At 26.2% G+C, this 72089-nt stretch overlaps 1 protein-coding gene and 1 long non-coding RNA gene across 2 annotated transcripts; one reads left to right on the forward strand and one right to left on the reverse strand.

Moving 5' to 3' along the window:
• The first annotated feature begins 9570 nt into the window (after positions 1 to 9570).
• Positions 9571 to 57690, forward strand: LOC126305053 (NADH-ubiquinone oxidoreductase chain 5-like). Its single transcript, XM_049992008.1, has 2 exons — positions 9571 to 10144; positions 56910 to 57690. Exons 1-2 carry the CDS (start codon positions 9973 to 9975, stop codon positions 57086 to 57088), a joined length of 351 nt encoding a protein of 116 aa, XP_049847965.1. The 5' UTR covers positions 9571 to 9972; the 3' UTR covers positions 57089 to 57690.
• On the reverse strand, positions 19179 to 33696 carry LOC126305068 (uncharacterized). The gene is made up of 2 exons (XR_007553308.1): positions 33609 to 33696; positions 19179 to 19892 (listed from the first exon to the last, which is right to left on the reverse strand). It is a non-coding gene; the product is annotated as an uncharacterized LOC126305068 (long non-coding RNA).
• Positions 57691 to 72089: the final 14399 nt, after the last annotated feature.

Below are 72089 nucleotides of genomic sequence, written 5' to 3' on the forward strand. Positions count from 1 at the left end.
CAATTACCAAATCCACCAATTATAATAGGTATTACTAAAAAGAAAATTATTACGAATGCGTGAGCTGTAATAATAACATTATAAATCTGGTCATCCCCAATTAGAGATCCGGGTTGGCCAAGTTCAGCACGAATAAGTATTCTTATTGATGTTCCTACTATTCCTGCTCATGCTCCAAATATGAAGTATAAAGTACCAATGTCCTTATGGTTTGTTGAGAATAATCATTTTTGCGGTAAGATGGCTGAATTTTAGGTGGTACACTGTAAATCTACTTATGAGATGTTTTCTCTCTTATCATATTTAGGTCTTATATTCAATTATGATTCTAGACTGCAATTCTAGAGGTGTAAAATTTTACTAAGGCCTAAAAGATTATTCTTTTAATTATAACTTTGAAGGTTATTAGTTTGATTAACTTAAGTCCTTAGTATAATGAAATTAAGGTTGATGTTGAAATCAATCCTATTGTTGAAATTATTACTGGTATAGGAAGAATGATTCTTGATTTTTGGGACTTTATCTTTATAGATCACGAATTTTCTGTGTATGATATAATTAGAGCTGAGAATCTAATACGTATATAGTAGTAGAGTGTAATTGTAGTTAATACAACTATAATAGTTATAATAGTTGTTATATTGTTTTCTATTAATGATTGTATTACAATTCATTTTGGTAAGAATCCAAGGAATGGTGGTAGTCCACCTAAAGATAATAAAGATAAGAATATTATGAATTTAATTTCGGTTTTTATATTTTAGGCTGAATAAATTTGATTTATGAAAAATAAATTTATTTGCTTAAATAATAAAACTATAATTAATCTTAATAGTGAGTAAATAATGAAGTATAGTTCTCAGATGTTTTCTCTGACTGTTAATGAACTAATTATTCAACCTAGATGTCTGATTGATGAATATGCTAAAAGTTGTCGTAAGGATGTTTGATTTAAACCTCCTATTGCCCCAATAATAATTCTTAAGATAATAATTGTTCAAATAAAAGTTCTTAATTGAATACAATAAGATAAAACCATTATTGGGGCGATTTTTTGTCATGTTATTAATGTTAAACAATTATTTCATCTTGATGCTCCTATAACTTCTGGAAATCAGAAATGGAAAGGTGCAGCTCCAATCTTTAATAATAGTCTAGATCTAATTATTATTGATGGGATAAATTCTGTTTCCCATCCCATGGGATATTTTATTTGAATCAGCAAAATTGAAAATAATAATATTGTCGATGCTATTGCTTGGACAATAAAATATTTAATTGATGATTCATTTATTATTATATTTTTATTTCTTGTTAGGAGCGGAATAAATGAAAGTAAGTTGATCTCAAGTCCTATTCAAACCCCAAATCAGGAATTTGATGAAATGGACAGGATCGTTCCTATCATTAATGTTGATAGGAAGAGAAGTTTTGTAGAGTTGTTGGTCATTAAAAAGGAGAGGATTGATACCTCTATAAATGGGGTATGAAACCATTAGCTTGTTTAGCTTACCTTTTTACATTAAGGTGTATGATGCACGTTAGTTTTTGATACTAAAGGAGGTAGTTTAATTCTATCTTATGTAATTTTAATGAAGGTAATTTTATTTACTTTATTTACCCTATCAAGGTAACCCTTTAATCAGGCACTTCATTTATTTAATATATAAATCGAAAGTTTTTTTTTGAAATTCTTTTATGTATTATTTTGTTTAATTAGGATTAATTTATCCTGCTCATTTTATTTTTATATATATATATATATATATAATAAATAATTTATATTAATATATTACATTTAATTGAAATTAAGTATTATAAGTTCATCTTACCATTATCAATTGATTATTTTAATGCAATTATTTACCTAGGATTATAGCTACTTATGTTTTTAGCTTAAAATAGGTTATTATAATATAATATATATAATAATATGTAATTTAATATTTAATATTATTATAATTGGATATAATAAATAAAATTATTAATTTAAATATATAATATTATAATTAATATAAATAATTATATTAATTATAATAATATAATTATGTAAATTATCTATATTTAGATTATTTAACCAATATATATGAAAGTTAACTTAATATAAAAAAAGAATTCATATTAATAACATATTATATTAAATTACATAATTGTATAAAATATATTTATTATATTATTTAATCTTTCTTTATTTATTAGTGAAAAGAAAGATTAAATAAGAAAGAATATAATACATTTATTGCTATACATGTTCCATATTAATCTTTAATTATATATAATAGAGAAGTTGTTGTGGTCATACATAGGGGCGTTTCTTTTTTTTTGTTAATGTTTGTGGTTTTTTTTTCTTTAAATATTTGAATCTTTTATTTTTTCCTGAATTAATAGATTTAAAATTTTCTTATTTTTTATTTTTAAAAGTTTTATTCTTGCTTGTTTATTCACTTTTTCTTTGTATTATATGTAAGTTTTGTTAGACTAAATGTTCTTTTTGCAGTAATTTGATTTAATTTTCAAGTGATTTTGGATTTAGCAATTGATTTAGTATCGGCATAATTCGTGCCAGCAGCCGCGGTTATACGATTGATACAAGTGAATATTATTGGTTAAAACAGTTGTTTATATTATTAGGGTTGAAATATAAATTTGTAAGGTGAAATGTTAAAATTTATTTGTGGCCCTTTTTATGAATCTGTGAAATTTAAATAATAAACTAGGATTAGATACCCTATTATTTTAAATGTTAATTATATTTACCAGGGTACTATTAGTTAAGGTCTTTAAACCCAAAGAATTTGGCGGTATCTCATTCCATTCAGAGGAACCTACCCCATGATTGATAATACACGATTTACTCTACTTAATTGATTTGTTTGTATATCTCCGTTATCAGAGAATCTTTTTAGAGTTATAATTCTCAAGATTTATAATTATAAAATATTTCAGGTCAAGGTGCAGCTTATAGCTAAGAGGAGGTGGGTTACAATTGATTTTTGTTTATAACGGATTTGATAGTGAAATACTGTTAATGAAGGTGGATTTGATAGTAATTTAATTTATTTAATTTAACTGATATTGGCTCTGAGATGTGTACACATCGCCCGTTGCTCTCATTATTGATTATTCTATTTTATTTTAAAGTAGCTTCAATTTAGATGAGATAAGTCGTAACATAGTAGATGTACTGGAAAGTGTATCTAGGAAGAGTTTCAAGATATAACTTATTAGTAAAGTGTTTCATTTACACTGAAAATATTTCTGTGCAAATCAGGATATCTTGATTATTTATTTTATTATATTTATTTTTTGTTTATTTAATTATTTAATATAAATAATTTTATTGTATTTTTGTCTTAGTATATTTTATAGAATTGATTTTTTAAATTATAGTTTATTGGTAATGTAAGTGTTTTATGAAATATTATTTTAAATTTTTTTAAGTAGATTTTATTTATTGTACCTTTTGTGCCAGGGTTTATCAAAATTTTAGTATTTATTTTACTTGTCTCGATTTGGGTTGATTTATAAATAATTTATAGTTAATGTATCATAATTATTATTAAATTATTTATAGAAATGAGATGTTAATCGTTTCCCAAGATATCTAGTTTCTTAAGAAAAAATTTAATTTTTTAAAGTTATTTGTTTTTATTTAATTTTTTAAGTAAAAATATTAACTTATTTATTCTTTAAGGGATAAGCTTTGAAGTTAATAACCTATAATTTATTTTATAGAAATATAATAGTAAGCTTTAAACCAGCTATCTTTAAGATTACGTTTTAGTTCATTATTTTTTATTTTGATTTTATAAATATTTTAGGTTTTTTATTAAGATTATTAATTTAATTTTAAAATTTTTCTAATAATGATAGAATTAGTATATTTATTTGTATGAAATTTTTACCTTGTGAACTTATTATAAGGAACTAGGCAAAATTGATTTCCGCCTGTTTATCAAAAACATGTCCTCTTGTTTATATTTTGAGGTCTGGCCTGCTCACTGAGCGTATTTTTAAAGAGCCGCGGTATTTTGACCGTGCAAAGGTAGCATAATCATTAGTCTCTTAATTAGTGGCTGGAATGAATGGCTTGACGAGAAATCAACTGTCTCTTAATAAATTTTTGAATTTAACTTTTGAGTCAAAAGGCTTAAATTCTTCTTTAGGACGAGAAGACCCTATAGAGCTTGACATTTTACTTTTATATAGTTTTTTGTTTGTCTTTCTATATTTAATGATGATGTTTTGTTGGGGTGACATGAAGAATAGATAAACTCTTCATTATTATATCATTTATTTATGTTTGTTATTTTGATCCATAATTTATGATCATAAGATTAAGTTACCTTAGGGATAACAGCGTAATTGTTTTTGAGAGCTCATATCGACATAGCAGATTGCCACCTCGATGTTGGATTAAGAAAAATTTTGGGTGCAGGAGCCCAATGATTAGGTCTGTTCGACCTTTAAATTCTTACATGATCTGAGTTCAGACCGGCGTGAGCCAGGTCGGTTTCTATCCTAAGATTGTTAATCCATATTAGTACGAAAGGACCATATGGTTAAAATATTTTTTGTTATATTGATTAATATTAATTTATTTACTATTTTGACAGATTAATGTGTTGAATTTAGAATTCATTTATGTAGATTTTTTCTACAAATAGTATTGATACTTTATGATTTATTTATATTTATTTTGAATTTTCTTTTATTGGTTATTTGTGTTTTAATTAGTGTTGCCTTTTTAACTTTATTAGAGCGTAAGGTTTTAGGTTATATTCAGATTCGAAAGGGTCCAAATAAGGTAGGTTTTGTTGGAATTCCTCAGCCATTTAGAGATGCTATTAAGTTAATTTGTAAGGAGCAGCCAATTCCTATTATATCTAATTACCTACTTTATTATTTTTCCCCTGTTTTTAATTTAATGATTTCTTTAGCCATTTGAGTAATTTTTCCTTATTTAACTTATATGTGTTCTTTTTCTTATGGATTTTTATTTTTTTTATGTTGTACTAGATTAGGTGTTTATACTGTTATAATTGCTGGTTGATCTTCTAATTCAAATTATTCATTATTAGGTTCTCTTCGTTCTGTTGCTCAAACAATTTCTTATGAAGTTAGTTTAGCTTTAATTTTATTGTCTTTAATTATTTTAATTGGTAGTTTTAATATGTTTGATTTTATAAACTATCAGCTTTATTGTTGATTTATTATTATTTCTTTTCCTTTAGCTTTAGCTTGTTTTGCTTCTTGCTTAGCTGAAACTAATCGTACTCCTTTTGATTTTGCTGAAGGGGAATCTGAGTTAGTTTCAGGATTTAATATTGAGTATGGTGCGGGTGGTTTTACTTTAATTTTTTTAGCTGAATATACTAGAATTGTCTTCATAAGAATGTTATTGGCTTTAATTTTTTGGGCGGTGATTTTTATTCTTTTATATTTTTTATTAAGCTTGCTATTATATCTTTTGGTTTTATTTGGGTTCGTGGAACATTACCACGGTTCCGTTATGATAAATTAATGTACTTAGCTTGAAAAAGTTTTTTACCTTTATCTTTGAATTTTTTTATTTTCTTTGTTGGTTTAAAGATTTTATTTATCTCATTTGTTTAGTGAAATTTTTTGAGAAAAGTTAATAGAAGAGTTAAACTTCTAATTTTATGTTTTCAAAACATATGCTTTTCCTAAGCTAATTAACTTTATTCCTTAATTAATTTATCTCATGCGTTTGCGACATGGACATTAATTAAGAAATATGTGAAGTAAATAATTGTTAAGATTTGACCTGTTATAATATAAGGTTCTTCAACAGGTCGTTTACCAATTCACGTTAGTAAGCATACAACAACTACTATAATTCAGAATAAAATTTGATTAATAGGGTAAAATTGAATGCCTCGGAATGGTGTTTTATTATAAAATGGTAAAATTATTAAGATTCTAATTGTTAAAAATAATGCAATAACACCTCCTAACTTATTAGGGATAGATCGTAGAATTGCATATGCAAATAGGAAATATCATTCTGGTTGAATGTGAACTGGTGTTACTAATGGGTTGGCAGGTACAAAGTTATCTGGATCTCCTAATAGGTAAGGATTAATTAAACATAGTATAATTAATAATGATGTTATTATTACAAATGTAATAGAATCCTTAAAGGTAAAGTATGGATGGAATGGAATTTTTTCAATATCTCCATTTAGTCCAAGAGGATTATTAGATCCTGTTTGGTGAAGAAAAAATAAATGAATTGCTGCTATAGCAGCAATAATAAATGGTAATACAAAATGGAATGTGAAGAATCGATTTAATGTTGCATTATCAACAGCGAATCCTCCTCATACACATTGGACTAAATCTGTTCCTAAGTATGGGATTGCTGATAATAAATTAGTAATTACTGTTGTACCTCAAAAAGATATTTGGCCTCAGGGTAAGACATATCCTATAAATGCAGTTGCTATAACTAAAAATAAAATCACTGTACCAATTATTCAGGTATGTATATATATATAAGATCCATAGTAAATTCCCCGTCCTACATGTAAGTAAATACAAATAAAAAATATGGATGCTCCATTTGCGTGTAAGGTTCGGATAATTCAACCATTATTTACGTCTCGGCAGATGTGTACTACACTACTGAATGCTATTTCAATATTTGATGTATAATGTATAGCTAAAAATAGTCCAGTTACGATTTGAATTACCAAACATAACCCTAATAGGGATCCAAAATTTCATCAAAATGAAATATTTGTTGGGGCAGGTAAGTCAATTAAAGAGTTATTAATAATTTTAATTAAAGGATGTCTTAATCGTAAGGGTTTATTCATTAGTAATTATCTTATTTTACGAATAGGTCCCTGATTAATATTGGTGATTTTAACAACTGCTAGTAGTGCTAAAAATAAATAAATTATTATTATTATTGTAATAATGAATGTTGGTCTATTATATAATTTTTCTAAAGATATTGTTATTTCTTGATAATTGATTGAATTATCAATATTTATAGTTTCGGTGTTTTTGAAAAAGTCTATAAATATAGATATATCTAGAATAATTAATATTAATATGATAAATACTCACATTATTAATGTAATAATTATAGTGATTGATTTAGGCTGAAATATTTCGTTTGATGCAATTCTTGTAATGTAAATAAATAATACTAGTATACCACCAAGAAATGTTAAAAATAAAATATATGATAATCAATATCTTTCTATTATTGTTCCTGTTATTAATCCAACTAGGAAGGTTTGAAGGATAATAAAAAGCATTATTGATATTGGGTGTCTTAATTTAATAAAATTAATATTTATTACATTTGATAATGATATAATTATTATTTTGATCATTTCAGGGGTTAGTTTATTTAAAATACCGGTTTTGGGGACCGATGATGGAAGCTTTTCCACCTCTGAAGTTTTAAAAGTGGGGGCTGGACTTATGTCCGGTTTACAAGACCGGCGTTTTTTTTAAACTATTAAAACTAATGTTTATATTCTCTATTTTTACTTCTTTATTGATTTATTTTGCTGGTGTTTATGTTTTTACTTCTAAACGTAAACATTTATTAATGGTTCTTTTGAGATTAGAATATATTGTTCTTTCTTTATTTATGTTAGTTATTGTTTTTCTTATTGAGTTTGATTATGATTATTTTTTTCCTGTTATTTTTTTAGTTTTTTCTGTTTGTGAGGGTGCTTTAGGTCTTTCTATTTTAGTTTCAATAATTCGTTCTCATGGTAATGATTTTTTTAATTCTTTTGGTTTATCTTTATGTTAAAGTATTTATTTATAACTATTTTTTTGATCCCTTTTTGTTTATTAAATAATTGTTGATGGTTGGTTCATTCTTTAATGTTTCTGTCGGGTTTTGTTTTTATAATTTGTGTTTATTCATATGCTGATTTGAATATAATTAGATATTATTTTGGTATTGATTCTTTTTCTTTTAGTTTAATTTTACTTAGTTTTTGGATTTGTTCTTTAATAATCACTGCTAGAGGTTCAGTTTATTTAAGTTCATATCATTCTAATTTTTTTGTTTTTATGGTTTTGATTTTAATAATTATGCTTTATTGTTCATTTGCTAGATTAAGTCTTCTTTCTTTTTATATTTTTTTTGAGGCTAGATTAGTTCCTACTTTACTTTTAATTTTGGGTTGGGGTTATCAACCTGAGCGTTTGCAGGCTGGTGTTTATTTAATTTTTTATACTTTGGTTGCTAGATTACCTTTATTATTAGTTTTATTTAAGGTTTATGATTTTTCTAATACTTTATATTTTCCTTTATTGGTTGATTTTGGTTCTTATTATTTTATGTTTTATGTATTTATAATTTTGGCTTTTTTAGTTAAGATACCTATGTTTTTGGTTCATTTATGACTTCCTAAGGCTCATGTAGAGGCCCCTATTTCAGGTAGAATAATTCTTGCTGGTGTTTTATTAAAGTTAGGTGGTTATGGTATTTTTCGTGTTATAAAGGTTATTTCTTATTTGGGTTTAAAGTTTAATTATTTTTGATTGTCTTTAGGTTTATCTGGGGGTGTTATTGTAAGATTTATTTGTTTTCGTCAGGTTGATTTAAAGTCTTTAATTGCATATTCTTCTGTTGCTCATATAAGAATGGTTATTGGTGGATTGATGACTATGAATTGATGAGGTTGTGTAGGTTCTCTTTCTCTAATGGTTGGTCATGGTTTATGTTCTTCTGGTTTATTTTGTTTATCTAATATTATTTATGAACGTTTAGGTAGACGAAGATTATTAATTAACAAGGGTATAATTAATTTGATTCCAAGAATGGCTTTATGATGATTTCTTTTAAGATCATCAAATATGGCTGCTCCTCCTTCTTTAAATTTGGTAGGTGAAATTAGATTATTAAATAGAATTATATCTTGATCTTCTTTTAGATTCTTTGCTTTGATTTTTTTATCTTTTTTAGAGCTGTTTATACTTTGTATATATATTCTTATTCTCAGCATGGGAATTATTATTCTGGTGTTTATACTTGTTCTCTTGGTTATTTTCGCGAATATCATCTTTTACTTTTACATTGATTGCCTTTAAATATTCTCTGTTTAAAGGGTGAATATTTCTTTGTTTAGTTTGCTTAAGTATTTTAATTAAAAATATTGTTTTGTGGAATCAATGATATGAAGTTTTTCGTCTTAGGCCGTGAATTTATTTTCTATTTGTTCTTTGAGTTTTTTTTCTTTGTTTATTTCGAGAACTATAATTTTTATTTTAGGTATTTATTATTTAATAATTGATTATAGAGTTTTTGTTGAGTGAGAGCTTTTCAATTTAAATGGTTCTATAGTTGTTATAACTATAATTTTGGATTGAATATCTCTTATTTTTATATCTTTTGTTATATATATTTCTTCTTTGGTTATTTATTATAGAGAGGATTATATATCTGGTGAAAAGAATATAAATCGTTTTATTATTATTGTTTTAATATTTATTCTTTCTATAGGTTTTTTAATTATTAGTCCTAATTTAATTAGAATTTTATTAGGTTGAGATGGTTTAGGTTTAGTTTCTTATTGTTTAGTTATTTATTATCAAAATGTAAAATCTTATAGTGCTGGTATATTAACTGCACTTTCTAATCGTATTGGTGATGTTGCTATTTTAATTTCTATTGCATGAATGTTAAATTTTGGTGGTTGAAATTATATTTATTATTATGATTTTATTTCTAATTCTTTTGAAATAAAGCTCATTACTATATTAATTGTTTTAGCAGCTATAACTAAGAGAGCTCAGATTCCTTTCTCTTCATGACTTCCTGCTGCTATAGCAGCTCCTACTCCTGTTTCTGCTTTAGTTCATTCTTCTACTCTTGTTACTGCTGTTGTTTATTTATTAATTCGTTTTAGACCAATATTGGATACTTATAATTGTGGTTGATTTTTACTTTTAATTGGTTGTATAACTATATTTATGGCTGGATTGGGCGCTAATTTTGAGTTTGATTTAAAGAAGATTATTGCTCTTTCTACTTTAAGACAACTTGGTTTAATAATAAGAATTTTGGCTATAGGTTATCCAAAGCTTGCATTTTTTCATTTATTGGCTCATGCTTTATTTAAGGCATTATTATTTATATGTGCAGGTTCAATAATTCATGATTTGAAGGATTCTCAGGATATTCGTTTTATAGGATCAATTGTTAATTTCATACCTTTAACTTCAGTTTGTTTTAATGTTTCTAGTTTATCTTTGTGTGGAATACCTTTTTTAGCGGGATTTTATTCAAAGGATTTAATTCTTGAGATGGTTTGTTTAAGATGAATTAATTGTTTAATTTTTTTCTTTATTTTTTTTCTACTGGTTTAACTGCTTCTTATTCTTTTCGTTTGTTTTATTATTCAATATCTGGTGATAATAATTTTTATTCTAGATTTTCTTTTGATGATAAGGGTTATTATATTTCATTTGGAATAATTGGTCTATTGTTTGTTGCTGTTTTTGGTGGTAGTCTTTTATCTTGATTAATTTTTCCTATTCCTCATGTGATTGCTTTACCTAATTATTTAAAGTTTTTAGCTATTACAGTTGTTATTTTAGGTGCTTATTTAGGTTATCTTATTTCTAATTTTGATTTTTCTCATAATTTATTTTCTTTAAGAATACTTTCTTTTGTTAGATTTGCTGGTTCTATATGATTTATACCTTTTCTTTCAACTAAGTTTATTAGATATATTCCTTTAAAAATAGGTTATTATTCATCTAAGTCATTTGATTATGGTTGAGGTGAATTACTTGGTGGTCAAGGTTTATATAGATTATTTATTTATTTAATTGGTTATATTCAAGGTTGATATGATTCTAATTTCAAGATTTATCTTTTAACTTTTATTTTTTGAATATTTATTTTGGTAATATTGTTTTTCGTTTACTTAAATAGCTTATAATTAGAGCGTGACACTGAAGATGTTAAGGAAGTATTTTTACTTTTAAGTATTTATAAATATAGATATATTATTTTTACAGTGAAAATGTAATGTTTTATTTAAACTATATAAATTTTAGAAATGTTAACGGAGTTTAACCGCTAATATAAAAAGTTAGCAGCTTTCATATTGGCTTTACATTTCCTTAATTGGAACTATTATAGTTCAATTATATTATTAACAGTAATACGCCTCTTTTTGGCTTCAATTAATAAGAATAAGGGTAGTACATACCAATCTTCCAGGTCGAAACTGACTGCAATATTTCGCTTCTTATTCTATTTAAGGTTGATTGATAATATCAATACTTTTTGAATGCAACCCAAATGTTATATTTAACTACAACCCTTTATTCTGCTCATTGTAATGCTCCTTGGTTTCATTCATGGTATAGTCCTCCTAATAGAACTAGAATAAAAAATATTGTTGATACTGTTCAGATTATAATGTCTGAAGTTTTAAAAATAATTACAATTGGTAGAATTAGTGCAATTTCTACATCAAAAATTAAAAAGATTACTGCGATTAGGAAGAATCGTATTGAGAATGGTATTCGTGCTGATCTTTTTGGATCAAACCCACATTCAAATGGTGATCTTTTTTCTCGATCATTAATTAATTTTTTTGATAGTGTTGTTGCCAGGATTATAACAATTATTGGAATAATAAATCTAATGAAAACTCTTGTTGATAGAATTAGAATTGTTTTTCTTGATTTATATCAAGCTTTCTGATTGGAAGTCAAATGTACTATTTATACTAGAAAAACAATTATCTACCTCATCAATAAATAGAGATATATAAGAATAATCATACTACATCTACGAAGTGTCAGTATCATGCTGCTGCTTCAAATCCAAAGTGATGTCTTGGTGAAAATTGATTTATTGAGTGTCGAAGTAGACATGTTGATAAAAAGATTGTTCCAATAATTACGTGTAAACCATGGAATCCTGTTGCAACAAAGAATGTTGATCCATAAACTGCATCTGCAATGGTAAAAGGTGCTTCTCAATATTCATATGCTTGAAGTATTGTAAAGTATAGTCCTAATAACACTGTGAAGAATAATCCTTGTAGTGCTTGAGTATGATTAGATTCCATTAAACTATGATGTGCTCATGTTACTGTTACTCCTGATGCTAAAAGAATAGCTGTATTAAGTAATGGAATTTGTATAGGGTTAAAGGGTTGAATTCCTATTGGAGGTCATAGTATTCCTAGTTCAATTGTTGGTGCTAATCTTCTTCTAAAGAATGCTCAAAAAAAAGAAACGAAAAATAATACCTCTGATGCAATAAATAAAATTATTCCTCATCGTAATCCAATTGATACAAATCCTGTATGTAATCCTTGATATGTTCCTTCTCGTACTACATCTCGTCATCATTGAATTATAGTTAGTAGGGTAATTCCAAATCCAATTATGAATAAGTTAATATTAAATAGGTGGAATCATTTTGCTAGTCCTGATACTAGGACTATTGCTCCAATTGCTCCTGTTAATGGTCAAGGTCTATAGTCTACTAAGTGGAATGGGTGGTTTGAGTGAGTTGTTAACATAGGTTTAATATACTTCTCTAGAATATAGAGTTCTTAGAATTGAGAAAACATAGGCTTGAATTATTGCTACTGCTGATTCTAGAATTAATAGAAGTATTTGTCCAATAATTAGTAATGAGATTAAGTTTATTGCTATAGATGGTCCTGTGTTTCCTAATAAGGTTAATAATAAGTGTCCTGCAATTATATTTGCTGCCAACCGTACTGCTAATGTACCTGGTCGAATAACATTACTAATTGTTTCAATTAGTACTATAAATGATATTAATGCAGGCGGTGTACCTTGTGGTACAAGGTGTGTAAATATATGATTAGTATGGTTAATTCATCCAAATAATATAAATCTTAGCCATATAGGTAGGGCAATTGCAAATGTTAATGCTAAATGTCTTGTTCTAGTAAAAATATAAGGGAATAATCCTATGAAATTGTTAAATAATATTATAATAAAAATTGAGATGAAAATGAATGTTGTTCCATTAAATGATTTTGGTCCAAGAAGTGTTTTAAATTCATTATGTAAGGTTAAATTTAGTTTATTTCAGATAATGTTAATTCGTGATGGTGTAAGTCAAAATAGTGATGGGATTAATAATAGTCCTAGAAATGTTCTAGTTCAATTTAATGATAAATTAAAGATGTTAGTTGATGGGTCAAATGTTGAGAATAGATTTGTTATCATTTTCAATTTAAGTTTTTTATTTCAATTGTTCCTTCTTCTGCTCTTTTAATAAGGTTAGGTTTAAATGAGAAGAAGTTTATTTGATTAAACAAGATTAATGTTGCTGAAAATATAATGAATAGTGAGAATCATATAAGAGGGGATATTTGAGGGATTTGGATATAATTTTCCCATCAGAAGTAGTCGTTAATTTACTATTATTTGGTTTAAGAGACCATTACTTACTTTCAGTCATCTGATGAATTTCAAGGTGTACTAATTTTTTTTAGTTACTTTAGATTGACACTCTAATGTTATTTATTTTAACTAACTCCTTAAATTATCTTAGATAATCACTTAATAAATAAATTTACTGAAGTTCTTTCAATTACAATTGGTATAAATCTGTGGTTTGCTCCACAGATTTCTGAGCATTGTCCAAAGAATAATCCAGGTCGATTTATTGTGAATGTTCCTTGATTTAACCGACCTGGCGTTGCATCAATTTTAACCCCTAATGCAGGAACTGCTCATGAGTGTAGAACATCTGATGCTCTTGTTAATACTCGTACTTCTGTATTTATTGGTAGGATTGTTCGGTTATCTACATCTAGTAGTCGGAATCCATCATTTTCTAGGTCTTGTTCTGGTGTTATATAAGTGTCAAATTCTACGTCTAAAATCCTTAGTATAATGAAATTAAGGTTGATGTTGAAATCAATCCTATTGTTGAAATTATTACTGTTATAGGAAGAATGATTCTTGATTTTTGGGACTTTATCTTTATAGATCACGAATTTTCTGTGTATGATATAATTAGAGCTGAGAATCTAATACGTATATAGTAGTAGAGTGTAATTGTAGTTAATACAACTATAATAGTTATAATAGTTGTTATATTGTTTTCTATTAATGATTGTATTACAATTCATTTTGGTAAGAATCCAAGGAATGGTGGTAGTCCACCTAAAGATAATAGAGATAAGAATATTATGAATTTAATTTCGGTTTTTATATTTCTGGCTGAATAAATTTGATTTATGAAAAATAAATTTATTTGCTTAAATAATAAAACTATAATTAATCTTAATAGTGAGTAAATAATGAAGTATAGTTCTCAGATGTTTTCTCTGACTGTTAATGATCTAATTATTCAACCTAGATGTCTGATTGATGAATATGCTAAAAGTTGTCGTAAGGATGTTTGATTTAAACCACCTATTGCCCCAAAAATAATTCTTAAGATAATAATTGTTCAAATAAAAGTTCTTAATTGAATACAATAAGATAAGACCATTATTGGGGCGATTTTTTGGCATGTTATTAATGTTAAACAATTATTTCATCTTGATGCTCCTATAACTTCTGGAAATCAGAAATGGAAAGGTGCAGCTCCAATCTTTAATAATAGTCTAGATCTAATTATTATTGATGGGATAAATTCTGTTTCCCATCCCATGGGATATTTTATTTGAATCAGCAAAATTGAAAATAATAATATTGTCGATGCTATTGCTTGGACAATAAAATATTTAATTGATGATTCATTTATTATTCTATTTTTATTTCTTGTTAGGAGCGGAATAAATGAAAGTAAGTTGATCTCAAGTCCTATTCAAACCCCAAATCAGGAATTTGATGAAATGGACAGGATCGTTCCTATCATTAATGTTGATAGGAAGAGAAGTTTTGTAGAGTTGTTGGTCATTAAAAAGGAGAGGATTGATACCTCTATAAATGGGGTATGAACCCATTAGCTTGTTTAGCTTACCTTTTTACATTAAGGTGTATGATGCACGTTAGTTTTTGATACTAAAGGAGGTAGTTTAATTCTATCTTATGTAATTTTAATGAAGGTAATTTTATTTACTTTATTTACCCTATCAAGGTAACCCTTTAATCAGGCACTTCATTTATTTAATATATAAATCGAAAGTTTTTTTTTTGAAATTCTTTTATGTATTATTTTGTTTAATTAGGATTAATTTATCCTGCTCATTTTATTTTTTTATATATATATATATAATAAATAATTTATATTAATATATTACATTTAATTGAAATTAAAGTATTATAAGTTCATCTTACCATTATCAATTGATTATTTTAATGCAATTATTTACCTAGGATTATAGCTACTTATGTTTTTAGCTTAAAATAGGTTATTATAATATAATATATATAATAATATGTAATTTAAAATTTAATATTACTATAATTGCATATAATAAATAAAATTAATAATTTAAATATAAAATATTATAATTAATATAAATAATTATATTAATTATAATAATATAATTATGTAAAATATCTATAATTAGATTATTTAACTAATATATATGAAAGTCAACTTAATATAAAAAAAAGAATTCATATTAATAACATATTATATTAAATTACATAATTGTATAAAATATATTTATTATATTATTTAATCTTTCTTTATTTACTAGTGAGAAGAAAGATTAAATAAGAAAGAATATAATACATTTATTGCTATAGATGTTCCATATTAATCTTTAATTATATATAATAGAGAAGTTGTTGTGGTCATACATAGGGGCGTTTCTTTTTTTTTTTGTTAATGTTTGTGGTTCTTTTCTTTTTTTTTCTTTAAATATTTGAATCTTTTATTTTTTCCTGAATTAATAGATTTAAAATTTTCTTATTTTTTATTTTTAAAAGTTTTATTCTTGCTTGTTTATTCACTTTTTCTTTGTATTATATGTAAGTTTTGTTAGACTAAATGTTCTTTTTGCAGTAATTTGATTTAATTATCAAGTGATTTTGGATTTAGCAATTGATTTAGTATCGGCATAATTCGTGCCAGCAGCCGCGGTTATACGATTGATACAAGTGAATATTATTGGTTAAAACAGTTGTTTATATTATTAGGGTTGAAATATAAATTTGTAAGGTGAAATGTTAAAATTTATTTGTGGCCCTTTTTATGAATCTGTGAAATTTAAATAATAAACTAGGATTAGATACCCTATTATTTTAAATGTTAATTATATTTACCAGGGTACTATTAGTTAAGGTCTTTAAACCCAAAGAATTTGGCGGTATCTCATTCCATTCAGAGGAACCTACCCCATGATTGATAATACACGAGTTACTCTACTTAATTTATTTGTTTGTATATCTCCGTTATCAGAGAATCTTTTTAGAGTTATAATTCTCAAGATTTATAATTATAAAATATTTCAGGTCAAGGTGCAGCTTATAGTTAAGAGGAGGTGGGTTACAATAGATTTTTGTTTATAACGGATTTGATAGTGAAATACTGTTAATGAAGGTGGATTTGATAGTAATTTAATTTATTTAATTTAACTGATATTGGCTCTGAGATGTGTACACATCGCCCGTCGCTCTCATGATTGATTATTCTATTTTATTTTAAAGTAGCTTCAATTTAGATGAGATAAGTCGTAACATAGTAGATGTACTGGAAAGTGTATCTAGGAAGAGTTTCAAGATATAACTTATTAGTAAAGTGTTTCATTTACACTGAAAATTTTTCTGTGCAAATCAGGATATCTTGATTATTTATTTTATTATATTTATTTTTTGTTTATTTAATTATTTAATATAAATAATTTTATTGTATTTTTGTCTTAGTATATTTTATAGAATTAATTTTTTAAATTATAGTTTATTGGTAATGTAAGTGTTTTATGAAATATTATTTTAAATTTTTTTAAGTAGATTTTATTTATTGTACCTTTTGTATCAGGGTTTATCAAAATTTTAGTATTTATTTTACTTGTCTCGATTTGGGTTGATTTATAAATAATTTATAGTTAATGTATCATAATTATTATTAAATTATTTATAGAAATGAGATGTTAATCGTTTCCCAAGATATCTAGTTTCTTAAGAAAAAATTTAATTTTTTAAAGTTATTTGTTTTTATTTAATTTTTTAAGTAAAAATATTAACTTATTTATTCTTTAAGGGATAAGCTTTGAAGTTAATAACCTATTATTTATTTTATAGAAATATAATAGTTAGCTTTAAACCAGCTATCTTTAAGATTACAATTTAGTTCATTATTTTTTATTTTGATTTTATAAATATTTTAGGTTTTTTATTAAGATTATTAATTTAATTTTAAAATTTTTGTAATAATGATAGAATTAGTATATTTATTTGTATGAAATTTTTACCTTGTGAACTTATTATAAGGAACTAGGCAAAATTGATTTCCGCCTGTTTATCAAAAACATGTCCTCTTGTTTATATTTTGAGGTCTGGCCTGCTCACTGAGCGTATTTTTAAAGAGCCGCGGTATTTTGACCGTGCAAAGGTAGCATAATCATTAGTCTCTTAATTAGTGGCTGGAATGAATGGCTTGACGAGAAATCAACTGTCTCTTAATAAATTTTTGAATTTAACTTTTGAGTCAAAAGGCTTAAATTCTTCTTTAGGACGAGAAGACCCTATAGAGCTTGACATTTTACTTTTATATAGTTTTTTGTTTGTCTTTCTATATTTAATGATGATGTTTTGTTGGGGTGACATGAAAAATAGATAAACTCTTCATTATTATATCATTTATTTATGTTTGTTATTTTGATCCATAATTTATGATCATAAGATTAAGTTACCTTAGGGATAACAGCGTAATTGTTTTTGAGAGCTCATATCGACAAAGCAGATTGCGACCTCGATGTTGGATTAAGAAAAATTTTGGGTGCAGGAGCCCAATGATTAGGTCTGTTCGACCTTTAAATTCTTACATGATCTGAGTTCAGACCGGCGTGAGCCAGGTCGGTTTCTATCCTAAGATTGTTAATCCATATTAGTACGAAAGGACCATATGGTTAAAATATTTTTTGTTATATTGATTAATATTAATTTATTTACTATTTTGACAGATTAATGTGTTGAATTTAGAATTCATTTATGTAGATTTTTTCTACAAATAGTATTGATACTTTATGATTTATTTATATTTATTTTGAATTTTCTTTTATTGGTTATTTGTGTTTTAATTAGCGTTGCCTTTTTAACTTTATTAGAGCGTAAGGTTTTAGGTTATATTCAGATTCGAAAGGGTCCAAATAAGGTAGGTTTTGTTGGAATTCCTCAGCCATTTAGAGATGCTATTAAGTTAATTTGTAAGGAGCAGCCAATTCCTATTATATCTAATTACCTACTTTATTATTTTTCCCCTGTTTTTAATTTAATGATTTCTTTAGCCGTTTGAGTAATTTTTCCTTATTTAACTTATATGTGTTCTTTTTCTTATGGATTTTAATTTTTTTTATGTTGTACTAGATTAGGTGTTTATACTGTTATAATTGCTGGTTGATCTTCTAATTCAAATTATTCATTATTAGGTTCTCTTCGTTCTGTTGCTCAAACAATTTCTTATGAAGTTAGTTTAGCTTTAATTTTATTGTCTTTAATTATTTTAATTGGTAGTTTTAATATGTTTGATTTTATAAACTATCAGCTTTATTGTTGATTTATTATTATTTCTTTTCCTTTAGCTTTAGCTTGTTTTGCTTCTTGCTTAGCTGAAACTAATCGTACTCCTTTTGATTTTGCTGAAGGGGAATCTGAGTTAGTTTCAGGATTTAATATTGAGTATGGTGCGGGTGGTTTTAGTTTAATTTTTTTAGCTGAATATACTAGAATTGTCTTCATAAGAATGTTATTGGCTTTAATTTTTTTGGGCGGTGATTTTTATTCTTTTATATCTTTTATTAAGCTTGCTATTATATCTTTTGGTTTTATTTGGGTTCGTGGAACATTACCACGGTTCTGTTATGATAAATTAATGTACTTAGCTTGAAAAAGTTTTTTACCTTTATCTTTGAATTTTTTTATTTTCTTTGTTGGTTTAAAGATTTTATTTATCTCATTTGTTTAGTGAAATTTTTTGAGAAAAGTTAATAGAAGAGTTAAACTTCTAATTTTATGTTTTCAAAACATATGCTTTTCCTAAGCTAATTAACTTTATTCCTTAATTAATTTATCTCATGCGTTTGCGACATGGACATTAATTAAGAAATATGTGAAGTAAATAATTGTTAAGATTTGACCTGTTATAATATAAGGTTCTTCAACAGGTCGTTTACCAATTCACGTTAGTAAGCATACAACAACTACTATAATTCAGAATAAACTTTGATTAATAGGGTAAAATTGAATGCCTCGGAATGGTGTTTTATTATAAAATGGTAAAATTATTAAGATTCTAATTGATAAAAATAATGCAATAACACCTCCTAACTTATTAGGGATAGATCGTAGAATTGCATATGCAAATAGGAAATATCATTCTGGTTGAATGTGAACTGGTGTTACTAATGGGTTGGCAGGTACAAAGTTATCTGGATCTCCTAATAGGTAAGGATTAATTAAACATAGTATAATTAATAATGATGTTATTATTACAAATGTAATAGAATCCTTAAAGGTAAAGTATGGATGGAATGGAATTTTTTCAATATCTCCATTTAGTCCAAGAGGATTATTAGATCCTGTTTGGTGAAGAAAAAATAAATGAATTGCTGCTATAGCAGCAATAATAAATGGTAATACAAAATGGAATGTGAAGAATCGATTTAATGTTGCATTATCAACAGCGAATCCTCCTCATACTCATTGGACTAAATCTGTTCCTAAGTATGGGATTGCTGATAATAAATTAGTAATTACTGTTGCACCTCAAAAAGATATTTGGCCTCAGGGTAAGACACATCCTATAAATGCAGTTGCTATAACTAAAAATAAAATCACTGTACCAATTATTCAGGTATGTATATATATATAAGATCCATAGTAAATTCCGCGTCCTACATGTAAGTAAATACAAATAAAAAATATAGATGCTCCATTTGCGTGTAAGGTTCGGATAATTCAACCATTATTTACGTCTCGGCAGATGTGTACTACACTACTGAATGCTATTTCAATATTTGATGTATAATGTATAGCTAAAAATAGTCCAGTTACGATTTGAATCACCAAACATAACCCTAATAGGGATCCAAAATTTCATCAAAATGAAATATTTGTTGGGGCAGGTAAGTCAATTAAAGAGTTATTAATAATTTTAATTAAAGGATGTCTTAATCGTAAGGGTTTATTCATTAGTAATTATCTTATTTTACGAATAGGTCCCTGATTAATATTGGTGATTTTAACAACTGCTAGTAGTGCTAAAAATAAATAAATTATTATTATTATTGTAATAATGAATGTTGGTGTATTATATAATTTTTCTAAAGATATTGTTATTTCTTGATAATTGATTGAATTATCAATATTTATAGTTTCGGTGTTTTTGAAAAAGTCTATAAATATAGATATATCTAGAATAATTAATATTAATATGATAAATACTCACATTATTAATGTAATAATTATAGTGATTGATTTAGGCTGAAATATTTCGTTTGATGCAATTCTTGTAATGTAAATAAATAATACTAGTATACCACCAAGAAATGTTAAAAATAAAATATATGATAATCAATATCTTTCTATTATTGTTCCTGTTATTAATCCAACTAGGAAGGTTTGAAGGATAATAAAAAGCATTATTGATATTGGGTGTCTTAATTTAATAAAATTAATATTTATTACATTTGATAATGATATAATTATTATTTTGATCATTTCAGGGGTTAGTTTATTTAAAATACCGGTTTTGGGGACCGATGATGGAAGCTTTTCCACCTCTGAAGTTTTAAAAGTGGGGGCTGGACTTATTTCCGGTTTACAAGACCGGCGTTTTTTTTAAACTATTAAAACTAATGTTTATATTCTCTATTTTTATTTCTTTATTGATTTATTTTGCTGGTGTTTATGTTTTTACTTCTAAACGTAAACATTTATTAATGGTTCTTTTGAGATTAGAATATATTGTTCTTTCTTTATTTATGTTAGTTATTGTTTTTCTTATTGAGTTTGATTATGATTATTTTTTTCCTGTTATTTTTTTAGTTTTTTCTGTTTGTGAGGGTGCTTTAGGTCTTTCTATTTTAGTTTCAATAATTCGTTCTCATGGTAATGATTTTTTTAATTCTTTTGGTTTATCTTTATGTTAAAGTATTTATTTATAACTATTTTTTTGATCCCTCTTTGTTTATTAAATAATTGTTGATGGTTGGTTCATTCTTTAATGTTTCTGTCGGGTTTTGTTTTTATAATTTGTGTTTATTCATATGCTGATTTGAATATAATTAGATATTATTTTGGTATTGATTATTTTTCTTTTAGTTTAATTTTACTTAGTTTTTGGATTTGTTCTTTAATAATCACTGCTAGAGGTTCAGTTTATTTAAGTTCATATCATTCTAATTTTTTTGTTTTTATGGTTTTGATTTTAATAATTATGCTTTATTGTTCATTTGCTACATTAAGTCTTCTTTCTTTTTATATTTTTTTTTGAGGCTAGATTAGTTCCTACTTTACTTTTAATTTTGGGTTGGGGTTATCAACCTGAGCGTTTGCAGGCTGGTGTTTATTTAATTTTTTATACTTTGGTTGCTAGATTACCTTTATTATTAGTTTTATTTAAGGTTTATGATTTTTCTAATACTTTATATTTTCCTTTATTGGTTGATTTTGGTTCTTATTATTTTATGTTTTATGTATTTATAATTTTGGCTTTTTTAGTTAAGATACCTATGTTTTTGGTTCATTTATGACTTCCTAAGGCTCATGTAGAGGCCCCTATTTCAGGTAGAATAATTCTTGCTGGTGTTTTATTAAAGTTAGGTGGTTATGGTATTTTTCGTGTTATAAAGGTTATTTCTTATTTGGGTTTAAAGTTTAATTATTTTTGATTGTCTTTAGGTTTATCTGGGGGTGTTATTGTAAGATTTATTTGTTTTCGTCAGGTTGATTTAAAGTCTTTAATTGCATATACTTCTGTTGCTCATATAAGAATGGTTATTGGTGGATTGATGACTATGAATTGATGAGGTTGTGTAGGTTCTCTTTCTCTAATGGTTGGTCATGGTTTATGTTCTTCTGGTTTATTTTGTTTATCTAATATTATTTATGAACGTTTAGGTAGACGAAGATTATTAATTAACAAGGGTATAATTAATTTGATGCCAAGAATGGCTTTATGATGATTTCTTTTAAGATCATCAAATATGGCTGCTCCTCCTTCTTTAAATTTGGTAGGTGAAATTAGATTATTAAATAGAATTATATCTTGATCTTCTTTTAGATTCTTTGCTTTAATTTTTTTATCTTTTTTTAGAGCTATTTATACTTTGTATATATATTCTTATTCTCAGCATGGGAATTATTATTCTGGTGTTTATACTTGTTCTCTTGGTTATTTTCGTGAATATCATCTTTTACTTTTACATTGATTGCCTTTAAATATTCTCTGTTTAAAGGGTGAATATTTCTTTGTTTAGTTTGCTTAAGTATTTTAATTAAAAATATTGATTTGTGGAATCAATGACATGAAGTTTTTCATCTTAGGCCGTGAATTTATTTTCTATTTGTTCTTTGAATTTTTTTTTCTTTGTTTATTTCGAGAACTATAATTTTTATTTTAGGTATTTATTATTTAATAATTGATTATAGAGTTTTTGTTGAGTGAGAGCTTTTCAATTTAAATGGTTCTATAGTTGTTATAACTTTAATTTTGGATTGAATATCTCTTAATTTTATATCTTTTGTTATATATATTTCTTCTTTGGTTATTTATTATAGAGAGGATTATATATCTGGTGAAAAGAATATAAATCGTTTTATTATTATTGTTTTAATATTTATTCTTTCTATAGGTTTTTTAATTATTAGTCCTAATTTAATTAGAATTTTATTAGGTTGAGATGGTTTAGGTTTAGTTTCTTATTGTTTAGTTATTTATTATCAAAATGTAAAATCTTATAGTGCTGGTATATTAACTGCACTTTCTAATCGTATTGGTGATGTTGCTATTTTAATTTCTATTGCATGAATGTTAAATTTTGGTGGTTGAAATTATATTTATTATTATGATTTTATTTCTAATTCTTTTGAAATAAAGCTCATTACTATATTAATTGTTTTAGCAGCTATAACTAAGAGAGCTCAGATTCCTTTCTCTTCATGACTTCCTGCTGCTATAGCAGCTCCTACTCCTGTTTCTGCTTTAGTTCATTCTTCTACTCTTGTTACTGCTGGTGTTTATTTATTAATTCGTTTTAGACCAATATTGGATACTTATAATTGTGGTTGATTTTTACTTTTAATTGGTTGTATAACTATATTTATGGCTGGATTGGGCGCTAATTTTGAGTTTGATTTAAAGAAGATTATTGCTCTTTCTACTTTAAGACAACTTGGTTTAATAATAAGAATTTTGGCTATAGGTTATCCAAAGCTTGCATTTTTTCATTTATTGGCTCATGCTTTATTTAAGGCATTATTATTTATATGTGCAGGTTCAATAATTCATAATTTGAAGGATTCTCAGGATATTCGTTTTATAGGATCAATTGTTAATTTCATACCTTTAACTTCAGTTTGTTTTAATGTTTCTAGTTTATCTTTGTGTGGAATACCTTTTTTAGCGGGATTTTATTCAAAGGATTTAATTCTTGAGATGGTTTGTTTAAGATGAATTAATTGTTTAATTTTTTTTCTTTATTTTTTTTCTACTGGTTTAACTGCTTCTTATTCTTTTCGTTTGTTTTATTATTCAATATCTGGTGATAATAATTTTTATTCTAGATTTTCTTTTGATGATAAGGGTTATTATATTTCATTTGGAATAATTGGTCTATTGTTTGTTGCTGTTTTTGGTGGTAGTCTTTTATCTTGATTAATTTTTCCTATTCCTCATGTGATTGCTTTACCTTATTATTTAAAGCTTTTAACTATTACAGTTGTTATTTTAGGTGCTTACTTAGGTTATCTTATTTCTAATTTTGATTTTTCTCATAATTTATTTTCTTTAAGTATACTTTCTTTTGTTAGATTTGCTGGTTCTATATGATTTATACCTTTTCTTTCAACTAAGTTTATTAGATATATTCCTTTAAAAATAGGTTATTATTCATCTAAGTCATTTGATTATGGTTGAGGTGAATTACTTGGTGGTCAAGGTTTATATAGATTATTTATTTATTTAATTGGTTATATTCAAGGTTGATATGATTCTAATTTCAAGATTTATCTTTTTTAACTTTTATTTTTTGAATATTTATTTTGGTAATATTGTTTTTCGTTTACTTAAATAGCTTATAATTAGAGCGTGACACTGAAGATGTTAAGGAAGTATTTTTACTTTTAAGTATTTATAAATATAGATATATTATTTTTACAGTGAAAATGTAATGTTTTATTTAAACTATATAAATTTTAGAAATGTTAACGGAGTTTAACCGCTAATATAAAAAGTTAGCAGCTTTCATATTGGCTTTACATTTCCTTAATTGGAACTATTATAGTTCAATTATATTATTAACAGTAATACGCCTCTTTTTGGCTTCAATTAATAAGAATAAGGGTAGTACATACCAATCTTCCAGGTCGAAACTGACTGCAATATTTCGCTTCTTATTCTATTTAAGGTTGATTGATAATATCAATACTTTTTGAATGCAACCCAAATGTTATATTTAACTACAACCCTTTATTCTGCTCATTGTAATGCTCCTTGGTTTCATTCATGGTATAGTCCTCCTAATAGAACTAGAATAAAAAATATTGTTGATACTGTTCAGATTATAATGTCTGAAGTTTTAAAAATAATTACAATTGGTAGAATTAGTGCAATTTCTACATCAAAAATTAAAAAGATTACTGCGATTAGGAAGAATCGTATTGAGAATGGTATTCGTGCTGATCTTTTTGGATCAAACCCACATTCAAATGGTGATCTTTTTTCTCGATCATTAATTAATTATTTTGATAGTGTTGTTGCCAGGATTATAACAATTATTGGAATAATAAATCTAATGAAAACTCTTGTTGATAGAATTAGAACTGTTTTTCTTGATTTATATCAAGCTTTCTGATTGGAAGTCAAATGTACTATTTATACTAGAAAAACAATTATCTACCTCATCAATAAATAGAGATATATAAGAATAATCATACTACGTCTACGAAGTGTCAGTATCATGCTGCTGCTTCAAATCCAAAGTGATGTCTTGGTGAAAATTGATTTATTGAGTGTCGAAGTAGACATGTTGATAAAAAGATTGTTCCAATAATTACGTGTAAACCATGGAGTCCTGTTGCAACAAAGAATGTTGATCCATAAACTGCATCTGCCATGGTAAAAGGTGCTTCTCAATATTCATATGCTTGAAGTATTGTAAAGTATAGTCCTCATAACACTGTGAAGATTAATCCTTGTAGTGCTTGAGTATGATTAGATTCCATTAAACTATGATGTGCTCATGTTACTGTTACTCCTGATGCTAAAAGAATAGCTGTATTAAGTAATGGAATTTGTATAGGGTTAAAGGGTTGAATTCCTATTGGAGGTCATAGTATTCCTAGTTCAATTGTTGGTGCTAATCTTCTTCTAAAGAATGCTCAAAAAAAAGAAACGAAAAATAATACCTCTGATGCCATAAATAAAATTATTCCTCATCGTAATCCAATTGATACAAATCCTGTATGTAATCCTTGATATGTTCCTTCTCGTACTACATCTTGTCATCATTGAATTATAGTTAGTAGGGTAATTCCAAATCCAATTATGAATAACTTAATATTAAATAGGTGGAATCAATTTGCTAGTCCTGATACTAGGACTATTGCTCCAATTGCTCCTGTTAATGGTCAAGGTCTATAGTCTACTAAGTGGAATGGGTGGTTTGAGTGAGTTGTTAACATAGGTTTAATATACTTCTCTAGAATATAGAGTTCTTAGAATTGAGAAAACATAGGCTTGAATTATTGCTACTGCTGATTCTAGAATTAATAGAAGTATTTGTCCAATAATTAGTAATGAGATTAAGTTTATTGCTATAGATGGTCCTGCGTTTCCTAATAAGGTTAATAATAAGTGTCCTGCAATTATATTTGCTGCCAACCGTACTGCTAATGTACCTGGTCGAATAACATTACTAATTGTTTCAATTAGTACTATAAATGATATTAATGCAGGCGGTGTACCTTGTGGTACAAGGTGTGTAAATATATGATTAGTATGGTTAATTCATCCAAATAATATAAATCTTAGCCATATGGGTAGGGCAATTGCAAATGTTAATGCTAAATGTCTTGTTCTAGTAAAAATATAAGGGAATAATCCTATGAAATTGTTAAATAATATTATAATAAAAATTGAGATGAAAATGAATGTTGTTCCATTAAATGATTTTGGTCCAAGAAGTGTTTTAAATTCATTATGTAAGGTTAAATTTAGTTTATTTCAGATAATGTTAATTCGTGATGGTGTAAGTCAAAATAGTGATGGGATTAATAATAGTCCTAGAAATGTTCTAGTTCAATTTAATGATAAATTAAAGATGTTAGTTGATGGGTCAAATGTTGAGAATAGATTTGTTATCATTTTCAATTTAAGTTTTTTATTTCAATTGTTCCTTTTTCTGCTCTTTTAATAAGGTTAGGTTTAAATGAGAAGAAGTTTATTTGATTAAACAAGATTAATGTAGCTGAAAATATAATGAATAGTGAGAATCATATAAGAGGGGATATTTGAGGGATTTGGATATAATTTCCCCATCAGAAGTAGTCGCTAATTTACTATTATTTGGTTTCAGAGACCATTACTTACTTTCAGTCATCTGATGAATTTCAAGGTGTACTAATTTTTTTTAGTTACTTTAGATTGACACTCTAATGTTATTTATTTTAACTAACTCCTTAAATTATCTTAGATAATCACTTAATAAAGAAATTTACTGAAGTTCTTTCAATTACAATTGGTATAAATCTGTGGTTTGCTCCACAGATTTCTGAGCATTGTCCAAAGAATAATCCAGGTCGATTTATTGTGAATGTTCCTTGATTTAACCGACCTGGCGTTGCATCAGTTTTAACCCCTAATGCAGGAACTGCTCATGAGTGTAGAACATCTGATGCTCTTGTTAATACTCGTACTTCTGTATTTATTGGTAGGATTGTTCGGTTATCTACATCTAGTAGTCGGAATCCATCATTTTCTAGGTCTTGTTCTGGTGTTATATAAGTGTCAAATTCTACGTCTATGAAGTCTGAATATTCATATCTTCAATATCATTGTCGTCCAATGGTTTTAATTGTAATTATTGCATCTACTGAATCATCAAGTAAATATAATAGTCGTAGTGATGGAAGGGCAATAAAAATTAATGTAATTGCTGGTAAAGCTGTTCAGATTGTTTCAATTAAATGTCCATGAAGTATATTACGGTTAGTATAGGCAATAAATAATATATAACTTAGGGCATAACCTACAATTACTGTAATTAATAATAATACGACCATAGTATGATCATGAAAGAATGATAATTGCTCCATTAATGGTGAAGCTCCATCTTGAAGAGATAAATTTGATCATGTTGCCATTAATAAATATTTTCTAATAAAAGGTCAAACCTTTATTTGTAGAGCTTAAATCTACCGCACTAGTCTGCCATATTAGAATCTAGAGATTAATGGTAATTCTGAGTAACTATGTTCTGCAGGAGGGTTATTTTGTAGTCATTCTGTTGATCTTCTTATGTTAGCTCTAAATATAATTGCTCGGTTTGTAATCATTCTTTCTCATATAATTACAATGAATATAATGATTCCTACAATAGAAATTGTAGACCCAATTCTTGATACTACGTTTCATGATGTATATGCGTGTGGGTAGTCAGAGTATCGTCGAGGTCAAAGAATGATGTATTTAAATTTCGATCTGTTAATAATATAGTAATAGCTCCTGCTAAAACTGGAAGTGAAAGAAGGAGAAGTAATGCTGTAATAGCTACAGATCATACAAATAAAGGTGTTTGATCTAAAGTTATATTTTCTGATCGTATATTAATTGCTGTTGTAATGAAATTCACTGCACCAAGAATAGATGATACACCTGCTAAGTGCAGTGAAAAAATAGCTAGATCTACAGATGCACCCCCGTGTGCAATAGCTCCTGCTAGAGGAGGGTAAACTGTTCATCCTGTACCAGCACCATTATCTACTATAGAAGATGTAAGAAGAAGGGTTAGTGAAGGTGGTAGTAATCAAAAACTTATATTATTTATTCGTGGAAATGCTATATCTGGTGCACCAATTATTAGTGGAACAAGTCAATTACCAAATCCACCAATTATAATAGGTATTACTATAAAGAAAATTATTACAAATGCGTGAGCTGTAATAATAACATTATAAATCTGGTCATCCCCAATTAGAGATCCGGGTTGGCCAAGTTCAGCACGAATAAGTATTCTTATTGATGTTCCTACTATTCCTGCTCATGCTCCAAATATGAAGTATAAAGTACCAATGTCCTTATGGTTTGTTGAGAATAATCATTTTTGCGGTAAGATGGCTGAATTTTAGGTGGTAGACTGTAAATCTACTTATGAGATGTTTTCTCTCTTATCATATTTAGGTCTTATACTCAATTATGATTCTAGACTGCAATTCTAGAGGTGTAAAATTTTACTAAGGCCTAAAAGATTATTCTTTTAATTATAACTTTGAAGGTTATTAGTTTGATTAACTTAAGTCCTTAGTATAATGAAATTAAGGTTGATGTTGAAATCAATCCTATTGTTGAAATTATTATTGTTATAGGAAGAATGATTCTTGATTTTTGGGACTTTATCTTTATAGATCACGAATTTTCTGTGTATGATATAATTAGAGCTGAGAATCTAATACGTATATAGTAGTAGAGTGTAATTGTAGTTAATACAACTATAATAGTTATAATAGTTGTTATATTGTTTTCTATTAATGATTGTATTACAATTCATTTTGGTAAGAATCCAAGGAATGGTGGTAGTCCACCTAAAGATAATAAAGATAAGAATATTATGAATTTAATTTCAGTTTTTATATTTCTGGCTGAATAAATTTGATTTATGAAAAATAAATTTATTTGCTTAAATAATAAAACTATAATTAATCTTAATAGTGAGTAAATAATGAAGTATAGTTCTCAGATGTTTTCTCTGACTGTTAATGATCTAATTATTCAACCTAGATGTCTGATTGATGAATATGCTAAAAGTTGTCGTAAGGATGTTTGATTTAAACCTCCTATTGCCCCAATAATAATTCTTAAGATAATAATTGTTCAAATAAAAGTTCTTAATTGAATACAATAAGATAAGACCATTATTGGGGCGATTTTTTGTCATGTTATTAATGTTAAACAATTATTTCATCTTGATGCTCCTATAACTTCTGGAAATCAGAAATGGAAAGGTGCAGCTCCAATCTTTAATAATAGTCTAGATCTAATTATTATTGATGGGATAAATTCTGTTTCCCATCCCATGGGATATTTTATTTGAATCAGCAAAATTGAAAATAATATTATTGTCGATGCTATTGCTTGGACAATAAAATATTTAATTGATGATTCATTTATTATTATATTTTTATTTCTTGTTAGGAGCAGAATAAATGAAAGTAAGTTGATCTCAAGTCCTATTCAAACCCCAAATCAGGAATTTGATGAAATGGACAGGATCGTTCCTATCATTAATGTTGATAGGAACAGAAGTTTTGTAGAGTTGTTGGTCATTAAAAAGGAGAGGATTGATACCTCTATAAATGGGGTATGAACCCATTAGCTTGTTTAGCTTACCTTTTTACATTAAGGTGTATGATGCACGTTAGTTTTTGATACTAAAGGAGGTAGTTTAATTCTATCTTATGTAATTTTAATGAAGGTAATTTTATTTACTTTATTTACCCTATCAAGGTAACCCATCAATCAGGCACTCCATTTAATTAATATATAAATCGAAAATTTTTTTTTGAAATTCTTTTATGTATTATTTTGTTTAATTAGGTTTAATTTATCCTGCTCATTTTATTTTTTTATATATATATATATAATAAATAATTTATATTAATATATTACATTTAATTGAAATTAAAGAATTATAAGTTCATCTTACCATTATCAATTGATTATTTTAATGCAATTATTTACCTAGGATTATAGCTACTTATGTTTTTAGCTTAAAATAGGTTATTATAATATAATATATATAATAATATGAAATTTAATATTTAATATTATTATAATTGGATATAATAAATAAATTAGTAAAGTGTTTCATTTACACTGAAAATTTTTCTGTGCAAATCAGGATATCTTGATTATTTATTTTATTATATTTATTTTTGTTTATTTAATTATTTAATATAAATAATTTTATTGTATTTTTGTCTTAGTATATTTTATAGAATTGATTTTTTAAATTATAGTTTATTGGTAATGTAAGTGTTTTATGAAATATTATTTTAAATTTTTTTAAGTAGATTTTATTTATTGTACCTTTTGTATCAGGGATTATCAAAATTTTAGTATTTATTTTACTTGTCTCGATTTGGGTTGATTTATAAATAATTTATAGTTAATGTATCATAATTATTATTAAATTATTTATAGAAATGAGAAGTTAATCGTTTCCCAAGATAAATAGTTTCTTAAGAAAAAATTTAATTTTTTAAAGTTATTTGTTTTTATTTAATTTTTTAAGTAAAAATATTAACTTATTTATTCTTTAAGGGATAAGCTTTGAAGTTAATAACCTATAATTTATTTTATAGAAATATAATAGTAAGCTTTAAACCAGCTATCTTTAAGATTACGTTTTAGTTCATTATTTTTTATTTTGATTTTATAAATATTTTAGGTTTTTTATTAAGATTATTAATTTAATTTTAAAATTTTTGTAATAATGATAGAATTAGTATATTTATTTGTATGAAATTTTTACCTTGTGAACTTATTATAAGGAACTAGGCAAAATTGATTTCCGCCTGTTTATCAAAAACATGTCCTCTTGTTTATATTTTGAGGTCTGGCCTGCTCACTGAGCGTATTTTTAAAGAGCCGCGGTATTTTGACCGTGCAAAGGTAGCATAATCATTAGTCTCTTAATTAGTGGCTGGAATGAATGGCTTGACGAGAAATCAACTGTCTCTTAATAAATTTTTGAATTTAACTTTTGAGTCAAAAGGCTTAAATTCTTCTTTAGGACGAGAAGACCCTATAGAGCTTGACATTTTACTTTTATATAGTTTTTTGTTTGTCTTTCTATATTTAATGATGATGTTTTGTTGGGGTGACATGAAGGATAGATAAACTCTTCATTATTATATCATTTATTTATGTTTGTTATTTTGATCCATAATTTATGATCATAAGATTAAGTTACCTTAGGGATAACAGCGTAATTGTTTTTGAGAGCTCATATCGACAAAGCAGATTGCGACCTCGATGTTGGATTAAGAAAAATTTTGGGTGCAGGAGCCCAATGATTAGGTCTGTTCGACCTTTAAATTCTTACATGATCTGAGTTCCGACCGGCGTGAGCCAGGTCGGTTTCTATCCTAAGATTGTTAATCCATATTAGTACGAAAGGACCATATGGTTAAAATATTTTTTGTTATATTGATTAATATTAATTTATTTACTATTTTGACAGATTAATGTGTTGAATTTAGAATTCATTTATGTAGATTTTTTCTACAAATAGTATTGATACTTTATGATTTATTTATATTTATTTTGAATTTTCTTTTATTGGTTATTTGTGTGTTAATTAGTGTTGCCTTTTTAACTTTATTAGAGCGTAAGGTTTTATGTTATATTCAGATTCGAAAGGGTCCAAATAAGGTAGGTTTTGTTGGAATTCCTCAGCCATTTAGAGATGCTATTAAGTTAATTTGTAAGGAGCAGCCAATTCCTATTATATCTCATTACCTACTTTATTATTTTTCCCCTGTTTTTAATTTAATGATTTCTTTAGCCGTTTGAGTAATTTTTCCTTATTTAACTTATATGTGTTCTTTTTCTTATGGATTTTTATTTTTTTTATGTTGTACTAGATTAGGTGTTTATACTGTTATAATTGCTGGTTGATCTTCTAATTCAAATTATTCATTATTAGGTTCTCTTCGTTCTGTTGCTCAAACAATTTCTTATGAAGTTAGTTTAGCTTTAATTTTATTGTCTTTAATTATTTTAATTGGTAGTTTTAATATGTTTGATTTTATAAACTATCAGCTTTATTGTTGATTTATTATTATTTCTTTTCCTTTAGCTTTAGCTTGTTTTGCTTCTTGCTTAGCTGAAACTAATCGTACTCCTTTTGATTTTGCTGAAGGGGAATCTGAGTTAGTTTCAGGATTTAATATTGAGTATGGTGCGGGTGGTTTTAGTTTAATTTTTTTAGCTGAATATACTAGAATTGTCTTCATAAGAATGTTATTGGCTTTAATTTTTTTGGGCGGTGATTTTTATTCTTTTATATTTTTTATTAAGCTTGCTATTATATCTTTTGGTTTTATTTGGGTTCGTGGAACATTACCACGGTTCCGTTATGATAAATTAATGTACTTAGCTTGAAAAAGTTTTTTACCTTTATCTTTGAATTTTTTTATTTTCTTTGTTGGTTTAAAGATTTTATTTATCTCATTTGTTTAGTGAAATTTTTTGAGAAAAGTTAATAGAAGAGTTAAACTTCTAATTTTATGTTTTCAAAACATATGCTTTTCCTAAGCTAATTAACTTTATTCCTTAATTAATTTATCTCATGCGTTTGCGACATGGACATTAATTAAGAAATATGTGAAGCAAATAATTGTTAAGATTTGACCTGTTATAATATAAGGTTCTTCAACAGGTCGTTTACCAATTCACGTTAGTAAGCATACAACAACAACTATAATTCAGAATAAAATTTGATTAATAGGGTAAAATTGAATGCCTCGGAATGGTGTTTTATTATAAAATGGTAAAATTATTAAGATTCTAATTGATAAAAATAATGCAATAACACCTCCTAACTTATTAGGGATAGATCGTAGAATTGCATATGCAAATAGGAAATATCATTCTGGTTGAATGTGAACTGGTGTTACTAATGGGTTGGCAGGTACAAAGTTATCTGGATCTCCTAATAGGTAAGGATTAATTAAACATAGTATAATTAATAATGATGTTATTATTACAAATGTAATAGAATCCTTAAAGGTAAAGTATGGATGGAATGGAATTTTTTCAATATCTCCATTTAGTCCAAGAGGATTATTAGATCCTGTTTGGTGAAGAAAAAATAAATGAATTGCTGCTATAGCAGCAATAATAAATGGTAATACAAAATGGAATGTGAAGAATCGATTTAATGTTGCATTATCAACAGCGAATCCTCCTCATACTCATTGGACTAAATCTGTTCCTAAGTATGGGATTGCTGATAATAAATTAGTAATTACTGTTGTACCTCAAAAAGATATTTGGCCTCAGGGTAAGACATATCCTATAAATGCAGTTGCTATAACTAAAAATAAAATCACTGTACCAATTATTCAGGTATGTATATATATATATATAAGATCCATAGTAAATTCCCCGTCCTACATGTAAGTAAATACAAATAAAAAATATGGATGCTCCATTTGCGTGTAAGGTTCGGATAATTCAACCATTATTTACGTCTCGGCAGATGTGTACTACACTACTGAATGCTATTTCAATATTTGATGTATAATGTATAGCTAAAAATAGTCCAGTTACGATTTGAATTACCAAACATAACCCTAATAGGGATCCAAAATTTCATCAAAAAAGAAATATTTGTTGGGGCAGGTAAGTCAATTAAAGAGTTATTAATAATTTTAATTAAAGGATGTCTTAATCGTAAGGGTTTATTCATTAGTAATTATCTTATTTTACGAATAGGTCCCTGATTAATATTGGTGATTTTTACAACTGCTAGTAGTGCTAAAAATAAATAAATTATTATTATTATTGTAATAATGAATGTTGGTCTATTATATAATTTTTCTAAAGATATTGTTATTTCTTGATAATTGATTGAATTATCAATATTTATAGTTTCGGTGTTTTTGAAAAAGTCTATAAATATAGATATATCTAGAATAATTAATATTAATATGATAAATACTCACATTATTAATGTAATAATTATAGTGATTGATTTAGGGTGAAATATTTCGTTTGATGCAATTCTTGTAATGTAAATAAATAATACTAGTATACCACCAAGAAATGTTAAAAATAAAATATATGATAATCAATATCTTTCTATTATTGTTCCTGTTATTAATCCAACTAGGAAGGTTTGAAGGATAATAAAAAGCATTATTGATATTGGGTGTCTTAATTTAATAAAATTAACATTTATTACACTTGATAATGATATAATTATTATTTTGATCATTTCAGGGGTTAGTTTATTTAAAATACCGATTTTGGGGACAGATGATGGAAGCTTTTCCACCTCTGAAGTTTTAAAAGTGGGGGCTGGACTTATTTCCGGTTTACAAGACCGGCGTTTTTTTTAAACTATTAAAACTAATGTTTATATTCTCTATTTTTACTTCTTTATTGATTTATTTTGCTGGTGTTTATGTTTTTTCTTCTAAACGTAAACATTTATTAATGGTTCTTTTGAGATTAGAATATATTGTTCTTTCTTTATTTATGTTAGTTATTGTTTTTCTTATTGAGTTTGATTATGATTATTTTTTTCCTGTTATTTTTTTAGTTTTTTCTGTTTGTGAGGGTGCTTTAGGTCTTTCTATTTTAGTTTCAATAATTCGTTCTCATGGTAATGATTTTTTTAATTCTTTTGGTTTATCTTTATGTTAAAGTATTTATTTATAACTATTTTTTTGATCCCTCTTTGTTTATTAAATAATTAATGATGGTTGGTTCATTCTTTAATGTTTCTGTCGGGTTTTGTTTTTATAATTTGTGTTTATTCATATGCTGATTTGAATATAATTAGATATTATTTTGGTATTGATTATTTTTCTTTTAGTTTAATTTTACTTAGTTTTTGGATTTGTTCTTTAATAATCACTGCTAGAGGTTCAGTTTATTTAAGTTCATATCATTCTAATTTTTTTGTTTTTATGGTTTTTATTTTAATAATTATGCTTTATTGTTCATTTGCTACATTAAGTCTTCTTTCTTTTTATATTTTTTTTGAGGCTAGATTAGTTCCTACTTTACTTTTAATTTTGGGTTGGGGTTATCAACCTGAGCGTTTGCAGGCTGGTGTTTATTTAATTTTTTATACTTTGGTTGTTAGATTACCTTTATTATTAGTTTTATTTAAGGTTTATGATTTTTCTAATACTTTATATTTTCCTTTATTGGTTGATTTTGGTTCTTATTATTTTATGTTTTATGTATTTATAATTTTGGCTTTTTTAGTTAAGATACCTATGTTTTTGGTTCATTTATGACTTCCTAAGGCTCATGTAGAGGCCCCTATTTCAGGTAGAATAATTCTTGCTGGTGTTTTATAAAAGTTAGGTGGTTATGGTATTTTTCGTGTTATAAAGGTTATTTCTTATTTGGGTTTAAAGTTTAATTATTTTTGATTGTCTTTAGGTTTATCTGGGGGTGTTATTGTAAGATTTATTTGTTTTCGTCAGGTTGATTTAAAGTCTTTAATTGCATATTCTTCTGTTGCTCATATAAGAATGGTTATTGGTGGATTGATGACTATGAATTGATGAGGTTGTGTAGGTTCTCTTTCTCTAATGGTTGGTCATGGTTTATGTTCTTCTGGTTTATTTTGTTTATCTAATATTATGTATTATCTATAGGAGCAGTATTTGCAATTATAGGAGCTGTCATTCAATGATATCCACTATTTACAGGATTAACTATAAATAATACATGATTAAAAATCCAATTTACAATTATATTCATTGGAGTAAATTTAACATTCTTTCCTCAACACTTCCTAGGATTAGCAGGAATACCTCGACGATACTCTGACTACCCAGACGCATATACATCATGAAACGTAGTATCAAGAATTGGGTCTACAATTTCTATTGTAGGAATCATTATATTCATTGTAATTATATGAGAAAGAATGATTACAAACCGAGCAATTATATTTAGAGCTAACATAAGAAGATCAACAGAATGACTACAAAATAACCCTCCTGCAGAACATAGTTAATCAGAATTACCATTAATCTCTAGATTCTAATATGGCAGATTAGTGCAGTAGATTTAAGCTCTACAAATAAAGGTTTGACCTTTTATTAGAAAATATTTATTAATGGCAACATGATCAAATTTATCTCTTCAAGATGGAGCTTCACCATTAATGGAGCAATTATCATTCTTTCATGATCATACTATGGTCATATTATTATTAATTACAGTAATTGTAGGTTATGCCCTAAGTTATATATTATTTATTGCCTATACTAACCGTAATATACTTCATGGACATTTAATTGAAACAATCTGAACAGCTTTACCAGCAATTACATTAATTTTTATTGCCCTTCCATCATTACGACTATTATATTTACTTGATGATTCAGTAGATGCAATAATTACAATTAAAACCATTGGACGACAATGATATTGAAGATATGAATATTCAGACTTCATAGACGTAGAATTTGACACTTATATAACACCAGAACAAGACCTAGAAAATGATGGATTCCGACTACTAGATGTAGATAACCGAACAATCCTACCAATAAATACAGAAGTACGAGTATTAACAAGAGCATCAGATGTTCTACACTCATGAGCAGTTCCTGCATTAGGGGTTAAAATTGATGCAACGCCAGGTCGGTTAAATCAAGGAACATTCACAATAAATCGACCTGGATTATTCTTTGGACAATGCTCAGAAATCTGTGGAGCAAACCACAGATTTATACCAATTGTAATTGAAAGAACTTCAGTAAATTTATTTATTAAGTGATTATCTAAGATAATTTAAGGAGTTAGTTAAAATAAATAACATTAGAGTGTCAATCTAAAGTAACTAAAAAAAATTAGTACACCTTGAAATTCATCAGATGACTGAAAGTAAGTAATGGTCTCTGAAACCAAATAATAGTAAATTAGCGACTACTTCTGATGGGGAAATTATATCCAAATCCCTCAAATATCCCCTCTTATATGATTCTCACTATTCATTATATTTTCAGCTACATTAATCTTGTTTAATCAAATAAACTTCTTCTCATTTAAACCTAACCTTATTAAAAGAGCAGAAAAAGGAACAATTGAAATAAAAAACTTAAATTGAAAATGATAACAAATCTATTCTCAACATTTGACCCATCAACTAACATCTTTAATTTATCATTAAATTGAACTAGAACATTTCTAGGACTATTATTAATCCCATCACTATTTTGACTTACACCATCACGAATTAACATTATCTGAAATAAACTAAATTTAACCTTACATAATGAATTTAAAACACTTCTTGGACCAAAATCATTTAATGGAACAACATTCATTTTCATCTCAATTTTTATTATAATATTATTTAACAATTTCATAGGATTATTCCCTTATATTTTTACTAGAACAAGACATTTAGCATTAACATTTGCAATTGCCCTACCTATATGGCTAAGATTTATATTACTTGGATGAATTAACCATACTAATCATATATTTACACACCTTGTACCACAAGGTACACCGCCTGCATTAATATCATTTATAGTACTAATTGAAACAATTAGTAATGTTATTCGACCAGGTACATTAGCAGTACGGTTGGCAGCAAATATAATTGCAGGACACTTATTATTAACCTTATTAGGAAACACAGGACCATCTATAGCAATAAACTTAATCTCATTACTAATTATTGTACAAATACTTCTATTAATTCTAGAATCAGCAGTAGCAATAATTCAAGCCTATGTTTTCTCAATTCTAAGAACTCTATATTCTAGAGAAGTATATTAAACCTATGTTAACAACTCACTCAAACCACCCATTCCACTTAGTAGACTATAGGCCTTGACCATTAACAGGAGCAATTGGAGCAATAGTCCTAGTATCAGGACTAGCAAAATGATTCCACCTATTTAATATTAACTTATTCATAATTGGATTTGGAATTACCCTACTAACTATAATTCAATGATGACGAGATGTAGTACGAGAAGGAACATATCAAGGATTACATACAGGATTTGTATCAATTGGATTACGATGAGGAATAATTTTATTTATTGCATCAGAGGTATTATTTTTCGTTTCTTTTTTTGAGCATTCTTTAGAAGAAGATTAGCACCAACAATTGAACTAGGAATACTATGACCTCCAATAGGAATTCAACCCTTTAACCCTATACAAATTCCATTACTTAATACAGCTATTCTTTTAGCATCAGGAGTAACAGTAACATGAGCACATCATAGTTTAATGGAATCTAATCATACTCAAGCACTACAAGGATTATTCTTCACAGTGTTATTAGGACTATACTTTACAATACTTCAAGCATATGAATATTGAGAAGCACCTTTTACCATTGCAGATGCAGTTTATGGATCAACATTCTTTGTTGCAACAGGATTCCATGGTTTACACGTAATTATTGGAACAATCTTTTTATCAACATGTCTACTTCGACACTCAATAAATCAATTTTCACCAAGACATCACTTTGGATTTGAAGCAGCAGCATGATACTGACACTTCGTAGACGTAGTATGATTATTCTTATATATCTCTATTTATTGATGAGGTAGATAATTGTTTTTCTAGTATAAATAGTACATTTGACTTCCAATCAGAAAGCTTGATATAAATCAAGAAAAACAATTCTAATTCTATCAACAAGAGTTTTCATTAGATTTATTATTCCAATAATTGTTATAATCCTGGCAACAACACTATCAAAAAAATTAATTAATGATCGAGAAAAAAGATCACCATTTGAATGTGGGTTTGATCCAAAAAGATCAGCACGAATACCATTCTCAATACGATTCTTCCTAATCGCATTAATCTTTTTAATTTTTGATGTAGAAATTGCACTAATTCTACCAATTGTAATTATTTTTAAAACTTCAGACATTATAATCTGAACAGTATCAACAATATTTTTTATTCTAGTTCTATTAGGAGGACTATACCATGAATGAAACCAAGGAGCATTACAATGAGCAGAATAAAGGGTTGTAGTTAAATATAACATTTGGGTTGCATTCAAAAAGTATTGATATTATCAATCAACCTTAAATAGAATAAGAAGCGAAATATTGCAGTCAGTTTCGACCTGGAAGATTGGTATGAACTACCCTTATTCTTATTAATTGAAGCCAAAAAGAGACGTATTACTGTTAATAATATAATTGAACTATAATAGTTCCAATTAAGGAAATGTAAAGCCAATATGAAAGCTGCTAACTTTTTATATTAGCGGTTAAACTCCGTTAACATTTCTAAAATTTATATAGTTTAAATAAAACATTACATTTTCACTGTAAAAATAATATATCTATATTTATAAATACTTAAAAGTAAAAATACTTCCTTAACATCTTCAGTGTCACGCTCTAATTATAAGCTATTTAAGTAAACGAAAAACAATATTACCAAAATAAATATTCAAAAAATAAAAGTTAAAAGATAAATCTTGAAATTAGAATCATATCAACCTTGAATATAACCAATTAAATAAATAAATAATCTATATAAACCTTGACCACCAAGTAATTCACCTCAACCATAATCAAATGACTTAGATGAATAATAACCTATTTTTAAAGGAATATATCTAATAAACTTAGTTGAAAGAAAAGGTATAAATCATATAGAACCAGCAAATCTAACAAATGAAAGTATACTTAAAGAAAATAAATTATGAGAAAAATCAAAATTAGAAATAAGATAACCTAAATAAGCACCTAAAATAACAACTGTAATAGTTAAAAACTTTAAATAATAAGGTAAAGCAATCACATGAGGAATAGGAAAAATTAATCAAGATAAAAGACTACCACCAAAAACAGCAACAAACAATAGACCAATTATTCAAAATGAAATATAATAACCCTTATCATCAAAAGAAAATCTAGAATAAAAATTATTATCACCAGATATTGAATAATAAAACAAATGAAAAGAATAAGAAGCAGTTAAACCAGTAGAAAAAAAATAAAGAAAAAAATTAAACAATTAATTCATCTTAAACAAACCATCTCAAGAATTAAATCCTTTGAATAAAATCCCGCTAAAAAAGGTATTCCACACAAAGATAAAATAGAAACATTAAAACAAACTGAAGTTAAAGGTATGAAATTAACAATTGATCCTATAAAACGAATATCCTGAGAATCCTTCAAATTATGAATTATTGAACCTGCACATATAAATAATAATGCCTTAAATAAAGCATGAGCCAATAAATGAAAAAATGCAAGCTTTGGATAACCTATAGCCAAAATTCTTATTATTAAACCAAGTTGTCTTAAAGTAGAAAGAGCAATAATCTTCTTTAAATCAAACTCAAAATTAGCGCCCAATCCAGCCATAAATATAGTTATACAACCAATTAAAAGTAAAAATCAACCACAATTATAAGTATCCAATATTGGTCTAAAACGAATTAATAAATAAACACCAGCAGTAACAAGAGTAGAAGAATGAACTAAAGCAGAAACAGGAGTAGGAGCTGCTATAGCAGCAGGAAGTCATGAAGAGAAAGGAATCTGAGCTCTCTTAGTTGTAGCTGCTAAAACAATTAATATAGTAATGAGCTTTATTTCAAAAGAATTAGAAATAAAATCATAATAATAAATATAATTTCAACCACCAAAATTTAACATTCATGCAATAGAAATTAAAATAGCAACATCACCAATACGATTAGAAAGTGCAGTTAATATACCAGCACTATAAGATTTTACATTTTGATAATAAATAACTAAACAATAAGAAACTAAACCTAAACTATCTCAACCTAATAAAATTCTAATTAAATTAGGACTAATAATTAAAAAACCTATAGAAAGAATAAATATTAAAACAATAATAATAAAACGATTTATATTCTTGTCACCAGATATATAATCCTCTCTATAATAAATAACCAAAGAAGAAATATATATAACAAAAGATATAAAAATAAGAGATATTCAATCCAAAATTAAAGTTATAACAACTATAGAACCATTTAAATTGAAAAGCTCTCACTCAACAAAAACTCTATAATCAATTATTAAATAATAAATACCTAAAATAAAAATTATAGTTCTCGAAATAAACAAAGAAAAAAAACTCAAAGAACAAATAGAAAATAAATTCACGGCCTAAGATGAAAAACTTCATATCATTGATTCCACAAAACAATATTTTTAATTAAAATACTTAAGCAAACTAAACAAAGAAATATTCACCCTTTAAACAGAGAATATTTAAAGGCAATCAATGTAAAAGTAAAAGATGATATTCACGAAAATAACCAAGAGAACAAGTATAAACACCAGAATAATAATTCCCATGCTGAGAATAAGAATATATATACAAAGTATAAACACCTCTAAAAAAAGATAAAAAAATCAAAGCAAAGAATCTAAAAGAAGATCAAGATATAATTCTATTTAATAATCTAATTTCACCTACCAAATTTAAAGAAGGAGGAGCAGCCATATTTGATGATCTTAAAAGAAATCATCATAAAGCCATTCTTGGCATCAAATTAATTATACCCTTGTTAATTAATAATCTTCGTCTACCTAAACGTTCATAAATAATATTAGATAAACAAAATAAACCAGAAGAACATAAACCATGACCAACCATTAGAGAAAGAGAACCTACACAACCTCATCAATTCATAGTCATCAATCCACCAATAACCATTCTTATATGAGCAACAGAAGAATATGCAATTAAAGACTTTAAATCAACCTGACGAAAACAAATAAATCTTACAATAACACCCCCAGATAAACCTAAAGACAATCAAAAATAATTAAACTTTAAACCCAAATAAGAAATAACCTTTATAACACGAAAAATACCATAACCACCTAACTTTAATAAAACACCAGCAAGAATTATTCTACCTGAAATAGGGGCCTCTACATGAGCCTTAGGAAGTCATAAATGAACCAAAAACATAGGTATCTTAACTAAAAAAGCCAAAATTATAAATACATAAAACATAAAATAATAAGAACCAAAATCAACCAATAAAGGAAAATATAAAGTATTAGAAAAATCATAAACCTTAAATAAAACTAATAATAAAGGTAATCTAGCATCAAAGTATAAAAAATTAAATAAACACCAGCCTGCAAACGCTCAGGTTGATAACCCCAACCCAAAATTAAAAGTAAAGTAGGAACTAATCTAGCCTCAAAAAAAAATATAAAAAGAAAGAAGACTTAATGTAGCAAATGAACAATAAAGCATAATTATTAAAATCAAAACCATAAAAACAAAAAAATTAGAATGATATGAACTTAAATAAACTGAACCTCTAGCAGTGATTATTAAAGAACAAATCCAAAAACTAAGTAAAATTAAACTAAAAGAAAAATAATCAATACCAAAATAATATCTAATTATATTCAAATCAGCATATGAATAAACACAAATTATAAAAACAAAACCCGACAGAAACATTAAAGAATGAACCAACCATCAACAATTATTTAATAAACAAAGAGGGATCAAAAAAATAGTTATAAATAAATACTTTAACATAAAGATAAACCAAAAGAATTAAAAAAATCATTACCATGAGAACGAATTATTGAAACTAAAATAGAAAGACCTAAAGCACCCTCACAAACAGAAAAAACTAAAAAAATAACAGGAAAAAAATAATCATAATCAAACTCAATAAGAAAAACAATAACTAACATAAATAAAGAAAGAACAATATATTCTAATCTCAAAAGAACCATTAATAAATGTTTACGTTTAGAAGAAAAAACATAAACACCAGCTAAATAAATCAATAAAGAAGTAAAAATAGAGAATATAAACATTAGTTTTAATAGTTTAAAAAAAACGCCGGTCTTGTAAACCGGAAATAAGTCCAGCCCCCACTTTTAAAACTTCAGAGGTGGAAAAGCTTCCATCATCGGTCCCCAAAACCGGTATTTTAAATAAACTAACCCCTGAAATGATCAAAATAATAATTATATCATTATCAAATGTAATAAATATTAATTTTATTAAATTAAGACACCCAATATCAATAATGCTTTTTATTATCCTTCAAACCTTCCTAGTTGGATTAATAACAGGAACAATAATAGAAAGATATTGATTATCATATATTTTATTTTTAACATTTCTTGGTGGTATACTAGTATTATTTATTTACATTACAAGAATTGCATCAAACGAAATATTTCAGCCTAAATCAATCACTATAATTATTACATTAATAATGTGAGTATTTATCATATTAATATTAATTATTCTAGATATATCTATATTTATAGACTTTTTCAAAAACACCGAAACTATAAATATTGATAATTCAATCAATTATCAAGAAATAACAATATCTTTAGAAAAATTATATAATAGACCAACATTCATTATTACAATAATAATAATAATTTATTCATTTTTAGCACTACTAGCAGTTGTTAAAATCACCAATATTAATCAGGGACCTATTTGTAAAATAAGATAATTACTAATGAATAAACCCTTACGATTAAGACATCCTTTAATTAAAATTATTAATAACTCTTTAATTGACTTACCTGCCCCAACAAATATTTCATTTTGATGAAATTTTGGATTCCTATTAGGGTTATGTTTGGTAATTCAAATCGTAACTGGACTATTTTTAGCTATACATTATACATCAAATATTGAAATAGCATTCAGTAGTGTAGTACACATCTGCCGAGACGTAAATAATGGTTGAATTATCCGAACCTTACACGCAAATGGAGCATCTATATTTTTTATTTGTATTTACTTACATGTAGGACGGGGAATTTACTATTTATCTTATATATATATACATACCTGAATAATTGGTACAGTGATTTTATTTTTAGATATAGCAACTGCATTTATAGGATATGTCTTACCCTGAGGCCAAATATCTTTTTGAGGTACAACAGTAATTACTAATTTATTATCAGCAATCCCATACTTAGGAACAGATTTAGTCCAATGAGTATGAGGAGGATTCGCTGTTGATAATGCAACATTAAATCGATTCTTCACATTCCATTTTGTATTACCATTTATTATTGCTGCTATAGCAGCAATTCATTTATTTTTTCTTCACCAAACAGGATCTAATAATCCTCTTGGACTAAATGGAGATATTGAAAAAATTCCATTCCATCCATACTTTACCTTTAAGGATTCTATTACATTTGTAATAATAACATCATTATTAATTATACTATGTTTAATTAATCCTTACCTATTAGGAGATCCAGATAACTTTGTACCTGCCAACCCATTAGTAACACCAGTTCACATTCAACCAGAATGATATTTCCTATTTGCATATGCAATTCTACGATCTATCCCTAATAAGTTAGGAGGTGTTGTTGCATTATTTTTATCAATTAGAATCTTAATAATTTTACCATTTTATAATAAAACACCATTCCGAGGCATTCAATTTTACCCTATTAATCAAATTTTATTCTGAATTATAGTAGTTGTTGTATGCTTACTAACGTGAATTGGTAAACGACCTGTTGAAGAACCTTATATTATAACAGGTCAAATCTTAACAATTATTTACTTCACATATTTCTTAATTAATGTCCATGTTGCAAACGCATGAGATAAATTAATTAAGGAATAAAGTTAATTAGCTTAGGAAAAGCATATGTTTTGCAAACATAAAATTAGAAGTTTAACTCTTCTATTAACTTTTCTCAAAAAATTTCACTAAACAAATGAGATAAATAAAATCTTTAAACCAACAAAGAAAATAAAAAAATTCAAAGATAAAGGTAAAAAACTTTTTCAAGCTAAGTACATTAATTTATCATAACGGAACCGTGGTAATGTTCCACGAACCCAAATAAAACCAAAAGATATAATAGCAAGCTTAATAAAAAATATAAAAGAATAAAAATCACCGCCCAAAAAAATTAAAGCCAATAACATTCTTATGAAGACAATTCTAGTATATTCAGCTAAAAAAATTAAAGTAAAACCACCCGCACCATACTCAATATTAAATCCTGAAACTAACTCAGATTCCCCTTCAGCAAAATCAAAAGGAGTACGATTAGTTTCAGCTAAGCAAGAAGCAAAACAAGGTAAAGCTAAAGGAAAAGAAATAATAATAATTCAACAATAAAGCTGATAGTTTATAAAATCAAACATATTAAAACTACCAATTAAAATAATTAAAGACAATAAAATTAAAGCTAAACTAACTTCATAAGAAATTGTTTGAGCAACAGAACGAAGAGAACCTAATAATGAATAATTTGAATTAGAAGATCAACCAGCAATTATAACAGTATAAACACCTAATCTAGTACAACATAAAAAAAATAAAAATCCATAAGAAAAAGAACACATATAAGTTAAATAAGGAAAAATTACTCAAACGGCTAAAGAAATCATTAAATTAAAAACAGGGGAAAAATAATAAAGTAGGTAATTAGATATAATAGGAATTGGCTGCTCCTTACAAATTAACTTAATAGCATCTCTAAATGGCTGAGGAATTCCAACAAAACCTACCTTATTTGGACCCTTTCGAATCTGAATATAACCTAAAACCTTACGCTCTAATAAAGTTAAAAAGGCAACACTAATTAAAACACAAATAACCAATAAAAGAAAATTCAAAATAAATATAAATAAATCATAAAGTATCAATACTATTTGTAGAAAAAATCTACATAAATGAATTCTAAATTCAACACATTAATCTGTCAAAATAGTAAATAAATTAATATTAATCAATATAACAAAAAATATTTTAACCATATGGTCCTTTCGTACTAATATGGATTAACAATCTTAGGATAGAAACCGACCTGGCTCACGCCGGTCTGAACTCAGATCATGTAAGAATTTAAAGGTCGAACAGACCTAATCATTGGGCTCCTGCACCCAAAATTTTTCTTAATCCAACATCGAGGTCGCAATCTGCTTTGTCGATATGAGCTCTCAAAAACAATTACGCTGTTATCCCTAAGGTAACTTAATCTTATGATCATAAATTATGGATCAAAATAACAAACTTAAATAAATGATATAATAATGAAGAGTTTATCTATCCTTCATGTCACCCCAACAAAACATCATCATTAAATATAGAAAGACAAACAAAAAACTATATAAAAGTAAAATGTCAAGCTCTATAGGGTCTTCTCGTCCTAAAGAAGAATTTAAGCCTTTTGACTCAAAAGTTAAATTCAAAAATGTATTAAGAGACAGTTGATTTCTCGTCAAGCCATTCATTCCAGCCACTAATTAAGAGACTAGAGGAGGGTAAACTGTTCATCCTGTACCAGCACCATTATCTACTATAGAAGATGTAAGAAGAAGGGTTAGTGAAGGTGGTAGTAATCAAAAACTTATATTATTTATTCGTGGAAATGCTATATCTGGTGCACCAATTATTAGTGGAACAAGTCAATTACCAAATCCACCAATTATAATAGGTATTACTATAATGAAAATTATTACGAATGCGTGAGCTGTAATAATAACATTATAAATCTGGTCATCCCCAATTAGAGATCTGGGTTGGCCAAGTTCAGCACGAATAAGTATTCTTATTGATGTTCCTACTATTCCTGCTCATGCTCCAAATATGAAGTATAAAGTACCAATGTCCTTATGGTTTGTTGAGAATAATCATTTTTGCAGTAAGATGGCTGAATTTTAGGTGGTAGACTGTAAATCTACTTATGAGATGTTTTCTCTCTTATCATATTTAGGTCTTATATTCAATTATGATTCTAGACTGCAATTCTATAGGTGTAAAATTTACTAAGGCCTAAAAGATTATTCTTTTAATTATAACTTTGAAGGTTATTAGTTTGATTAACTTAAGTCCTTAGTATAATGAAATTAAGGTTGATGTTGAAATCAATCCTATTGTTGAAATTATTACTGTTATAGGAAGAATGATTCTTGATTTTTGGGACTTTATCTTTATAGATCACGAATTTTCTGTGTATGATATATTTAGAGCTGAGAATCTAATACGCATATAGTAGTAGAGTGTAATTGTAGTTAATACAACTATAATACTTATAATAGTTGTTATATTGTTTTCTATTAATGATTGTATTACAATTCATTTTGGTAAGAATCCAAGGAATGGTGGTAGTCCACCTAAAGATAATAAAGATAAGAATATTATGAATTTAATTTCGGTTTTTATATTTCTGGCTGAATATATTTGATTTATGAAAAATAAATTTATTTGCTTAAATAATAAAACTATAATTAATCTTAATAGTGAGTAAATAATGAAGTATAGTTCTCAGATGTTTTCTCTGACTGTTAATGATCTAATTATTCAACCTAGATGTCTGATTGATGAATATGCTAAAAGTTGTCGTAAGGATGTTTGATTTAAACCTCCTATTGCCCCAATAATAATTCTTAAGATAATAATTGTTCAAATAAAAGTTCTTAATTGAATACAATAAGATAAGACCATTATTGGGGCGATTTTTTGTCATGTTATTAATGTTAAACAATTATTTCATCTTGATGCTCCTATAACTTCTGGAAATCAGAAATGGAAAGGTGCAGCTCCAATCTTTAATAATAGTCTAGATCTAATTATTATTGATGGGATAAATTCTGTTTCCCATCCCATGGGATATTTTATTTGAATCAGCAAAATTGAAAATAATAATATTGTCGATGCTATTGCTTGGACAATAAAATATTTAATTGATGATTCATTTATTATTATATTTTTATTTCTTGTTAGGAGCGGAATAAATGAAAGTAAGTTGATCTCAAGTCCTATTCAAACCCCAAATCAGGAATTTGATGAAATGGACAGGATCGTTCCTATCATTAATGTTGATAGGAAGAGAAGTTTTGTAGAGTTGTTGGTCATTAAAAAGGAGAGGATTGATACCTCTATAAATGGGGTATGAACCCATTAGCTTGTTTAGCTTACCTTTTTACATTAAGGTGTATGATGCACGTTAGTTTTTGATACTAAAGGAGGTAGTTTAATTCTATCTTATGTAATTTTAATGAAGGTAATTTTATTTCCTTTATTTACCCTATCAAGGTAACCCTTTAATCAGGCACTTCATTTATTTAATATATAAATCGAAAATTTTTTGGAAATTCTTTTATGTATTATTTTGTTTAATTAGGATTAGTTTATGCTGCTCATTTTATTTTATTTTATGTATATATATATAATAAATAATTTATATTAATATATTACATTTAATTGAAATTAAAGTATTATAAGTTCTACTTACCATTATCAATTGATTATTTTAATGCAATTATTTACCTAGGATTATAGCTACTTATGTTTTTAGCTTAAAATAGGTTATTATAATATAATTTATATAATAATATGTAATTTAATATTTAATATTATTATAATTGGATATAATAAATAAAATTATTAATTTAAATATAAAATATTATAATTAATATAAATAATTATATTAATTATAATAATATAATTATGTAAATTATCTATAATTAGATTATTTAACTAATATATATGAAAGTTAACTTAATATAAAAAAAAGAATTCATATTAATAACATATTATATTAAATTACAAAATTGTATAAAATATATTTATTATATTATTTAATCTTTCTTTATTTATTAGTGAAAAGAAAGATTAAATAAGAAAGAATATAATACATTTATTGCTATACATGTTCCATATTAATCTTTAATTATATATAATAGAGAAGTTGTTGTGGTCATACATAGGGGCGTTTCTTTTTTTTTTGTTAATGTTTGTGGTTTTTTTCTTTTTTTTTCTTTAAATATTTGACCTTTTATTTTTTCCTGAATTAATAGATTTTAAATTTTCTTATTTTTTATTTTTAAAAGTTTTATTCTTGCTTGTTTATTCACTTTTTCTTTGTATTATATGTAAGTTTTGTTAGACTAAATGTTCTTTTTGCAGTAATTTGATTTAATTATCAAGTGATTTTGGATTTAGCAATTGATTTAGTATCGGCATAATTCGTGCCAGCAGCCGCGGTTATACGATTGATACAAGTGAATATTATTGGTTAAAACAGTTGTTTATATTATTAGGGTTGAAATATAAATTTGTAAGGTGAAATGTTAAAATTTATTTGTGGCCCTTTTTATGAATCTGTGAAATTTAAATAATAAACTAGGATTAGATACCCTATTATTTTAAATGTTAATTATATTTACCAGGGTACTATTAGTTAAGGTCTTTAATCCCAAAGAATTTGGCGGTATCTCATTCCATTCAGAGGAACCTACCCCATGATTGATAATACACGATTTACTCTACTTAATTTATTTGTTTGTATATCTCCGTTATCAGAGAATCTTTTTAGAGTTATAATTCTCAAGATTTATAATTATAAAATATTTCAGGTCAAGGTGCAGCTTATAGTTAAGAGGAGGTGGGTTACAATAGATTTTTGTTTATAACGGATTTGATAGTGAAATACTGTTAATGAAGGTGGATTTGATAGTAATTTAATTTATTTAATTTAACTGATATTGGCTCTGAGATGTGTACACATCGCCCGTCGCTCTCATTATTGATTATTCTATTTTATTTTAAAGTAGCTTCAATTTAGATGAGATAAGTCGTAACATAGTAGATGTACTGGAAAGTGTATCTAGGAAGAGTTTCAAGATATAACTTATTAGTAAAGTGTTTCATTTACACTGAAAATTTTTCTGTGCAAATCAGGATATCTTGATTATTTATTTTATTATATTTATTTTTTGTTTATTTAATTATTTAATATAAATAATTTTATTGTATTTTTGTCTTAGTATATTTTATAGAATTGATTTTTTAAATTATAGTTTATTGGTAATGTAAGTGTTTTATGAATTATTATTTTAAATTTTTTTAAGTAGATTTTATTTATTGTACCTTTTGTATCAGGGATTATCAAAATTTTAGTATTTATTTTACTTGTCTCGATTTGGGTTGATTTATAAATAATTTATAGTTAATGTATCATAATTATTATTAAATTATTTATAGAAATGAGATGTTAATCGTTTCCCAAGATATCTAGTTTCTTAAGAAAAAATTTAATTTTTTAAAGTTATTTGTTTTTATTTAATTTTTTAAGTAAAAATATTAACTTATTTATTCTTTAAGGGATAAGCTTTGAAGTTAATAACCTATAATTTATTTTATAGAAATATAATAGTAAGCTTTAAACCAGCTATCTTTAAGATTACGTTTTAGTTCATTATTTTTTATTTTGATTTTATAAATATTTTAGGTTTTTTATTAAGATTATTAATTTAATTTTAAAATTTTTGTAATAATGATAGAATTAGTATATTTATTTGTATGAAATTTTTACCTTGTGAACTTATTATAAGGAACTAGGCAAAATTGATTTCCGCCTGTTTATCAAAAACATGTCCTCTTGTTTATATTTTGAGGTCTGGCCTGCTCACTGAGCGTATTTTTAAAGAGCCGCGGTATTTTGACCGTGCAAAGGTAGCATAATCATTAGTCTCTTAATTAGTGGCTGGAATGAATGGCTTGACGAGAAATCAACTGTCTCTTAATAAATTTTTGAATTTAACTTTTGAGTCAAAAGGCTTAAATTCTTCTTTAGGACGAGAAGACCCTATAGAGCTTGACATTTTACTTTTATATAGTTTTTTGTTTGTCTTTCTATATTTAATGATGATGTTTTGTTGGGGTGACATGAAGAATAGATAAACTCCTCATTATTATATCATGAATTTATGTTTGTTATTTTGATCCATAATTTATGATCATAAGATTAAGTTACCTTAGGGATAACAGCGTAATTGTTTTTGAGAGCTCATATCGACAAAGCAGATTGCGACCTCGATGTTGAAATAAGAAAAATTTTGGGTGCAGGAGCCCAATGATTAGGTCTGTTCGACCTTTAAATTCTTACATGATCTGAGTTCAGACCGGCGTGAGCCAGGTCGGTTTCTATCCTAAGATTGTTAATCCATATTAGTACGAAAGGACCATATGGTTAAAATATTTTTTGTTATATTGATTAATATTAATTTATTTACTATTTTGACAGATTAATGTGTTGAATTTAGAATTCATTTATGTAGATTTTTTCTACAAATAGTATTGATACTTTATGATTTATTTATATTTATTTTGAATTTTCTTTTATTGGTTATTTGTGTTTTAATTAGTGTTGCCTTTTTAACTTTATTAGAGCGTAAGGTTTTAGGTTATATTCAGATTCGAAAGGGTCCAGATAAGGTAGGTTTTGTTGGAATTCCTCAGCCATTTAGAGATGCTATTAAGTTAATTTGTAAGGAGCAGCCAATTCCTATTATATCTAATTACCTACTTTATTATTTTTCCCCTGTTTATAATTTAATGATTTCTTTAGCCGTTTGAGTAATTTTTCCTTATTTAACTTATATGTGTTCTTTTTCTTATGGATTTTTATTTTTTTTATGTTGTACTAGATTAGGTGTTTATACTGTTATAATTGCTGGTTGATCTTCTAATTCAAATTATTCATTATTAGGTTCTCTTCGTTCTGTTGCTCAAACATTTTCTTATGAAGTTAGTTTAGCTTTAATTTTATTGTCTTTAATTATTTTAATTGGTAGTTTTAATATGTTTGATTTTATAAACTATCAGCTTTATTGTTGATTTATTATTATTTCTTTTCCTTTAGCTTTAGCTTGTTTTGCTTCTTGCTTAGCTGAAACTAATCGTACTCCTTTTGATTTTGCTGAAGGGGAATCTGAGTTAGTTTCAGGATTTAATAGTGAGTATGGTGCGGGTGGTTTTACTTTAATTTTTTTAGCTGAATATACTAGAATTGTCTTCATAAGAATGTTATTGGCTTTAATTTTTTTGGGCAGTGATTTTTATTCTTTTATATTTTTTATTAAGCTTGCTATTATATCTTTTGGTTTTATTTGGGTTCGTGGAACATTACCACGGTTCCGTTATGATAAATTAATGTACTTAGCTTGAAAAAGTTTTTTACCTTTATCTTTGAATTTTTTTATTTTCTTTGTTGGTTTAAAGATTTTATTTATCTCATTTGTTTAGTGAAATTTTTTGAGAAAAGTTAATAGAAGAGTTAAACTTCTAATTTTATGTTTTCAAAACATATGCTTTTCCTAAGCTAATTAACTCTATTCCTTAATTAATTTATCTCATGCGTTTGTGACATGGACATTAATTAAGAAATATGTGAAGTAAATAATTGTTAAGATTTGACCTGTTATAATATAAGGTTCTTCAACAGGTCGTTTACCAATTCACGTTAGTAAGCATACAACAACTACTATAATTCAGAATAAAATTTGATTAATAGGGTAAAATTGAATGCCTCGGAATGGTGTTTTATTATAAAATGGTAAAATTATTAAGATTCTAATTGATAAAAATAATGCAATAACACCTCCTAACTTATTAGGGATAGATCGTAGAATTTCATATGCAAATAGGAAATATCATTCTGGTTGAATGTGAACTGGTGTTACTAATGGGTTGGCATGTACAAAGTTATCTGGATCTCCTAATAGGTAAGGATTAATTAAACATAGTATAATTAATAATGATGTTATTATTACAAATGTAATAGAATCCTTAAAGGTAAAGTATGGATGGAATGGAATTTTTTCAATATCTCCATTTAGTCCAAGAGGATTATTAGATCCTGTTTGGTGAAGAAAAAATAAATGAATTGCTGCTATAGCAGCAATAATAAATGGTAATACAAAATGGAATGTGAAGAATCGATTTAATGTTGCATTATCAACAGCGAATCCTCCTCATACTCATTGGACTAAATCTGTTCCTAAGTATGGGATTGCTGATAATAAATTAGTAATTACTGTTGCACCTCAAAAAGATATTTGGCCTCAGGGTAAGACATATCCTATAAATGCAGTTGCTATAACTAAAAATAAAATCACTGTACCAATTATTCAGGTATGTATATATATATAAGATCCATAGTAAATACCCCGTCCTACATGTAAGTAAATACAAATAAAAAATATAGATGCTCCATTTGCGTGTAAGGTTCGGATAATTCAACCATTATTTACGTCTCGGCAGATGTGTACTACACTACTGAATGCTATTTCAATATTTGATGTATAATGTATAGCTAAAAATAGTCCAGTTACGATTTGAATTACCAAACATAACCCTAATAGGGATCCAAAATTTCATCAAAAAATAAATATTTGTTGGGGCAGGTAAGTCAATTAAAGAGTTATTAATAATTTTAATTAAAGGATGTCTTAATCGTAAGGGTTTATTCATTAGTAATTATCTTATTTTACGAATAGGTCCCTGATTAATATTGGTGATTTTAACAACTGCTAGTAGTGCTAAAAATAAATAAATTATTATTATTATTGTAATAATGAATGTTGGTCTATTATATAATTTTTCTAAAGATATTGTTATTTCTTGATAATTGATTGAATTATCAATATTTATAGTTTCGGTGTTTTTGAAAAAGTCTATAAATATAGATATATCTAGAATAATTAATATTAATATGATAAATACTCACATTATTAATGTAATAATTATAGTGATTGATTTAGGCTGAAATATTTCGTTTGATGCAATTCTTGTAATGTAAATAAATAATACTAGTATACCACCAAGAAATGTTAAAAATAAAATATATGATAATCAATATCTTTCTATTATTGTTCCTGTTATTAATCCAACTAGGAAGGTTTGAAGGATAATAAAAAGCATTATTGATATTGGGTGTCTTAATTTAATAAAATTAATATTTATTACATTTGATAATGATATAATTATTATTTTGATCATTTCAGGGGTTAGTTTATTTAAAATACCGGTTTTGGGGACCGATGATGGAAGCTTTTCCACCTCTGAAGTTTTAAAAGTGGGGGCTGGACTTATTTCCGGTTTACAAGACCGGCGTTTTTTTTAAACTATTAAAACTAATGTTTATATTCTCTATTTTTACTTCTTTATTGATTTATTTAGCTGGTGTTTATGTTTTTTCTTCTAAACGTAAACATTTATTAATGGTTCTTTTGAGATTAGAATATATTGTTCTTTCTTTATTTATGTTAGTTATTGTTTTTCTTATTGAGTTTGATTATGATTATTTTTTTCCTGTTATTTTTTTAGTTTTTTCTGTTTGTGAGGGTGCTTTAGGTCTTTCTATTTTAGTTTCAATAATTCGTTCTCATGGTAATGATTTTTTTAATTCTTTTGGTTTATCTTTATGTTAAAGTATTTATTTATAACTATTTTTTTGATCCCTCTTTGTTTATTAAATAATTGTTGATGGTTGGTTCATTCTTTAATGTTTCTGTCGGGTTTTGTTTTTATAATTTGTGTTTATTCATATGCTGATTTGAATATAATTAGATATTATTTTGGTATTGATTATTTTTCTTTTAGTTTAATTTTACTTAGTTTTTGGATTTGTTCTTTAATAATCACTGCTAGAGGTTCAGTTTATTTAAGTTCATATCATTCTAATTTTTTTGTTTTTATGGTTTTGATTTTAATAATTATGCTTTATTGTTCATTTGCTACATTAAGTCTTCTTTCTTTTTATATTTTTTTTGAGGCTAGGTTAGTTCCTACTTTACTTTTAATTTTGGGTTGGGGTTATCAACCTGAGCGTTTGCAGGCTGGTGTTTATTTAATTTTTTATACTTTGGTTGCTAGATTACCTTTATTATTAGTTTTATTTAAGGTTTATGATTTTTCTAATACTTTATATTTTCCTTTATTGGTTGATTTTGGTTCTTATTATTTTATGTTTTATGTATTTATAATTTTGGCTTTTTTAGTTAAGATACCTATGTTTTTGGTTCATTTATGACTACCTAAGGCTCATGTAGAGGCCCCTATTTCAGGTAGAATAATTCTTGCTGGTGTTTTATTAAAGTTAGGTGGTTATGGTATTTTTCGTGTTATAAAGGTTATTTCTTATTTGGGTTTAAAGTTTAATTATTTTTGATTGTCTTTAGGTTTATCTGGGGGTGTTATTGTAAGATTTATTTGTTTTCGTCAGGTTGATTTAAAGTCTTTAATTGCATATTCTTCTGTTGCTCATATAAGAATGGTTATTGGTGGATTGATGACTATGAATTGATGAGGTTGTGTAGGTTCTCTTTCTCTAATGGTTGGTCATGGTTTATGTTCTTCTGGTTTATTTTGTTTATCTAATAATATTTATGAACGTTTAGGTAGACGAAGATTATTAATTAACAAGGGTATAATTAATTTGATGCCAAGAATGGCTTTATGATGATTTCTTTTAAGATCATCAAAAATGGCTGCTCCTCCTTCTTTAAATTTGGTAGGTGAAATTAGATTATTAAATAGAATTATATCTTGATCTTCTATTAGATTCTTTGCTTTGATTTTTTTATCTTTTTTTAGAGCTGTTTATACTTTGTATATATATTCTTATTCTCAGCATGGGAATTATTATTCTGGTGTTTATACTTGTTCTCTTGGTTATTTTCGTGAATATCATCTTTTACTTTTACATTGATTGCCTTTAAATATTCTCTGTTTAAAGGGTGAATATTTCTTTGTTTAGTTTGCTTAAGTATTTTAATTAAAAATATTGTTTTGTGGAATCAACGATATGAAGTTTTCCATCTTAGGCCGTGAATTTATTTTCTATTTGTTCTTTGAGTTTTTTTTCTTTGTTTATTTCGAGTACTATTATTTTTATTTTAGGTATTTATTATTTAATAATTGATTATAGAGTTTTTGTTGAGTGAGAGCTTTTCAATTTAAATGGTTCTATAGTTGTTATAACTTTAATTTTGGATTGAATATCTCTTATTTTTATATCTTTTGTTATATATATTTCTTCTTTGGTTATTTATTATAGAGAGGATTATATATCTGGTGAAAAGAATATAAATCGTTTTATTATTATTGTTTTAATATTTATTCTTTCTATAGGTTTTTTAATTATTAGTCCTAATTTAATTAGAATTTTATTAGGTTGAGATGGTTTAGGTTTAGTTTCTTATTGTTTAGTTATTTATTATCAAAATGTAAAATCTTATAGTGCTGGTATATTAACTGCACTTTCTAATCGTATTGGTGATGTTGCTATTTTAATTTCTATTGCATGAATGTTAAATTTTGGTGGTTGAAATTATATTTATTATTATGATTTTATTTCTAATTCTTTTGAAATAAAGCTCATTACTATATTAATTGTTTTAGCAGCTATAACTAAGAGAGCTCAGATTCCTTTCTCTTCATGACTTCCTGCTGCTATAGCAGCTCCTACTCCTGTTTCTGCTTTAGTTCATTCTTCTACTCTTGTTACTGCTGGTGTTTATTTATTAATTCGTTTTAGACCAATATTGGATACTTATAATTGTGGTTGATTTTTACTTTTAATTGGTTGTATAACTATATTTATGGCTGGATTGGGCGCTAATTTTGAGTTTGATTTAAAGAAGATTATTGTTCTTTCTACTTTAAGACAACTTGGTTTAATAATAAGAATTTTGGCTATAGGTTATCCAAAGCTTGCATTTTTTCATTTATTAGCTCATGCTTTATTTAAGGCATTATTATTTATATGTGCAGGTTCAATAATTCATAATTTGAAGGATTCTCAGGATATTCGTTTTATAGGATCAATTGTTAATTTCATACCTTTAACTTCAGTTTGTTTTAATGTTTCTAGTTTATCTTTGTGTGGAATACCTTTTTTAGCGGGATTTTATTCAAAGGATTTAATTCTTGAGATGGTTTGTTTAAGATGAATTAATTGTTTAATTTTTTTTCTTTATTTTTTTTCTACTGGTTTAACTGCTTCTTATTCTTTTCGTTTGTTTTATTATTCAATATCTGGTGATAATAATTTTTATTCTAGATTTTCTTTTGATGATAAGGGTTATTATATTTCATTTGGAATAATTGGTCTATTGTTTGTTGCTGTTTTTGGTGGTAGTCTTTTATCTTGATTAATTTTTCCTATTCCTCATGTGATTGCTTTACCTTATTATTTAAAGTTTTTAACTATTACAGTTGTTATTTTAGGTGCTTATTTAGGTTATCTTATTTCTAATTTTGATTTTTCTCATAATTTATTTTCTTTAAGTATACTTTCTTTTGTTAGATTTGCTGGTTCTATATGATTTATACCTTTTCTTTCAACTAAGTTTATTAGATATATTCCTTTAAAAATAGGTTATTATTCATCTAAGTCATTTGATTATGGTTGAGGTGAATTACTTGGTGGTCAAGGTTTATATAGATTATTTATTTATTTAATTGGTTATATTCAAGGTTGATATGATTCTAATTTCAAGATTTATCTTTTAACTTTTATTTTTTGAATATTTATTTTGGTAATATTGTTTTTCGTTTACTTAAATAGCTTATAATTAGAGCGTGACACTGAAGATGTTAAGGAAGTATTTTTACTTTTAAGTATTTATAAATATAGATATATTATTTTTACAGTGAAAATGTAATGTTTTATTTAAACTATATAAATTTTAGAAATGTTAACGGAGTTTAACCGCTAATATAAAAAGTTAGCAGCTTTCATATTGGCTTTACATTTCCTTAATTGGAACTATTATAGTTCAATTATATTATTAACAGTAATACGCCTCTTTTTGGCTTCAATTAATAAGAATAAGGGTAGTACATACCAATCTTCCAGGTCGAAACTGACTGCAATATTTCGCTTCTTATTCTATTTAAGGTTGATTGATAATATCAATACTTTTTGAATGCAACCCAAATGTTATATTTAACTACAACCCTTTATTCTGCTCATTGTAATGCTCCTTGGTTTCATTCATGGTATAGTCCTCCTAATAGAACTAGAATAAAAAATATTGTTGATACTGTTCAGATTATAATGTCTGAAGTTTTAAAAATAATTACAATTGGTAGAATTAGTGCAATTTCTACATCAAAAATTAAAAAGATTACTGCGATTAGGAAGAATCGTATTGAGAATGGTATTCGTGCTGATCTTTTTGGATCAAACCCACATTCAAATGGTGATCTTTTTTCTCGATCATTAATTAATTTTTTTGATAGTGTTGTTGCCAGGATTATAACAATTATTCTAATAATAGATCTAATGAAAACTCTTGTTGATAGAATTAGAATTGTTTTTCTTGATTTATATCAAGCTTTCTGATTGGAAGTCAAATGTACTATTTATACTAGAAAAACAATTATCTACCTGATCAATAAATAGAGATATATAAGAATAATCATACTACGTCTACGAAGTGTCAGTATCATGCTGCTGCTTCAAATCCAAAGTGATGTCTTGGTGAAAATTGATTTATTGAGTGTCGAAGTAGACATGTTGATAAAAAGATTGTTCCAATAATTACGTGTAAACCATGGAATCCTGTTGCAACAAAGAATGTTGATCCATAAACTGCATCTGCAATGGTAAAAGGTGCTTCTCAATATTCATATGCTTGAAGTATTGTAAAGTATAGTCCTAATAACACTGTGAAGAATAATCCTTGTAGTGCTTGAGTATGATTAGATTCCATTAAACTATGATGTGCTCATGTTACTGTTACTCCTGATGCTAAAAGAATAGCTGTATTAAGTAATGGAATTTGTATAGGGTTAAAGGGTTGAATTCCTATTGGAGGTCATAGTATTCCTAGTTCAATTGTTGGTGCTAATCTTCTTCTAAAGAATGCTCAAAAAAAAGAAACGAAAAATAATACCTCTGATGCAATAAATAAAATTATTCCTCATCGTAATCCAATTGATACAAATCCTGTATGTAATCCTTGATATGTTCCTTCTCGTACTACATCTCGTCATCATTGAATTATAGTTAGTAGGGTAATTCCAAATCCAATTATGAATAAGTTAATATTAAATAGGTGGAATCATTTTGCTAGTCCTGATACTAGGACTATTGCTCCAATTGCTCCTGTTAATGGTCAAGGTCTATAGTTTACTAAGTGGAATGGGTGGTTTGAGTGAGTTGTTAACATAGGTTTAATATACTTCTCTAGAATATAGAGTTCTTAGAATTGAGAAAACATAGGCTTGAATTATTGCTACTGCTGATTCTAGAATTAATAGAAGTATTTGTCCAATAATTAGTAATGAGATTAAGTTTATTGCTATAGATGGTCCTGTGTTTCCTAATAAGGTTAATAATAAGTGTCCTGCAATTATATTTGCTGCCAACCGTACTGCTAATGTACCTGGTCGAATAACATTACTAATTGTTTCAATTAGTACTATAAATGATATTAATGCAGGCGGTGTACCCTGTGGTACAAGGTGTGTAAATATATGATTAGTATGGTTAATTCATCCAAATAATATAAATCTTAGCCATATAGGTAGGGCAATTGCAAATGTTAATGCTAAATGTCTTGTTCTAGTAAAAATATAAGGGAATAATCCTATGAAATTGTTAAATAATATTATAATAAAAATTGACATGAAAATGAATGTTGTTCCATTAAATGATTTTGGTCCAAGAAGTGTTTTAAATTCATTATGTAAGGTTAAATTTAGTTTATTTCAGATAATGTTAATTCGTGATGGTGTAAGTCAAAATAGTGATGGGATTAATAATAGTCCTAGAAATGTTCTAGTTCAATTTAATGATAAATTAAAGATGTTAGTTGATGGGTCAAATGTTGAGAATAGATTTGTTATCATTTTCAATTTAAGTTTTTTATTTCAATTGTTCCTTTTTCTGCTCTTTTAATAAGGTTAGGTTTAAATGAGAAGAAGTTTATTTGATTAAACAAGATTAATGTAGCTGAAAATATAATGAATAGTGAGAATCATATAAGAGGGGATATTTGAGGGATTTGGATATAATTTCCCCATCAGAAGTAGTCGTTAATTTACTATTATTTGGTTTAAGAGACCATTACTTACTTTCAGTCATCTGATGAATTTCAAGGTGTACTAATTTTTTTTAGTTACTTTAGATTGACACTCTAATGTTATTTATTTTAACTAACTCCTTAAATTATCTTAGATAATCACTTAATAAATAAATTTACTGAAGTTCTTTCAATTACAATTGGTATAAATCTGTGGTTTGCTCCACAGATTTCTGAGCATTGTCCAAAGAATAATCCAGGTCGATTTATTGTGAATGTTCCTTGATTTAACCGACCTGGCGTTGCATCAATTTTAACCCCTAATGCAGGAACTGCTCATGAGTGTAGAACATCTGATGCTCTTGTTAATACTCGTACTTCTGTATTTATTGGTAGGATTGTTCGGTTATCTACATCTAGTAGTCGGAATCCATCATTTTCTAGGTCTTGTTCTGGTGTTATATAAGTGTCAAATTCTACGTCTAAAGTCCTTAGTATAATGAAATTAAGGTTGATGTTGAAATCAATCCTATTGTTGAAATTATTACTGTTATAGGAAGAATGATTCTTGATTTTTGGGACTTTATCTTTATAGATCACGAATTTTCTGTGTATGATATAATTAGAGCTGAGAATCTAATACGTATATAGTAGTAGAGTGTAATTGTAGTAAATACAACTATAATAGTTATAATAGTTGTTATATTGTTTTCTATTAATGATTGTATTACAATTCATTTTGGTAAGAATCCAAGGAATGGTGGTAGTCCACCTAAAGATAATAAAGATAAGAATATTATGAATTTAATTTCGGTTTTTATATTTCTGGCTGAATAAATTTGATTTATGAAAAATAAATTTATTTGCTTAAATAATAAAACTATAATTAATCTTAATAGTGAGTAAATAATGAAGTATAGTTCTCAGATGTTTTCTCTGACTGTTAATGATCTAATTATTCAACCTAGATGTCTGATTGATGAATATGCTAAAAGTTGTCGTAAGGATGTTTGATTTAAACCTCCTATTGCCCCAATAATAATTCTTAAGATAATAATTGTTCAAATAAAAGTTCTTAATTGAATACAATAAGATAAGACCATTATTGGGGCGATTTTTTGTCATGTTATTAATGTTAAACAATTATTTCATCTTGATGCTCCTATAACTTCTGGAAATCAGAAATGGAAAGGTGCAGCTCCAATCTTTAATAATAGTCTAGATCTAATTATTATTGATGGGATAAATTCTGTTTCCCATCCCATGGGATATTTTATTTGAATCAGCAAAATTGAAAATAATAATATTGTCGATGCTATTGCTTGGACAATAAAATATTTAATTGATGATTCATTTATTATTATATTTTTATTTCTTGTTAGGAGCGGAATAAATGAAAGTAAGTTGATCCCAAGTCCTATTCAAACCCCAAATCAGGAATTTGATGAAATGGACAGGATCGTTCCTATCATTAATGTTGATAGGAAGAGAAGTTTTGTAGAGTTGTTGGTCATTAAAAAGGAGAGGATTGATACCTCTATAAATGGGGTATGAACCCATTAGCTTGTTTAGCTTACCTTTTTACATTAAGGTGTATGATGCACGTTAGTTTTTGATACTAAAGGAGGTAGTTTAATTCTATCTTATGTAATTTTAATGAAGGTAATTTTATTTACTTTATTTACCCTATCAAGGTAACCCTTTAATCAGGCACTTCATTTATTTAATATATAAATCGAAAGTTTTTTTTTGAAATTCTTTTATGTATTATTTTGTTTAATTAGGATTAATTTATCCTGCTCATTTTATTTTTATATATATATATATATATATAATAAATAATTTATATTAATATATTACATTTAGTTGAAATTAAAGTATTGTAAGTTCATCTTACCATTATCAATTGATTATTTTAATGCAATTATTTACCTAGGATTATAGCTACTTATGTTTTTAGCTTAAAATAGGTTATTATAATATAATATATATAATAATATGTAATTTAATATTTAATATTATTATAATTGGATATAATAAATAAAATTATTAATTTAAATATAAAATATTATAATTAATATAAATAATTATATTAATTATAATAATATAATTATGTAAATTATCAATAATTAGTTTATTTAACAAATATATATGAAAGTTAACTTAATATAAAAAAAGAATTCATATTAATAACATATTATATTAAATTACATAATTGTATAAAATATATTTATTATATTATTTAATCTTTCTTTATTTATTAGTGAAAAGAAAGATTAAATAAGAAAGAATATAATACATTTATTGCTATACATGTTCCATATTAATCATTAATTATATATAATAGAGAAGTTGTTGTGGTCATACATAGGGGCGTTTTTTTTTTGTTAATGTTTGTGGTTTTTTTCTTTTTTTTCTTTAAATATTTGAATCTTTTATTTTTTCCTCAATTAATAGATTTAAAATTTTCTTATTTTTTATTTTTAAAAGTTTTATTCTTGCTTGTTTATTCACTTTTTCTTTGTATTATATGTAAGTTTTGTTAGACTAAATGTTCTTTTTGCAGTAATTTGATTTAATTATCAAGTGATTTTGGATTTAGCAATTGATTTAGTATCGGCATAATTCGTGCCAGCAGCCGCGGTTATACGATTGATACAAGTGAATATTATTGGTTAAAACAGTTGTTTATATTATTAGGGTTGAAATATAAATTTGTAAGGTGAAATGTTAAAATTTATTTGTGGCCCTTTTTATGAATCTGTGAAATTTAAATAATAAATTAGGATTAGATACCCTATTATTTTAAATGTTAATTATATTTACCAGGGTACTATTAGTTAAGGTCTTTAAACCCAAAGAATTTGGCGGTATCTCATTCCATTCAGAGGAACCTACCCCATGATTGATAATACACGATTTACTCTACTTAATTTATTTGTTTGTATATCTCCGTTATCAGAGAATCTTTTTAGAGTTATAATTCTCAAGATTTATAATTATAAAATATTTCAGGTCAAGGTGCAGCTTATAGTTAAGAGGAGGTGGGTTACAATAGATTTTTGTTTATAACGGATTTGATAGTGAAATACTGTTAATGAAGGTGGATTTGATAGTAATTTAATTTATTTAATTTAACTGATATTGGCTCTGAGATGTGTACACATCGCCCGTCGCTCTCATTATTGATTATTCTATTTTATTTTAAAGTAGCTTCAATTTAGATGAGATAAGTCGTAACATAGTAGATGTACTGGAAAGTGTATCTAGGAAGAGTTTCAAGATATAACTTATTAGTAAAGTGTTTCATTTACACTGAAAATTTTTCTGTGCAAATCAGGATATCTTGATTATTTATTTTATTATATTTATTTTTTGTTTATTTAATTATTTAATATAAATAATTTTATTGTATTTTTGTCCTAGTATATTTTATAGAATTGATTTTTTAAATTATAGTTTATTGGTAATGTAAGTGTTTTATGAAATATTATTTTAAATTTTTTTAAGTAGATTTTATTTATTGTACCTTTTGTATCAGGGTTTATCAAAATTTTAGTATTTATTTTACTTGTCTCGATTTGGGTTGATTTATAAATAATTTATAGTTAATGTATCATAATTATTATTAAAATATTTATAGAAATGAGATGTTAATCGTTTCCCAAGATATCTAGTTTCTTAAGAAAAAATTTAATTTCTTAAAGTTATTTGTTTTTATTTAATTTTTTAAGTAAAAATATTAACTTATTTATTCTTTAAGGGATAAGCTTTGAAGTTAATAACCTATAATTTATTTTATAGAAATATAATAGTAAGCTTTAAACCAGCTATCTTTAAGATTACGTTTTAGTTCATTATTTTTTATTTTGATTTTATAAATATTTTAGGTTTTTTATTAAGATTATTAATTTAATTTTAAAATTTTTGTAATAATGATAGAATTAGTATATTTATTTGTATGAAATTTTTACCTTGTGAACTTATTATAAGGAACTAGGCAAAATTGATTTCCGCCTGTTTATCAAAAACATGTCCTCTTGTTTAAATTTTGAGGTCTGGCCTGCTCACTGAGCGTATTTTTAAAGAGCCGCGGTATTTTGACCGTGCAAAGGTAGCATAATCATTAGTCTCTTAATTAGTGGCTGGAATGAATGGCTTGACGAGAAATCAACTGTCTCTTAATAAATTTTTGAATTTAACTTTTGAGTCAAAAGGCTTAAATTCTTCTTTAGGACGAGAAGACCCTATAGAGCTTGACATTTTACTTTTATATAGTTTTTTGTTTGTCTTTCTATATTTAATGATGATGTTTTGTTGGGGTGACATGAAGAATAGATAAACTCTTCATTATTATATCAATTATTTATGTTTGTTATTTTGATCCATAATTTATGATCATAAGATTAAGTTACCTTAGGGATAACAGCGTAATTGTTTTTGAGAGCTCATATCGACAAAGCAGATTGCGACCTCGATGTTGGATTAAGAAAAATTTTGGGTGCAGGAGCCCAATGATTAGGTCTGTTCGACCTTTAAATTCTTACATGATCTGAGTTCAGACCGGCGTGAGCCAGGTCGGTTTCTATCCTAAGATTGTTAATCCATATTAGTACGAAAGGACCATATGGTTAAAATATTTTTTGTTATATTGATTAATATTAATTTATTTACTATTTTGACAGATTAATGTGTTGAATTTAGAATTCATTTATGTAGATTTTTTCTACAAATAGTATTGATACTTTATGATTTATTTATATTTATTTTGAATTTTCTTTTATTGGTTATTTGTGTTTTAATTAGTGTTGCCTTTTTAACTTTATTAGAGCGTAAGGTTTTAGGTTATATTCAGATTCGAAAGGGTCCAAATAAGGTAGGTTTTGTTGGAATTCCTCAGCCATTTAGAGATGCTATTAAGTTAATTTGTAAGGAGCAGCCAATTCCTATTATATCTAATTACCTACTTTATTATTTTTCCCCAGTTTTTAATTTAATGATTTCTTTAGCCATTTGAGTAATTTTTCCTTATTTAACTTATATGTGTTCTTTTTCTTATGGATTTTTATTTTTTTTATGTTGTACTAGATTAGGTGTTTATACTGTTATAATTGCTGGTTGATCTTCTAATTCAAATTATTCATTATTAGGTTCTCTTTGTTCTGTTGCTCAAACAATTTCTTATGAAGTTAGTTTAGCTTTAATTTTATTGTCTTTAATTATTTTAATTGGTAGTTTTAATATGTTTGATTTTATAAACTATCAGCTTTATTGTTGATTTATTATTATTTCTTTTCCTTTAGCTTTAGCTTGTTTTGCTTCTTGCTTAGCTGAAACTAATCGTACTCCTTTTGATTTTGCTGAAGGGGAATCTGAGTTAGTTACAGGATTTAATATTGAGTATGGTTCGGGTGGTTTTACTTTAATTTTTTTAGCTGAATATACTAGAATTGTCTTCATAAGAATGTTATTGGCTTTAATTTTTTTGGGCGGTGATTTTTATTCTTTTATATTTTTTATTAAGCTTGCTATTATATCTTTTGGTTTTATTTGGGTTCGTGGAACATTACCACGGTTCCGTTATGATAAATTAATGTACTTAGCTTGAAAAAGTTTTTTACCTTTATCTTTGAATTTTTTTATTTTCTTTGTTGGTTTAAAGATTTTATTTATCTCATTTCTTTAGTGAAATTTTTTGAGAAAAGTTAATAGAAGAGTTAAACTTCTAATTTTATGTTTTCAAAACATATGCTTTTCCTAAGCTAATTAACTTTATTCCTTAATTAATTTATCTAATGCGTTTGCGACATGGACATTAAATAAGAAATATGTGAAGTAAATAATTGTTAAGATTTGACCTGTTATAATATAAGGTTCTTCAACAGGTCGTTTACCAATTCACGTTAGTAAGCATACAACAACTACTATAATTCAGAATAAAATTTGATTAATAGGGTAAAATTGAATGCCTCGGAATGGTGTTTTATTATAAAATGGTAAAATTATTAAGATTCTAATTGATAAAAATAATGCAACAACACCTCCTAACTTATTAGGGATAGATCGTAGAATTGCATATGCAAATAGGAAATATCATTCTGGTTGAATGTGAACTGGTGTTACTAATGGGTTGGCAGGTACAAAGTTATCTGGATCTCCTAATAGGTAAGGATTAATTAAACATAGTATAATTAATAATGATGTTATTATTACAAATGTAATAGAATCCTTAAAGGTAAAGTATGGATGGAATGGAATTTTTTCAATATCTCCATTTAGTCCAAGAGGATTATTAGATGCTGTTTGGTGAAGAAAAAATAAATGAATTGCTGCTATAGCAGCAATAATAAATGGTAATACAAAATGGAATGTGAAGAATCGATTTAATGTTGCATTATCAACAGCGAATCCTCCTCATACTCATTGGACTAAATCTGTTCCTAAGTATGGGATTGCTGATAATAAATTAGTAATTACTGTTGCACCTCAAAAAGATATTTGGCCTCAGGGTAAGACATATCCTATAAATGCAGTTGCTATAACTAAAAATAAAATCACTGTACCAATTATTCAGGTATGTATATATATATATATAAGATCCATAGTAAATTCCCCGTCCTACATGTAAGTAAATACAAATAAAAAATATAGATGCTCCATTTGCGTGTAAGGTTCGGATAATTCAACCATTATTTACGTCTCGGCAGATGTGTACTACACTACTGAATGCTATTTCAATATTTGATGTATAATGTATAGCTAAAAATAGTCCAGTTACGATTTGAATTACCAAACATAACCCTAATAGAGATCCAAAATTTCATCAAAATGAAATATTTGTTGGGCCAGGTAAGTCAATTAAAGAGTTATTAATAATTTTAATTAAAGGATGTCTTAATCGTAAGGGTTTATTCATTAGTAATTATCTTATTTTACGAATAGGTCCCTGATTAATATTGGTGATTTTTACAACTGCTAGTAGTGCTAAAAATAATTAAATTATTATTATTATTGTAATAATGAATGTTGTTCTATTATATAATTTTTCTAAAGATATTGTTATTTCTTGATAATTGATTGAATTATCAATATTTATAGTTTCGGTGTTTTTGAAAAAGTCTATAAATATAGATATATCTACAATAGTTAATATTAATATGATAAATACTCACATTATTAATGTAATAATTATAGTGATTGATTTAGGCTGAAATATTTCGTTTGATGCAATTCTTGTAATGTAAATAAATAATACTAGTATACTACCAAGAAATGTTAAAAATAAAATATATGATAATCAATATCTTTCTATTATTGTTCCTGTTATTAATCCAACTAGGAAGGTTTGAAGGATAATAAAAAGCATTATTGATATTGGGTGTCTTAATTTAATAAAATTAATATTTATTACATTTGGTAATGATATAATTATTATTTTGATCATTTCAGGGGTTAGTTTATTTAAAATACCGGTTTTGGGGACCGATGATGGAAGCTTTTCCACCTCTGAAGTATTAAAAGTGGGGGCTGGACTTATTTCCGGTTTACAAGACCGGCGTTTTTTTTAAACTATTAAAACTAATGTTTATATTCTCTATTTTTACTTCTTTATTGATTTATTTTGCTGGTGTTTATGTTTTTTCTTCTAAATGTAAACATTTATTAATGGTTCTTTTGAGATTAGAATATATTGTTCTTTCTTTATTTATGTTAGTTATTGTTTTTCTTATTGAGTTTGATTATGATTATTTTTTTCCTGTTATTTTTTTAGTTTTTTCTGTTTGTGAGGGTGCTTTAGGTCTTTCTATTTTAGTTTCAATAATTCGTTCTCATGGTAATGATTTTTTTAATTCTTTTGGTTTATCTTTATGTTAAAGTATTTATTTATAACTATTTTTTTGATCCCTCTTTGTTTATTAAATAATTGTTGATGGTTGGTTCATTCTTTAATGTTTCTGTCGGGTTTTGTTTTTATAATTTGTGTTTATTCATATGCTGATTTGAATATAATTAGATATTATTTTGGTATTGATTATTTTTCTTTTAGTTTAATTTTACTTAGGTTTTGGATTTGTTCTTTAATAATCTCTGCTAGTGGTTCAGTTTATTTAAGTTCATATCATTCAAATTTTTTTGTTTTTATGGTTTTGATTTTAATAATTATGCTTTATTGTTCATTCGCTAGATTAAGTCTTCTTTCTTTTTATATTTTTTTTGAGGCTAGATTAGTTCCTACTTTACTTTTAATTTTGGGTTGGGGTTATCAACCTGAGCGTTTGCAGGCTGGTGTTTATTTAATTTTTTATACTTTGGTTGCTAGATTACCTTTATTATTAGTTTTATTTAAGGTTTATGATTTTTCTAATACTTTATATTTTCCTTTATTGGTTGATTTTGGTTCTTATTATTTTATGTTTTATGTATTTATAATTTTGGCTTTTTTAGTTAAGATACCTATGTTTTTGGTTCATTTATGACTTCCTAAGGCTCATGTAGAGGCCCCTATTTCAGGTAGAATAATTCTTGCTGGTGTTTTATTAAAGTTAGGTGGTTATGGTATTTTTCGTGTTATAAAGGTTATTTCTTATTTGGGTTTAAAGTTTAATTATTTTTGATTGTCTTTAGGTTTATCTGGGGGTGTTATTGTAAGATTTATTTGTTTTCGTCAGGTTGATTTAAAGTCTTTAATTGCATATTCTTCTGTTGCTCATATAAGAATGGTTATTGGTGGATTGATGACTATGAATTGATGAGGTTGTGTAGGTTCTCTTTCTCTAATGGTTGGTCATGGTTTACGTTCTTCTGGTTTATTTTGTTTATCTAATATTATTTATGAACGTTTAGGTAGACGAAGATTATTAATTAACAAGGGTATAATTAATTTGATGCCAAGAATGGCTTTATGATGATTTCTTTTAAGATCATCAAATATGGCTGCTCCTCCTTCTTTAAATTTGGTAGGTGAAATTAGATTATTAAATAGAATTATATCTTGATCTTCTTTTAGATTCTTTGCTTTGATTTTTTTATCTTTTTTTAGAGCTGTTTATACTTTGTATATATATTCTTATTCTCAGCATGGGAATTATTATTCTGGTGTTTATACTTGTTCTCTTGGTTATTTTCGTGAATATCATCTTTTACTTTTACATTGATTGCCTTTAAATATTCTCTGTTTAAAGGGTGAATATTTCTTTGTTTAGTTTGCTTAAGTATTTTAATTAAAAATATTGTTTTGTGGAATCAATGATATGAAGTTTTTCATCTTAGGCCGTGAATTTATTTTCTATTTGTTCTTTGAGTTTTTTTTCTTTGTTTATTTCGAGAACTATAATTTTTATTTTAGGTATTTATTATTTAATAATTGATTATAGAGTTTTTGTTGAGTGAGAGCTTTTCAATTTAAATGGTTCTATAGTTGTTATAACTTTAATTTTGGATTGAATATCTCTTATTTTATATCTTTTGTTATATATATTTCTTCTTTGGTTATTTATTATAGAGAGGATTATATATCTGGTGAAAAGAATATAAATCGCTTTATTATTATTGTTTTAATATTTATTCTTTCTATAGGTTTTTTAATTATTAGTCCTAATTTAATTAGAATTTTATTAGGTTGAGATGGTTTAGGTTTAGTTTCTTATTGTTTAGTTATTTATTATCAAAATGTAAAATCTTATAGTGCTGGTATATTAACTGCACTTTCTAATCGTATTGGTGATGTTGATATTTTTATTTCTATTGCATGAATGTTAAATTTTGGTGGTTGAAATTATATTTATTATTATGATTTTATTTCTAATTCTTTTGAAATAAAGCTCATTACTATATTAATTGTTTTAGCAGCTATAACTAAGAGAGCTCAGATTCCTTTCTCTTCATGACTTCCTGCTGCTATAGCAGCTCCTACTGCTGGTGTTTATTTATTAATTCGTTTTAGACCAATATTGGATACTTATAATTGTGGTTGATTTTTACTTTTAATTGGTTGTATAACTATATTTATGGCTGGATTGGGCGCTAATTTTGAGTTTGATTTAAAGAAGATTATTGCTCTTTCTACTTTAAGACAACTTGGTTTAATAATAAGAATTTTGGCTATAGGTTATCCAAAGCTTGCATTTTTTCATTTATTGGCTCATGCTTTATTTAAAGCATTATTATTTATATGTGCAGGTTCAATAATTCATAATTTGAAGGATTCTCAGGATATTCGTTTTATAGGATCAATTGTTAATTTCATACCTTTAACTTCAGTTTGTTTTAATGTTTCTAGTTTATCTTTGTGTGGAATACCTTTTTTAGCGGGATTTTATTCAAAGGATTTAATTCTTGAGATGGTTTGTTTAAGATGAATTAATTGTTTAATTTTTTTTCTTTATTTTTTTGCTACTGGTTTAACTGCTTCTTATTCTTTTCGTTTGTTTTATTATTCAATATCTGGTGATAATAATTTTTATTCTAGATTTTCTTTTGATGATAAGGGTTATTATATTTCATTTGGAATAATTGGTCTATTGTTTGTTGCTGTTTTTGGTGGTAGTCTTTTATCTTGATTAATTTTTCCTATTCCTCATGTGATTGCTTTACCTTATTATTTAAAGTTTTTAACTATTACAGTTGTTATTTTAGGTGCTTATTTAGGTTATCTTATTTCTAATTTTGATTTTTCTCATAATTTATTTTCTTTAAGTATACTTTCTTTTGTTAGATTTGCTGGTTCTATATGATTTATACCTTTTCTTTCAACTAAGTTTATTAGATATATTCCATTAAAAATAGGTTATTATTCATCTAAGTCATTTGATTATGGTTGAGGTGAATTACTTGGTGGTCAAGGTTTATATAGATTATTTATTTATTTAATTGGTTATATTCAAGGTTGATATGATTCTAATTTCAAGATTTATCTTTTAACTTTTATTTTTTGAATATTTATTTTGGTAATATTGTTTTTCGTTTATTTAAATAGCTTATAATTAGAGCGTGACACTGAAGATGTTAAGGAAGTATTTTTACTTTTAAGTATTTATAAATATAGATATATTATTTTTACAGTGAAAATGTAATGTTTTATTTAAACTATATAAATTCTAGAAATGTTAACGGAGTTTAACCGCTAATATAAAAAGTTAGCAGCTTTCATATTGGCTTTACATTTCCTTAATTGGAACTATTATAGTTCAATTATATTATTAACAGTAATACGCCTCTTTTTGGCTTCAATTAATAAGAATAAGGGTAGTACATACCAATCTTCCAGGTCGAAACTGACTGCAATATTTCGCTTCTTATTCTATTTAAGGTTGATTGATAATATCAATACTTTTTGAATGCAACCCAAATGTTATATTTAACTACAACCCTTTATTCTGCTCATTGTAATGCTCCTTGGTTTCATTCATGGTATAGTCCTCCTAATAGAACTAGAATAAAAAATATTGTTGATACTGTTCAGATTATAATGTCTGAAGTTTTAAAAATAATTACAATTGGTAGAATTAGTGCAATTTCTACATCAAAAATTAAAAAGATTACTGCGATTAGGAAGAATCGTATTGAGAATGGTATTCGTGCTGATCTTTTTGGATCAAACCCACATTTAAATGGTGATCTTTTTTCTCGATCATTAATAATAAAAATAGTCCAGTTACGATTTGAATTACCAAACATAACCCTAATAGGGATCCAAAATTTCATCAAAATGATATATTTGTTGGGGCAGGTAAGTCAATTAAAGAGTTATTAATAATTTTAATTAAAGGATGTCTTAATCGTAAGGGTTTATTCATTAGTAATTATCTTATTTTACGAATAGGTCCCTGATTAATATTGGTGATTTTAACAACTACTGTATAATTTTTCTAAAGATATTGTTATTTCTTGATAATTGATTGAATTATCAATATTTATAGTT

Source organism: Schistocerca gregaria, unplaced genomic scaffold, assembly GCF_023897955.1.
Source record: "Schistocerca gregaria isolate iqSchGreg1 unplaced genomic scaffold, iqSchGreg1.2 ptg000240l, whole genome shotgun sequence".
Taxonomy (NCBI): domain Eukaryota; kingdom Metazoa; phylum Arthropoda; class Insecta; order Orthoptera; family Acrididae; genus Schistocerca; species Schistocerca gregaria.

Coding starts and splice junctions, on each gene's coding strand:
- LOC126305053 (XM_049992008.1), top strand. CDS start 9,973: ATGGCTGGATTGGGCGCTAATTTTGAGTTTGATTTAAAGAAGATTATT. Junction 10,145..56,909: donor ATTATTATTTATATGTGCAG/GTTCAATAATTC, acceptor TTATATGTGCAG/GTTCAATAATTCATAATTTG.